Raw genomic sequence first — 70024 nt, 5'->3', positions numbered from 1 at the left:
CGAAGACTAAACAACTTCTTTCGCTTTCCAGGCTCTGACTGAGCCAGCCCCACGTGTCAGTAACTTTCCACTGTACTGACTGTCGTTGCTTAGCAACTGTGCATACCTCTTCTTCTTATCTAGCCACAAGAATTTCTGGTATGCAAGCCTTTGCTCTCAGAGCTGTTTTTCCAAACGCAGCTCTCCTGTGAACCAGAGAATAAATCAATCTGCATTCACACTTTTAGCCCGATATTCAGCATACCTTTTTGGGGCTCCGTTGCTTGGAAAACACCCCCTCTTGGTGTCCAGCCGTCTGTTCAGCTTCTGGCTGCAATGCAGACGTTATCTACTTTCCTTGGTGCAGAGGATGGCACACGATCCATCAACCTCTCACCTCTCATGCAGATTCCCATGGATCAGATAACCAGCGGCGTCTGCTACCATATGTCGGAATCTTAAGCCTAATCAGTCAGAGGTATTTGGCCACTCTCCAGGTGCCCGGCTTGGATTCCTTGTTGACTTCCCCCGTCAGCGACTCCCGGCAAGACAAGGCGAGGTCTCTATCGGCCGATCCTTCCCAACGTGAGAAGAACACAACCATCCCTCCTCCCTCACTCCCAGGGAGGGGAGAGAGACAGACAGAAATGTATTTTACATGCCTTTATTTCTGTCTTTCCAGCAGTGCAGAGAAAACATGTCTGCACTCCTCAGCAGCAACAGCAGAGAGGGAATAACTCCACCCATGTACTTCCAGTACAGGGTCATGTGACACTCTGAGCTAACATCCGGTGCTCAGTGCACACAATAGACTGTTCCTTGTTCCCACGGTACAGTCCCAAAACATCAACATCCTGTTTGGCTTTCCAGCCATCTGGAGCACTCAGCAGCATTGCTCCTTTTTCGTAACAGTACCCTGGTTCTCAAACTTAATCCGTTCCGGAAGTCCATTCCAAAACCAAACGTTCCAAAACCAAGATGCGCTTTCCCATAGAAAGTAATGCAAAATGGATTAATCTGTTCCAGACTTTTAAAAACAACCCCTAAAACAGCAATTTAACATGAATTTTACTCTCTAACCAGACCATTAATCCATAAAATGAAAGTAATAATCAATGTACTGTACTATAAAATAAATAAGACAGTACAGTGGTGCCTCGCAAGACGAAATTAATTCATTCCGCGAGTTTTTTCATCTAGCGAATTTTTCGTCTTGCGAAGCACAAAATCCCATAGGAATGCATTGAAATTGGGAGCAAATTCAGCTTCAAACCCAGTGACGTTCTCTCCTATGCTAGTGAAAAGTTGCCATTCCTGTTGTGTTAAGAATTTACTTCTACACCACTTTGTTTGCTACCCAGGTGAGGGACCACCTTTTAAATGAACCACAGAACCAAGGGAATTACTGTATTGTTTGCTCTATAAGACTCACTTTTTCCCTCCTAAAAAGTAAAGGGAAATTTGTGTGCGTCTTATGGAGCGAATGCAGGCTGTGCAGCTATCACAGAAGCTTTCACTGCTCAGCGATCCCTCTTGCTGTTCTGGCTTCTGAGATTCAGAATATTTTTTTTTCTTGTTTTCCTCCTCCAAAACCAGGTGCGTCTTGTGGTCTGGTGCATCTTATAGAGCAAAAAATACGGTAATTGAAGTCCAGTATCCAGGAGGCACCCAGCGTTTATTGTAACTATTGCAATAGGGCAGAGCTCAACTGAACACGATTGTTGTAGCCAAACCACCAGTTAAGAGGAAGTCTGCCACAAGGAGAATCTCATGGTACATTTTCCACAATGGGGAACAGTAAAGTTCTGCCCTTGAATACATTGTGTTAGTGAAGGTGCCTGGGCCTCTTTTTTATTTTTATTTTTTTGATGGGGAGCCTCTTTGCCCCTCGTCTCATATGTCCTGAGATATATGAGGGACAAACACAGGGAGCCAGATTCGATTCAGTTCACATTTGCAGGCGAACGTCTCTAATTCAGGCTATCCTAAGCAAAGTATGAACTGAAGTGCAGCCTTTCTTCAAAATGTACACTTCAGATTTTGCAAGGCCCAGTCAAATCATGTACAAATATGCATATACTATAGTACAGGGGTCGGTGACCTAAGGCCCATGGGCCGGAAGCAGCCCATGGAGGTCATTTAACCGGCCCACGAGCCAGCCCCGAACCAAGCCAGCAGCACAGCATGGCGCGGGGACTCACTTCCGCGGCGCTGGAAATCGCATCTGCGCACATGCAGATGCTGAAAATTGTGGGCGCTCCCAGCCCACGAAGGGATTTCTGTGGGGCTGATCCAGATCAGGCAAGATAAACCTTGCTGACCCCTGCTATAGTATGTATAAAAATGCACACATTAGTGAAGGTAACATATAAAGTGTTTTATATTAAGGGAAGTTGTGCATATTAAGCAGAACTGCAAACGAAAAAAGGTGTGTTTTAGGAGAAATCTGCTACAAATGCTGATTCATTTTCACTTGAACTATTTCCCCCCCCCCTTTTAATCCACCGACTGATGTGGAAATGTGGAGATCTGAACTTCAGAATGGAGAAAGGAGAAACGGAGAGGAACCAAAATTGGCAGGTGCCCCCCTCCCTAATGCAGAAAAATTATGGGTCAGCCACTGTTTGATCCAGACAGTGGCACATATATTATTTAATAGATTTAATAGATGTGATAACACAAAGATGCCCTCTTCTCTCCACAATTCCAGGTCAGCAATTGGTGAAAAAAGTGAAGGACTGTTATACAGATGCTTACAGATGTGGAACCGAATGGGTATTTCCTTACAGTCATTTGCAAATTACAGTCGACTGCTGCGACAATGAAGACAATTCCAATGAAGGTTCTTAGTGTGCGGGTGACATATGGCTAGGGCTGCAACCCTATGCACGCTGACTGTAGAATAAGCTCCACTGAACGTAGTGAGATTTCCTTCTGAGTAAACATGTTTATGATTCTGCCAGATGAAATGTTGAATCGTTGAGCATGGTTCCTCCTTACGTGCTTTTATTGTATTGGCTAGATTTGAAACTAGATATATATATATGGGGAAAGAAATGGGCAAATTACAGAATGTGTTATTGAAAATATTGATCTATTTATATTATGTTTTATTGGTTTTCCAAATTAATACAAATCAGTCCCAATTATTTAAATTTAATACAATTTCTTAAAAAAATTAGGTTTCCCGCTCCTCTTGCAAACATATGCCCATTACTTCATTCTTCTTTAATCTCTTCATCCTACTCTTGATGTTAGCCCATTCTCACAACTGACCTTTCTAATTCCCTTACTCAGTACCTCTGTTACATTTCAAAAATATAAAATCCATTTCACATGTGTAGTCTTCATAAATGTTTCCCCAGACCTGGTGTGTTGAGATAGATCATTGCCACCCTCCTTTGTTCAGTTCTCTGCAATGTTTGCAAAGTCACATTCAATTCCTTTGAGATCATGTTCACCAGCTTGTGTGAAGGCTGCAGCTATAAATAACTCCCCAACGAGGTGACGCCTCTCTTTCATTAAATTCCACTCTGGGGTTCTTCCTCAGCACAAAGTTAAAAAAGGTGGAGCCTTTTCACAAATGCAATCTTTTGCCAAATTTAATTAGCAGCTGTTCAACTTCTTACTCTTAATTGCTCTTTCATACTCCTGGTCCAGTCCAAAGATAATTAAATAAAGTCCACTTAACCTAAGCCTAGGGGAGAGAGCATAATAGAAACACTGTTAAATCCTTTGTTGAGCATAAATCAAATGCCTCCCCCCTTCTCTTTCCCTTGGTGCCAGACAGAATAGCATAGCTATGATTACACATGGCTCACTCATTTTGCAGGGGAGGTCAAGAAAGAAACCATTTGGAAACCTTATGAAAGCAGACAGTGTCTTGTCCCCCCTTTATTAATTTGAAAAACAGCTGGTTCTACTGAATGGTCAACATACCTCATTCCTTCCCGGAACACAGCAGCAGCCAACAGCAGTCCTACTCCAGTGTAAAGCCTCGGATCTGGGCACATAACCTCGATGTCGGCATCTGGGGGTCGATAGGCCAGCTGGCTTGGCCCCAGCTGGATCGTCTCCCTCTCAACCTTTGCCGTGGAGATTCATTGGCCTCTGGCTCCAACGTAAATCAGCAACTCAAGCTTGAGCACTTTACTTAGCAGAGTAAACTGCACAACAGAAGAGGCTTGAGGCTGTAGATACATACTAAAACTACGGATTTATTTTACATAAATCAGGACAAAGAAACATGTCGTCTCTCCTTGCCGTCTTCCTGGAGAGAGACTCAAAACAAAAGCAATACACAGAGCGGAAGTTCTGCTCACAGGACCCAGCAAACTGTGCTGGAAAGTAAACAGACATGTGACACGCAATAATCCCATGTCTGCAACAAAAGGTGGAATGGAATCTCCCAACAGTTTAGGCAGTGCCGTGCCCTGCCCTCCTGAGAATGACATCACCTTCCCTTACCAGGATGGTGCAAGGGTGATGGTAAGCTTGAGCCACACTGTGATTGGTTCTGCTGGTGCATCCTTACTACTGCCTCTTGCACATCCTAGCATCATCTCAACGAGCAGCAGTGATGCTGCTCTCAGGAAGGTGGCGGTGTAGGACCACCGTACTGTGCCAGTTTCTCTTGCTGGTACCAGTATGAAGGTAAAGACTAGAAACAGGGGCTGCTGTGCAGGTCTCTGTGGTGTTAGTAGCTAGGGATGTAAGAAGGGCTCTGTTTTCCATCATACCCTGCAGGCATCACCTGCAGCTCTGTTTCTATTCTGCTGCAGTTCGTCTTCTGCCAAAAACAATGTTATCCATTTTTCTATCCGCCATGGCAAAATTTAAAAAAATTGCCCAATTTATGTAATTAATGAGGTTTTTTCTAAACATCCTTTTCTTTCCCAGTTTCTGATCTCATTCAAGAAAGTGGCTGGATTTAAACATAAGTATCTGCAACAAGTCTTATAAGCTTCCCATACACTTCTCTTTCTTTATGCTGATGTGGTGAAATAATCCTGTTTCATTTCTGATGTGATGCATCTTAGACTTTATTTCTCTTGCACTGCAACGTTGTTTGGCTTCCTTGATTTTTATGCCCACCCCCACCCCAGAAACTGTGCCAATGTTAAGGATAGTAGGAAAGGATATATTGAATCAGTATTATCCTTCCTTCACTCCTGCGAGTGAGTGATGTAACAGAGCAGATTCCCTCAATATAGTAGGAAGCTTGTTTGCAGATTCATTTGAATCTCTTTAGTTAAGTAATACAATCTAGCTTGACCAGGTGGCTTATTCCTGATGTTAAGTTGTGGGTGAACATATCAGACGACACAGCAATTCTTCAAACAGCTCTTGTTTATTCACAGGCCAGAACAGAACTGAACTGAAGGGTGCAGCCAGCCTGCTTATATAGAGCTCCAGAACAACATAATTGTAACAACTTTCTGTAACTATCCAATCACTGAATGTCACTTTCGATCCCTTATTTGCATATGTGGACCTGAACTATCTACAGTATCCCCCTGCTGGCCCAGGGTGAGAATTTCAGTACATAACACCTGGTGTCCCCTTTTATCCCTCTTAAAAGAATAAAGACATAAGTGTCTTTCCTTAAAAGTAACAAGAAGTTTACTCACATTTCAGTTCACAATTTGATCCCTGAAAGGCAGGCTTTGCCTCGTAGTTATAGAACAATCTGCGAGTTCATCTCACATGGAAGTGCTGCTGACTGAGAGCCAGCAGACAGCAAAATTACATTAAGAGAACAAAATGGCTGCAGGAGAGCAGCATGGCAGCAAGAGAGCAGCAAGCAAGAGAGGAGAGCAAGAGAGAAAAAATGGCTGTGTGACTTGGCTTTTTTATGGAGTCAGCCAGGGCTGCACAAATCTCCCTGCTCACATGCAGGGGGAGAATGCTCCAGACCAGTGGAACAGGAAGTTACACTGACTGGAGTAACATCCCCCCTGCCTGTGCCCACTCTGGGGAAATAAGGAATGTTGTATTTGACTGTTCCAATGGATTACATCCCACAGAAACGAAGGAAGTTAAACTATGGTTTACTGCAAGAAAAATAATTGCTTCCACTAGATAGCTGCAATTCTGTAAAAAGTTAATTATGAGCTTTTTAAATGTTATCACTAGTCATGAGGGTGCTGACACACCATACACTGAAAGCACAATTTAACACAGAGAAACCAAAAAAGCCTCAGAATTTTCTGAAACAATATGAGAGCCAAAGCACAGCCACCTTTCAAAATTCAGACTTGCCCAATTTTTGCAGTGCAGTTCTCCAACCAAACCATGTTTACCAAAATACATATATTAGGCGAAAGTGTGGTTAAAAATGAACACATTAGTGAAAATAACGTACAAAGTTCAAATATATTTGGGTAAATTCTTTCCAAAATGTGTACAATTAAGCAAAACTGCATGTAAAGGTGTGTGTTATTCAGGAGGAGTTCACACAAAAATGCTGATAGATTTCTAGGAGGGTGTGAAAAGTGAATAAATGTGCAAATTACTGCAGAAGTGTGGAAAACTAAATTTAAGATTGGGAAGGTGAGAAGCTGAGTACCCAGACTGACAAATCTCCCACCCCTATCTGCAAGGTCCAAGTCTAATTAATCTCTGCGAGGGTGTGAGAGAGAGGGAGAAATGGGGACAAGAAGGAAAAGAGAAATTTAATGCTTACAGGCAAAGTTCATTGGCAAAGCTCAGTCTCACCCCCACTCCCAATCTGAGCATGCTCACACACTTTCACAGAGCATGCTGCTGTTTCAGCTGAAAATATCTAAGGATGCGGCAACCCACACTTCGGAGTTTTCTTTAAGCACTAGTGGAGATAACTCATCGAGCGGTTGCACATATCATGCTTGCAACAAACAGTTTTTATATAGGTTCCTTTTTGGCCTCTCATGCTATGCATGCAGTCCCTGTGACTGTTGGTGCAGCCTTCCAACCGGTAGCTCACTTTTTTACCTGCAAAAAGATTGGGAAGGTGAGTAAAAGGAGAGAAGCAAGAACAGATGGGATTACAGAAGAAGAAGAGGAGTTTGGATTTGATATCCTGCTTTATCACTACCCGAAGGAGTCTCCAAGCGGCTAACATTCTCCTTTCCCTTCCTCCCCCACAACAAACACTCTGTGAGGTGAGTGGGGCTGAGAGACTTCAGAGAAGTGTGACTGGCCCAAGGTCACCCAGCAGCTGCATGTGGAGGAGCAGAGACGCGAACCCGGTTCACCAGATTACGAGTCCACTGCATTTAACCACTACACCACACTGGCTCACCGGGTTCTCCCTAAGGCTGCAAACGTAAGCTTCTCTCCCTAAGCGCCTCTCTCCCTAAGCCGAGCAGAAGCTCCCTGGGGTTTGGCAAGGAGTGCTAGGCCTCTGACAGGATGCTGGAGCCTTCTGCCTCCTTCCCAAAACCGGGTAGGCTGTGGGAAGGTGCAGTCATGAAGGAACCCTCTCCAGCACCCAGGGCGGGATGCCAAGGGGGCGGGATGAACCGCCCAGTGGCGTATGCACAATGTCCATACGGACTGCACACATGTGGCATCCTGTACAGACTGTGCACACGTGGCAGTCCGTACAGTCACCATGCGAGTGGCAGCCCATACAGATGCCGCGTGTGAGTGGCAATCCATACAGATGCCACACGAGTGGCATCCCATATGGACTATGTACACGCAGCATACCATACGGACTGCACACGCGAGGCAGCCCATACTGTCGCTGTGTGAGTGGCAGCCCGTATGGACGCCCCACACGCAGCGCCCATACTGACTGAGCATGCACCCTCGTCCACTCTACAGCTGGGGGGAGGCAGTGGGCCATCTTGTCACACACACCCCAGGGTGGCACCCGGGGCAACCTGCCCCCTCCGCCCCCCTTTCGTACACCCCTGAGAAGGTGGTAGGAGGACTCTTGGACCCCATCTGAGCATCCCACCGCCCCGCACCACCCCCCTAATCTGGGCAGAAGCTTCCCAGGCTTTGGGAAGGAGGCACCAGGTTTTCATACTTTAATAGACCAATTCCCCGGGAACATTTAGGAAGCTACTGCCCCTAGTCCACTGTCTTGCACATCACTGCTTTAAATGAGGATCAGGCAAATTTGTAGAGGAGAGGGCTATCGGTGGCTCTTCTGGACTGATCCAGCCTGCGTGCACGTCAGACATTTGAAGAACATTATTTCCCCAAAGATTCTGAGGTCCTGCAGTTGAGGATGCTGGGAACTGTAGCTCTGTGAGGGGCATACTAAATTTCCCAGGGTTATTTGCGGGGAGAGATGTGCTTTCAATGCTGCCCAGGAGGGAATATGTGTGACCTATCCAGACTACGGGAGAGTTCTCTCTGTCCTTTTTTCCTATCTACATATCTTTTTCTCTCTTCTTCTCCAGCCATTCCGTTCTCCTTCCCACCTGCTTTTCCCGTTTTATTTTTCAAACAAAACATTCTGTGCCTGTTGAGTCTGCTCTGTCCTTCCAGCCTTCTTTGATTTTTCTCTTTATTTCTTTAAAAATTATTTATTGCATTTGTGGGCGGTGGGGGGAATTCTCAAGGTCGTTTTGCTGTTGTTGTTCTGCAAAACTTAGGACACGCCTCACCCCGCCCCAGGTCTGCCAATTCCTCCCTCTTGTACACAGATACTATGTTTAGCTACAAAAGCATGGAAATCGCCCTAACGGTTCAGAAAAAGCGTATAGCATTGCTCATGGCCACCGGACATGAGTTCAACTTACCCTCATAGAAAGTGATAGAAATGCACTGTTCGTTAGGTCTTGGGAAACATACGTTTACTTTGTCAGCACAGCCATATTCGGGGGTATCCCGCATACAGTAGCGGCACTTCAGGCTGTAGGCTGCAATGGCAAAATGTTGGGAATGGCATTCAAAACAGTATGACCCCCTACCCTCGAACATTTCTCCAATGAAAATAGGGGTGTCCTATTCTGTTGTTGTTGCTGCTGCTGCTGCTGCTGTTGTATTTATACCCCACGCATCTTACTGGGTTGCCCAGCCACTGCGGGCAGCTTCCAACATATATAAAAACATAATAAAACAGTAAACATAAAAAACCTTCCTTATACAGGGCTGACTTTAGATGTCTTCTAGAGGTTATATAGTTACTTATCTCCTTGGCTTGCGCCATACCCTCCAGCATTTCTCCAATGAAAATAGGGACGTCGTAAGGAGAAGCAGGAAAACATTCTGGGATCAAACCAGAAAACGGGATGGCTTCTGTAAATCCGGGAAAAATAGGGACACTTGGAGGGTCTGTGATTTTCACTGAAGACAATTGTAGGGTTGTAGGCTTCTAGATGGGAGGCCTACCACTAACATTTTGATTATTTATTTGTATGGCTCAGTTATTCCATACACAGCTGCATAGTCCACATCCTTGCCTAATGCTACATGTGAATAACAGCACGGGCGTGCAGCTCAAATGTTTGTGTTAGTACTGGTACTAACCAGATCGTACATTTGTTGAATGCGCCATGTGAACACCCCGTACGAAATGAATCTACGTGTGTACAACTAGATGCTTGTAAGGCAAGGATGGGGACAATGCAAGTGTTGCTGCTGCCCTGTCCCTGCTGGTGGAATCCTCTTTGGCACGAAATGGCTCCCAGGGCAAAATAACCGTCAGGGACTGGGCAGAGGAGGAATGGTGGAGACCGCCTCCCCAGCCTGACCCTTCCAGAGAAGAGGAAGACAGTTCAGAATTACAACAGGGGTTTGAGGGAGGTCACAGCTCAGAGGCAGATGAGGGGGGAAGCTGGGAAATAATGGGAGAGGAGAAGGAGGCAGAGCTGGAGCAGCTGGCTGACATGCTATCACTAGAAAGCATTCCAGGTCCACCATCTCCCAGAAGCCAGCGAGCCTTGAAAGTAGGTGAGCAAAGAGCTCAAAGGCAGAGGGCACTTGTCAGCACCCATAGGGATGATGAATGAGGAAGTGGGAGAGATGGGGAGAGGGTGGAGTCACTCGGGACAACGCCATTATCCAAGAGGCTGGGTTCTGTAGCCTCTCTGTGTAAATACCAAATAAAAAGCAGACGGTAAGAACATTCCTTGTCTTTGTACGTTCCGGGGCAACCGGCAGTGGGAGTCACTGGCAACAGCCTGACAATAACACAGGGGGAACCAGAGCATTCATCTTACAACCCTACAATCGGTAGGTGTTAGGCAAAAGAGAAGGTATCATGGAACCCATGGTGCAGAAGGCACCAAGACTAGGGGAATGAGACAGAAAGTGTTGTGGGACTGGGCATAGGGGCAGGGTCAATCTGATTTCAGGTGTGCTTGGAAACCAGTTAAGCCCTGTCCCAGTGTTGAGGGACGTGGCTTGTTTTATTTCCCAGCCTGTCTGATTCAACCCAGGTGGGAGTGGGGAGTTTGCCGATTGCGATTTAGAACATACCTGAGAGGGCAAGGCAAAGCAGAACACAGGCTGTGAAGGAGAAACCCCTCGTCATGCTGGTCTTCCAGGCTAGATCTCTGGCAGGCAAGATGCTGTGGTGAAGAAAAGGGAGGGTATAAAGGTAGTAAAGGAAAAAAGAAATAATTAACATGTGTGCTCCAGACGCAGGAACGATGACTCCACCCTAGTACCTAGCCAAGGGGTGGAGGAGGGAATCATTACTGGCTTAGCATGGCTGCTTCGACTTTTGGGGATTCAGTCTTCTCCTGGATACTTTCGTGTGTATACCCACAGGAAGAGGCCCCCAGGAGTGCATTAAGGCCAACCGCATTAAGACCAGTGGTGTGGCATGGGGGCCCCACTGGGAAGGTTGCCCTGGGCGCAAAATTTCAACACCTGGTGCTGCCTCAATACAGTTGCATGCTTCCACTGCTGGGCTCCGTTGAAAACTGCTTCTCTGTGTGAACCAGGAAGTGACCTCTCCAGACAACAGAACGACTCTTCTTTTCTTATCTCTGCAGCTGCTATCTCCTGAGTAATGCAGATGCCATTAGGCAATTGGATGTGCATGTGTACTCCGTCTGTTTCCCTCCCACCCACCCACTTATGTGCACAGCCCCGGGGGCTGGCAACCCATGCTACGTCACTGGTTAAGACAAAGGAAGCTGCATCTTCAAAGTCTATACCTACCCCTGGTTTTCTCCTACTGCAAAATGAATTATACCATGCTTCCTTTCCATCAAGCTGCAGTGGTGACCCCTACTTGGAGGCTGGTCCTTAGCCATGAGATATGGCCATCCCAGAAGCATACAGGCAGCCATTATTCACCCTTTTATTTATTTCAGAGTATTTGTAAGCTGCTGTCTAGACTTTCTGGTGGTGGCTCTCTGAGGTTTCAGGCAAGGAGCCTTTCGCAGCCCTGTCTGTAGATGCTGGGCGTTGAGATTGGGACCTTCTACATGCAAGGCGAAGGGACGCGGGTGGCGCTGTGGGTTAAACCACAGAACCTAGGACTTGCAGATCAGAAGGTCTGCGGTTTGAATCCCCGCGACGGGGTGAGCTCCCGTTGCTTGGTCCCTGCTCCTGCCAACCTAGCAGTTCAAAAGCACATCAAAGTGCAAGTAGATAAATAGGTACCGCTCCGGCAGGAAGGTAAACGGCGTTTCCGTGCGCTGCTCTGGTTTGCCAGAAGCGGCTTAGTCATGCTGGCCACATGACCTGGAAACTGTACGCCGGCTCCCTCGGCCAATAAAGCGAGATGAGCGCCGCAACCCCAGAGTCATCCGCGACTGGACCTAATGATCAGGGGTCCCTTTACCTTTACCTTACATGCAAGACAGATGTTCCACCACTGAGCTATGGCTCTTCCCTTAGAATCTTAGCAGTGTATTACAACAATAAAAATCCATTTTTTATTATTATTATTATTATTATTATTATTATTACTACTACTACTACTACTACTACTACTACTATTACTGCAAGTCTGCTCAGACATATAGTTTAGATACCTGCACTGGTTTTTTAAGTTTTGCTGAGGCTAATGTGTGTTTTAATGACCCCCCCCCCCTTTTAATGATAGCCCTGTGGATTTGGGCTGTGTTTTCTCTACAGCAGTGATTCCCAAACTTGTGTCTCCAGCTGTTTTTGAACTACAGTTCCCATCATCCCTGCTCACCGGTTCTGCTAGCTAGGGATGGTGGGAGTTGTAGTCCAAAAACAGCTGGCGACCAGAGTTTGGGAAACACTGACCTACAGTTTTATTATGTGCACCACTTAGAGAGCTCTTTGATTAAGTGGCTTAGAAAATCTTTCTCAGTAAATAAACAAATAAGAACAGTGCCTTGAAGAGAATATTTATTTACACATCACATGCGCCGAATGCAGTCTGTCAGCTAGAAGTACACAAAGGTTTAACCAGAGCAATCCGTAATCTTTAGTGTGACCTCAGGTTCATTTGAGGCACCTTGGAGAGGTTTGTTCTTGATGTAGGAGAGGAGCCTTGGAATGGTATTTGAGAAGCCGCACTTCTGAGCCACCCCCAGCTCTCTGCAGGGCAATCATTTGGAAGCTGCATGTGTACCATACATGCCCTGACTTTGAAATGAACTCATATTGTTCTGGCAAACTGAGCACCCTTCACAGGCATCAGAGCAACTGAGCGTTCTGTTCTAGTGGTGGGTGAGAATAACTGGCTTCTGGGAGATTTCAGTAGTTGCCTCAGGAGCATTTGATAAGCATTCCCAGGACCAACAGAACTGATGTGTGGAAGGAGAACAGATCAAAAGGTAGGGAAAGAACAGGAGAGAAGATCCACCAACCACAAGGTGAGAACGCAACATGGGCAGAACTTACATTACATACTTTAATTAATCCAGACCAGAAATCTTCAGGAAAACAAAGCCCCTACTGACAAAATGGTTCTAGACTTCGCTTTGGCATCATCCATTCCCCTGCGATGTCTACATCAGCTTGCCTCTCATCCTGATTTCACAGAGATGTATGTTTCCCTGTCCCTGTTCTGGCCATGGGGACACCGTGAATGGCAATAATTCTGAGGCATGGAGAAACTCCTCGTGGAACTACCAATCTTATAAGTCATGTAGACACAATGGATCTAAGTGGATCCAGCAGAATTAACCTGAGCTTTGAAAAGCACATAGAGATGAAAGAGGAAGTGAGAAAGAGTGTCATTCTTCCAACTTCCTCTTTCAGCTCTATGTACGTTCTGCAGATACCCACAGATTCAAATTCCACCCAGATCACAGTGCTCATGCTATGCAAGAAAGCAGGGAAAGCACTGGCTGGGAGTTACCTTCCTTCCCTGGTGTTACATAGTAACATAGTAACAATGAGAAATTAATTGTCCTTTAGCTCCAAGGCACAGCTCCTCAATATACGAGGCTTTGCAAAATTCAGGAAGTGAATTCAGGCTGCCAAATAACCTGTTGCTTGCAGAATAAAGCAAAAATGATTGAAAAGAAGCCACTATCATTCATAGCTGCTGGATATGTCATTTCCCCCCTCATAATTAACATGTGGATGTTGTGGAGGAAAATGGGGTGGCATTCGAAAATGATGGTCCCAATGGCTTATCTTGTTCTAACCCGGCATTAAGTTCCATTTCTCATTCAACATCGTCTCACAATGAAGTGCAAACCATTATATTTGCAAATGGGCACCAATCCTACAAAGTGAGGGCTTTGCTGAAGTGTTTCTAGGCATGTCTTCACCCTCTCAGTTCCATTCGGACTTGATGTAAGCTATTTTTGCATTCTGCCTTTTTTTTGTTAAGTTCTGGTCTTATTCTTCATATCTTCCTCCAAAATGGATTCAGAAGAGTCTTCTTGGACTTTTTCTGCAAAATAAAAAAAGCAATTGGAAAAATGATGGTCCATAGAGAGCCAAACAACCCTTCATGCAAGAGACTGGGTACAACTCAACTTCCATTTTTAACTGAAATGCATCCACAATGGACAGCCAATCACTTTCAACCAAAAGTTTGGGGGGGTTCATTCCTTTCCTACTACTGCTCCCTCCTTACCCAAGTTTTGATAATTTTAAAAGGGGTATACCTAAGACAAAAGGGACACTGGTGAGGAGTCCCTTTACCTTTACCTTTACCAGGATGGTTGCATCCTGGTGGGGTAGAGCGAGTGGTCAGCAGGAAGGAGCCAGGGAGAAGCAGGAGGGAGTGGAGGAATAGATAGCGAGAGGTGGCGGTGAAAGGAAATGCAGGAAGCAGACATGAGCCAAGGTGACTAGAGAGAAGGGCTGCCATTGATACGAAAGAAGGCAATAACTCTAGGGAAGAGATAAGAACTGGCAAGCCCTTCACCAAAGGAGCCATAAAAAGAGAGCTAGATGAAAGAAAAGGCCGAAGAGATGGACTAGGGATGGATGAATATGTCAATTTCAGTTTCTCCTTTTTCCCAATTCTCACTTCATTTCTCCACATTCCCACACCAGTTTGCATTGCCCCCCTACACACAATAAAACACCAAAACCAAATTCCTCATGGAAATTCATCAATATTGTAATGCAGATTTCTCCTAATGTACGCAATTCTACAATACAATTTGCCCCCAAAACAATGCAATTTTGTAATTTATTTGCACTAATAGATGCACACTTCCCACTAATGGGAAAAGCTGGATAACTGCATTACAAAATTCAAAGAAGTGCAAATTTTGAAGCGTGGCTGTGTTTTGGTTCTCACATTGTTTAAAAAAAAAATAGAATTAGGAAGGCTCGTCATTCAACGTGAACTTTCTCCCCCATCTCTAGAGGCGAGAGAAACACTACCTTAGCAGGAAAGTTGATTCTGACATAGACAGAGCGGGCAGAACTTGTGTGCCTTGTTGTCCACTGGAAATATTGCCAAAAAATGCTACAAAGAGGAACTGGCATGGGACCCCACTGCAGCAACACTATAAATGTGACAAGACCTAAGTCAGTACTAACTGTTGCTGAACTGAGCCCAAACTTCTTCAGCCAAAGGACCTGGACTTACTTGAGAGTGTTGAGTTGAATATATGAGCTGCCAGGAAATTGCAGTGGTGGGCAGGAGACGGCTTCCTGATCTCAGGTGGCCCTGCGCTGATGTGGAAGAAGTTCTCCTCTGTGGCATTGTAGAGCGGCCATTGCACCTCATTGGGCACGGACCCAGTGGGGTTCCTGTGGAGGAAACAAAAAAAAAAACCACAGTCCAGATCCAAATCTTCTTTTTAAGCCAAAGGCCATTGTGACGTTAACATATGAGAGTGCTGGAGGTGAAATAGTTAAACAAGTTACCCAATCAGAACCCGGGGGGTGGAGTCAGAGGGACTATAAAACCAGCTCTGGGAGGGTTAAAAGGGGAGTTCATTGGGAGTTGGGTGGTTGGTTGGAGTGGGAGTGAATTGGGATAGAGTCTGTGGGGAGGCTGAGTTAGTGTAGCGAAATAAGCCGAGTCTGGAACAGTTAGGTGATGGGAAGACAAGTAAATATCTGAGAGGTGGTTTCGTGAGGGAGGGCAGGTAGCAGAAGTTATAGATCTGGATAGGAACCCTATGATTGTAATTGACTGATACCGTTTATGAAACCACACGTTTGTTAAACTGCAATAAATAAACAGAAGTTTATATTCCAATTTAAACCTGACTGGTCTCAGTATTGTACCAGGTAGGGCCTGGGTGGTGGCAGCGAGAAATAAAATGTGGCACAGGGATTAAAATCTTCTTTTTAAGCCAAAGGCCATCAATAGCACAAAACAAAGAGAGAGAAAATCACTCATAGCATTATAAAAACAAAAATGGCACATCTACACTGCAATAATAACCCCTGACCATTAGGTCCAGTCGTGCCCGACTCTGGGGTTGCAGCGCTCATCTCGCTTTATTGGCCGAGGGAGCCGGCGTACAGCTTCCGGGTCATGTGGCCAGCATGACTAAGCCGCTTCTGGCGAACCAGAGCAGCGCACGGAAACGCCGTTTACCTTCCCGCCGGAGTGGTACCTATTTATCTACTTGCACTTTGACGTGCTTTCGAACTGCTAGGTTGGCAGGAGCAGGGACCAAGCAACAGGAGCTCACCCCGTCGCGGGGATTTGAACCACCGACCTTCTGATCGGCAAGTCCTAGGCTCTGTGGTTTAACCCACAGCGCCACCCGCATCCCACACTGCAACAATAGCACACTACAAAATAAGTGAAACCCTATCATTTGTCATTTGACTCAATTCCTCAGCTTTCATTACTTGGAATTGTGCTGACAGTCAACCATATGAGATTTGGCCCATTCCTTTTTATTACTGTAGATGGAATTGGAGATAGGAGGCCAGCTATATCAAATATGATCCTGTGAGTCTAGCTTCCCAGTAGGTCCTCTTCTGCCCAATCCATTTTGTTCCCCATCCACTGTGCTTTGGAATTCTGTCTCGGCCACTATATTATTTTTATTTCTATCCTACCTTTTCCCCAATGTGGCTTACACAAATAAAAACAAGCACACAGAGATAAAATACAATATCATATAAAATATAGTTTTTAAAAAGTAATTAAATTCTAATAGAATTAAAACAATACATAAGCAAATCAATTGGATTACAGATAGTAAAAATCTATATGGAATACAAAGCGGTGCAATATGAAATACACTGCAGCTGGTGGTTCACGCTGACATTAGCCCTGCTCCACAGAAATCCCTCTGATTGCCCTAATGTACCTGGAAAAGGAACACTATTCGTTTTTGCCAGGGTAAGTATTCCCCAACACTTTGATTATGTGCTTTTTGTTATATATGGCAGGAGAGAGCTCCTAACATTCAGTCATGGGTAGAAGGTACATGTTCTTTGTGTATTAATCTCTGGCAACAGTTCCAGGAAATCTAAATCCAAAAAACGTTGCCTCGCTAAATCCGAGGCTTTCTTTTCTCCTTCCATCAACCAAAAAATCAAATCAAATCAAATGAGAACCCTGCTATGGTAATCAACTTATGGCCTAGAAATCACGGTCATATTTCATCAGTGCCAAACGTGTCAGCCAAAATAGCTGACATTCCATCTTCAACCATCTTTTGCAAAGGTTAGTTGGTTATTTCAACTCACATCCCACCATAGCCCTGAAATTGCCAGTGGTAATAAAAAATATGATATAACATGTTGCTGTTTTTTAAAGTATCAATAGGGTTTTTTAAAAAAACAGATAAACAAATCGAAAGTGCATATCAGTCACATTAAAACATATCAAGGCCAGCTATTATTATTAATAATAATAATAATTTTTGTACCTCACCCATCTGACTGGGTTGCCAGTTCAGACTGAGCAGGGGGTGGAATCCCTGTCTATTATTATTTTTAATAGCATTTGCTTCTTCAGAAGCTCTCAAGACCCCAAGAGGGTGAAAGAGATGATTTGGGAAGCTCCTTATACATAACTGGACCCCTACGTCCCTGGAATTGAGCTAGGGGCTTTTTCCAATTAACAGGCAGTTTGCCAGTGAGAAGAAGGGGGGGGAAACACCAAAGGAAGATACATGTCTTTTGTTTAAGACAGGGACTGGGAACTGTCCAGCTGTCCAGCTATTTGTTGACGGGAACTCCAGCTCCCATCAGCCCCAGCCAGCATGGCCAATGGTCAAGGATGATAAGAGTTGAAGTCTAGCAACATCTGAAGGGCCACAAGTTCTCCATCCCTGAGTTAGGCCTTTGAGCTTTTCTCTGAAACTTGCCCCTCTAGACTGAAACTTGATGTGGCAGTGCCCTTGTCAAAGATACCAAGGAAAGGAATGAAAGACTGTGGGAGGTTCAGGCAGAACCTTGGGTGTAGAATGCCCAGAGCAAGGACTATCAAACCATGTCTAGAACAACCAGGGTCAAGTTGATGGAATGAGTTGTGTTTGAGGCTCTAGAACAAGAGCTGTGAATGCCTTACCCGCTTCTAGCAAACTCCGCCCAATAGCGCATCATCTTGAGGCTCAAAGGGGCGTCAGCTTCCGTGTTTGTTTGATTTACCCTCTGTAGCGACGACAGAGTTCCAAACAGGTAAGGCACCTCAACTCCATGGGCTGCTCCCATCCACTCCTGCCAAATGGAGCCAGAGATGTGGTGGTTGAAGGAGTAGGTGTACACAGGGCTCCCACCTGCTGCCATCTTTTCAGCAGCTTCAGCCAATGGGCACAAAAAGTAATAATCTCTGCACAGTTGGACCATGGCCCCGTGGTACTTTTCTGGCCCATGGCCATCTTCAGCATACTTCAGCGCTACAGTCTTGGCAACATCTTCTTCCAAAGACATTTCGAACAATGTCATTGTTTCCTTCAAGAGCTGCTCCCAAGTTGACATTCTGTCATCTTCTATGCGATCCGAAAGACCGCTTAGTGCAAAGACAGACCCATCCTCCCCGGTGATGCCTATGAGCAATGGTTTTGCCTGAAGGAGCCCACTCTGCAGAAGTTTCCTTGGCTCATCCAGAAGGAAGTCCCCATCTGTGGTGGGGTAGAAGCGATGCATCAAAAGTTGGAGCATTCCCCTATCCATTACCTTCTCCTGTAGGCAGTGCAGCGCCACACTGTGATTCCGATCGTCGCAGCCCAGCCGCTGACTCGCTTGCAAGGAGCGCAACTTGCAATGCTCAGGATCCTTCCAAGCCCAGGGTGCATTGGGAGCTCCACTCTGCACCACAGCGCGGGCAAAAAGGGGTTGGCTTGCAGGTGAGAGGAGGTGAAACCCCACAGAGGCTGCTCCTGCACTGTGGCCAAAGAGGGTCAGCTGAAGAGGGTCCCCACCAAAGACAGCTGCGTTCTCCTTCACCCACTTCAGAGCTAGCTGTTGGTCCCACAGCCCCATGTTTCCTGGGACCTCAGGCGGGAGGAACAGAAAGCCAAAGAACGCCAACCGATAATTCATGGAAACCACAATGACGTTCTCAGTAGCAGCCAGAAGTGCTCCATTGTACAAGTCTAAGGAACTGGCACCAACCAGAAATCCCCCGCCGTGGATCCAGACAAGGACAGGAACCGGTGCAGAAGGCCGCGGGTGAGGCACCCAGACATTGAGAAAGAGACAGTCCTCTGAATGCGGCGCGTTGGCAACCCACATTTTGTTGAAAGGCCATTGAAAATCGGTCGTCTGGAAGCAAGCCTTTCCAAAGTTGGTGACCTCCAAGACATGGCTCCATGGCTGGTGGGGAAGGGGCTTTTGGAAGCGCAGCTTCCCCAGGGGGGGTTCAGCATAAGGGATACCGAGGTAGGAAGTGACAGAGACAGAGCCAACCGGGACTCGCTTGCCTTTGATAGGGCCGCTGCTGGTCACCACCACGGTGTCATCTTCAGAGGCAGAGCTGGAATTCAGGAGGAAGAGGGAGAGGAAGAGGCCCAAAGATGCCTGGAGGAGAGTAGGCATTGCAGAAGCTGAAAGAAAGGTGACCCAGGCACAGTTACACCTTGGCTCTGATCCAAAGCGACATACACAAGCCCCCCCCCTTTTTAAAATAAAATAAAATAAATAGACCCCAGCATATCGACTGTATTGTGTGGGAGAAGACAGGTGAAAACCCTTCTCTCCACCCACTCCCCTTCTGGATATCAGTGGATTATAGATGTGTTTTTAAAAAACTTGGCATCAGAGGGGCAGCTTCCATGTGAGTACTGGGAATTGCAGGTGGACTGTTGTTGTTATGTACCAAAGTTCTCACCCTGGGCCAGCAGGGGGATACTGTAGATAGTTTTCACTCAGGTCCACATGTGCAAATAAGGAATTGAAAGTGACGTTCAGTGATTGGATAGTTACAGAAAGTTGTTACTGTTGCTTTGTAGTTGAGATCTATATAAGCAGGTTGGCTGAACCCTTCAGTTCAGTTCTGTTCTGGCCTGTGAATAAAGAAGAGCTGTTTGAAGAATTGCTGCGTCGTCTGATATGTTCACCCACAACTTAACAGTTGTGCGCTGGTCCTACTTGTGTGCTTCCCATAGGCTTCTGGTTGCTCACTATGAGAACAGAATGCTGGACTAGATGGGCCATTGGCTTGATCCAACAGAATATTTCATTTGGTGGGGAGGGAGGGAGGAAAGGAGCCTTGACAGTGGGATCAATGCACATCTCTACCTGTAGCCCACAAAATCCAGCACTGATCCTGAAAGCATAGGAACATTTTAAATGTACAGTTGTACCTTGGGAATCGAACGGAATCTGTTCCGGACGTCCATTCGACTTCCAAAACGTTCGAAAACCAAATTGCTGCTTCTGATTGGCTGCATGAAGCTCCTGCAGCCAATTAAAAGCCACGGAAGCCCTGTCAGATGTTCCGCCTCCAAAAATAGTTCGCAAACCGGAACCAGACTGCTATTTGCTTCTGTTGCTGCTGGTGGTTTTTTGTATCATTATTTTAGATCTTGTGGTTTATGTGAAAATTGTTCAGTTTGGATGTGTATTTTTTGACAATTTTATTTATATTTTCTGACTACTTTTGTTCTGTATTTTCCTCATGTTTCAAGCCACATGGACCATGGTTTAAATTGTGGGAAGGTGGCATACAAATAAAATTATTTATGTATGGACGTGCACCAAATTCATTTTTGTATGCCAACAACAATGTTCACACACAAAAAGAACATACACGTGTCTTTGCAACAATGTTTTTGATGGTACCAATTCTCACCTACCAATCTTCATACAGAAGGAATATTATTCCAGTAAAGATGAGCAGGTCTAGGGGAATGGCAAGGCCGGTTGTGTAATTCCTTGAGCTGGAATCTTCCAACATCTGACTTTCCACTAAAGCTGAGAGTGGGCAACTCAGTTTACTGACTTTGAACTCCTTAACAAACACGTTGCAGTCACCTCATACCTTGACTTTGTTCACCTCTTTCTCTTTTTTTCGTTTGAGGGCACAAGTCCCAATCTGCAGACCCTCACACGCATATGTCCAAGACTTACAGCATGATACAGGGTTAACTTCCCAAATGTTAAACAACTGGAACAAAACGAAGCAAGAAGCTATGGTGCTAGAATGCAGGATTCCTGACTTCCTTTCTTGTGCCACGTTTACTGTCATCTCCCCCACTCCCAAGGTTTGTTCCCCACTTCTCATCCCACTCTTGGAGGCATCTAAACCTTCTGCGTCCTGAAGACTCACCTCCTTTATCCCCGGTGGGGTTTTGCTGCTCCTTGGTGTCCTCTGCAGCTCAATCCAAAGGGGAAAGGTGGGTACTGAGGCTTATAGGACACTTCCAGCTCTCGCAAATAACACCCAGTGAGAAGGCAGCTACCAATATGTGTGTACGCAAAGGGCAGTGACCGCCAGGTTCTGCCTTCTCCAGGGGACGAGGCATCTTAGGTAAGAGTACACATCAGAGGGCACAGAGGGAGAGCTGTAGCGTGCAACAACAACAACATGGGTTTCATGGTTATGCAAAGTCTCCGGCCATTTGGACATAAGGAAATGCAAGTTATTAAGTAGTGGGTTGACAAAGCAGACGACACAGAGATTTCTCCAAGTAGCTCTTTATAAGTAAGCTGGAACTGAACCAAACTGAACACAGCTCAGCCGGCCTGCTTTTATAGGCAGCCGGCTGTCAACCTTGTAACAACAGCCCAGGGTTTCCCGCCTAAATTAACTGACGTGGACCTGAGTGAAAACTATATACACGGTACTCCTGGTGGCCAGGGTGAGAACTTCAATAAATAACACAAGTACAGTGGTACCTCTGGTTCATAGCTGTCAACTTACAGATTTGAAAAGAAGGGACCAGCAGCCTCGAAGATAAGGGATCAGCAGCCAAAATAAGGGATTTTTCCAACACAGGTATGTTCAACTTCTGAGCCCCTCCGAGCCAAAGGCAGAAAACCCAGCTAGCAGCCAAACGAAGCCTCAAGCGGTGGTTCCCACAGCGCAGCAACCCAGAAAAGGGGATGCAGCACGGAAAGCCACCGTCACCACTCCGCTGGGAAGCGCTGAGCAAAGGCGAGTCCCCAGGCAACGCAGCCAATTTTTTCAGCACAAGGCATGCAAGCTCCACCCCCCAGTCGTTCTTAGACTCCTTATTGGGTGAGCAACGCAGCCAAGCAACACAGTTGGAGCCTCCCTCCTCCCTGGCTGGCAGGGAGGGAGGGAAAGGAGCTACTTCCTTTGAAACCCGGGAAATTTAAGGGACATCATCAATAAGCGACAGCAGCTTGACACAGCGCTGGGATAAGGGACTTTCCCGCCAAATAAGGGGCAGTTGACAGCTATGCTCTGGTTACAGACGCTTCAGGTTACATACGCTTCAAGTTACAGACTCCTCTAACCCATAAATATTACCTCGGGTTAAGAACTTTGCTTCAGGATGAGAACAGAAATCACACAGCGGTGGCGCTGTGGGAGGTCCCATTAGCTAAAGTGGTGCTTCAGGTTAAGAACAGTTTCAGGTTAAGAACGGACCTCCAGAACAAATTAAGTTCTTAATCCGAGGTACCACTGTATATGTGAACACAGGCAACCGTGGACTGGCACTGAAGAACATCAAAAGCCAGGTTGAGTTTGAATAGTGAGGGCAGGTGGATCTTTATTTATTGAGCATGCAATGTCCCCCCAATGAGATGTCCTGTATCAGGGCCATATCAAGGGTTGTTGCTGCCTGAGGTAAAGGACAAGATGTCTGAAGTGCTGGGGGTGTTTCCTGTGTGCCCCCCCCAAAAAAAAACTGGTCAGTTGCAATCCTCCTTGAAGCAAGTAAAACCCTCAATGATACAACGGGCAATAGCTATTGGTCATAATATAGATATGGATGTTACGAAAAAGGAGCAATGCTGCAGAGTGCTCCAGATGGCTGGAAAGCCAAACAGGATGTTGATGTTATGGGACTGTACCGTGGGAACCAGGGACAGTCTATTATGTGCACTGAGCACCGGATGTTAGCTCAGAGTGGCACATGACCCTGTACTGGAAGTACATGGGTGGAGTTATTCTCTCTCTGTGTGGCTGCTGATGTGAGAGGGTGCAGACATGTTTCCTCTGCACTGCTGAAAGACAGAAATAAAGGCATGTAAATACATTTCTGTCTGTCTCTCTCCCCTCCCTGGGGATGGCAGGGGGGAGTGGTTGTGTTCTTCTCACGTTGAGGAGGATCGGCCGATAGAGACCTTGCCTTGTCTTGCCGGGAGTCGCTGACGGGGGAGGCCAACATGGAATCAAGCCGGGCACCTGGAGAGTGGCCAAGTTCCTCTGACAAGGCTTGATTTAACATCTGGTAGCAGACGCTGCTGGTTATCTGATCCATGGGAATCAGCATGAGAGGTGAGAGGTTGATGGATCGTGTGCCATCCTCTGCACCAAGGAAAGAAGATAACGTCTGCATTGCAGCCAGAAGCTGAACAGACGGCTGGACACCAAGAGGGGGTGTTTTCCAAGCAACGGAACCCCAAAAAGGTATGCTGAATATCGGGCTAAAAGTGTGAATGCAGATTGATTTATTCTCTGGTTCACGAGAGCTGCGTTTGGAAAAACAGCTCTGAGAGCTAAGCTTGCATACCAGACATATTTGTGGCGAGATAACGAAGAAGTATGCACAGTTGCTAGGCAACGACCGTCAGTCGACTTGGAAAGTTACTGACACCTGGGGCTGGCTCAGTCAGAGCCGGGAAAGCAAAGTTGTTTTGACTGTGAGACAGCTTGGAGATTGCCTGCCTGAGAGAGGCAGAAAGACAGCTCAAAAAGGAGCTTTTGGATTTTACTAGCTCGAGAAAGAGAGCTGAGACTTGGATTCAAAATGGATCCCAAGAAGGGGGGAGCCTTGCCTTACCCGCCTCCCCTGACTAATGACAATTATTCATCTTGGTCTGTAAAGATGAAGGCCCTGCTGCAGAATCAGAGGATTTTTGGGGTGATTGAGAACCCCATCCCTCAAGCACCAACCCGAGGTTGGGAATCACAGAATGTGAAGGCCAGGACGGCTATAATTCTGTGTGTCTCGGATGATCAACTTGTGCATATTCAGGATTTGGAATATGCGCGTGAGATTTGGGAAACGCTGTGTAGAACACATCAGAGAGATGCTGGTTCTTCAGCGTTGCTGTATTTTGAGAAGCTGACCAATCTGAGGCTTGCGCCTGATGGAGATGTTCAAGCGCACCTGACGGAAATGAAATATCTGCGCCAACAGATGGTGGAACGCAATTTCCGTCTGCAGGAGGAAGTGTTTTGCTTCATGATGATTAACAGCTTAAATCGGACTTACAAAACGGTTGCCAGTCAGCTGGGTTCCCTCCCGGCGAACGATTTGACCGCGGAGAGGGTGACTGCCGTTGTTTTGAATGAACACGACAGGCTTGCTGCACTGGAGGTGAAGGACAGGGGGAGGGAAGAACGGAGTTCTAATTCCCCCACTGATGTTGCTACTGGAGAGGATGCTGTAGCTTTGAACGTTGTCCGATGCTACAATTGTGGACAGGCTGGGCATCTTCAGCGGAACTGCAAGAAGCCACGCCAGCCGAAAGGAGCGAAGGGCCGCTCAGCAAAGCCTGAGGCAGCAGGCAAAAGTCATACCACGTCTTCGGTGAAACCTGCAAAGGCCCTGATGGCGAAAGGAACCACGCCAGATGTTGGAAATTCATTTGTAATTGATACGGGCTGTAATTTTCATATGTCCCCACACAAGGCGCTCTTTTCAACGTTTAAGAAGCAAAGCTTCGCTGTGGAACAAGCCAACGGTCAGAAGCTGGAAGCGACCGGGATTGGAACTGTGTATCTCAGGAGTCTGAACCTGACTATACACAATGTTTACTTGGTTCCTGAATTGAAGTTCAATCTGCTGAGTGTTTCGCAGATTGCAAAGAAAGGACTGAAACTGTCCTATGATGCTGAGAGCTGCAAGATCTTCAAAGATGGAGAGTTGTATCTTTCTGCCAGAGAGAAAGGTGGACTGTATTTGTTGGACTTTAAGCAAAGTGATTACATGGAATGTAATTCTGAGTCTAACATGATTTCTCTTGCAGGTGTGACCAAGACGAGCGCCAAGAAGGTGGCCAGGGTCGACAGAGCGTTTCAGCGGGTGTATGCTGATGTGATTGGTCCTCTAGAACCATCTAGAGGCAATGCAAGATTTTATCTTGTGTGTGTGGATCATTTCTCTAACTTTGTCTGGGTTTATGTGTTAAAGAGGCCACAGGAAGCCTTGGAAAGGTTTCAGGAGTTTTGTGACAAGGTTAAGAATGTGCATGGTGCTAACATTAATTGTCTTTTGACAGATGAGAAGCAGATTTTTCTTTTACAGGATTTCCAGAGGTTCCTGCACAAGAAAGGGATAAGACACAAGGTTGCTGTTTCAGCGGAAGCGTGGAACAGGGGTGTCTGTGTACGGGTGAACAAAGAATTGCAAAAGGGGATGAATGCGCAATTGCTTAGTTCACATCTGCCACATGAGTTCTGGGCGGAGTCACTCATGTCGTTTAATTATGCGTGGGTGAGAAAGGTTTCAAGAGAGTTGGGAAGTTCTCCTTTTGAGAAACTGTTCAAGAGAAAACCTTCTGTTGCCCATTTCAAGGTTTTTGGGTCTCATGTGAGGACAGAAGCTCCAGGTGGAGTAAAGAATGCCAGAGGCATTTTTGTGGGATATGAAAAGGGTCTCTACAGAGTAATTTTGTCTGAATCTGGTCAGGTGATTCTCACAAAATTTCTAGAGAGTGCTCCTGAACAGGAGAGAGTGAAAGTACACACATTTCCCACAGAGGACGATTCAGATGATGATGATGATTTCACAGATTACAGTGGTACTGAGAGCGACACTGATAGCTCAGAGAGCTCAGTTGTCACAGTCATTGAGAGGAAATCTCACACATTGGATAGACCTTCACAGGTGAAGGATGAGCCACTGTTAACTATTGGAACTGGTTCTCCTAGGAGTCCTGAGACAGAACCAGTGAGCAGAGAGGATCAGCACCTCATACGCAGGTCTGAGAGAGTCACAAAGGGTGAACCACCCAAAAGGTACTCAGAAGAGTTTGCTAACTTAGCTGTTGCATGTGTTGCTGTTGTAAACAACCGAGGACAGGTTGGAGCTGTGTCTAAGTCAGAGACAAAGACACAACAGAGAGTTGCTAGCCAAGGTAATGCAGATGCACTCATTCCTTGGAAGCCAGACAACCAGAGAGGTACACTGGGGAAACCAGTGGCGGGGAGTTCCGAGGGTGGAACTGAAACAACAGGGGAGTGTTATGTGTATAACAACTGTTTGTTTTCTTCTCTGGATCACGCTTTGCTTGCTGCAACACGCATTGATTCTTTTGGGGGAGGATGTTACGAAAAAGGAGCAATGCTGCAGAGTGCTCCAGATGGCTGGAAAGCCAAACAGGATGTTGATGTTATGGGACTGTACCGTGGGAACCAGGGACAGTCTATTATGTGCACTGAGCACCGGATGTTAGCTCAGAGTGGCACATGACCCTGTACTGGAAGTACATGGGTGGAGTTATTCTCTCTCTGTGTGGCTGCTGATGTGAGAGGGTGCAGACATGTTTCCTCTGCACTGCTGAAAGACAGAAATAAAGGCATGTAAATACATTTCTGTCTGTCTCTCTCCCCTCCCTGGGGATGGCAGGGGGGAGTGGTTGTGTTCTTCTCACGTTGAGGAGGATCGGCCGATAGAGACCTTGCCTTGTCTTGCCGGGAGTCGCTGACGGGGGAGGCCAACATGGAATCAAGCCGGGCACCTGGAGAGTGGCCAAGTTCCTCTGACAAGGCTTGATTTAACATCGGAAGCATGGGAACAATTGTGGAATATGGATATAAAATTTAGAGCATGTTATGGTCCAAGAGAAAATTATATGAAATTGATATATCGATGGTAAATTGGCAAAAACAAATGTATAAATCCAAATCAAATAAGTGTTGGAAATGTAAAGAGAAAGAAGGTTATTTTTATCATATGTGGTGGTCTTGTAGTGAGGTTAAGGGAAGTATTTTTTAACGTTTTTATTTATTGTTTCTGACTACTTTTCTTCTGTATTTTCCTCATGTTTCAAGCTGCATGGAGCATGGTTTATATTGTGGGAAGGTGGCATACAAATAAAATGTATGGACGTGCACCAAATTCATTTTTGTATGTCGACAACAATATTCACAAAATAAAGAACACACACGTGTCTTTGCGACAATGTTTTTGATGGTACCAATTCTCACCTTACCAATCTTCATACAGAAGGAATATTATTCCAGTAAAGATGAGCAGGTCTAGGGGAATGGCAAGGCTGATTCCCCTTTTTTTGCAATTACCTCTCACACATCAAGCAGTGGGCGGGGTTTGCGACCCGGCGCAGGCTTCCCGTTCTAGGGTGACACCTCTCTGCCTACTGGCCGGCGCTCCACCTCCTCCCCCACTAGCAACGGTCACAACTTTGGCGGTTTTAGACCTTGATCCTATAGTTTGGATTTGGATTTGATATCCCACTTTATCACTACCCAAAGGAGTCTCAAAGCGGCTAACATTCTCCTTTCCCTTCCTCCCCCACAACAAACACTCTGAGGTGAGTGGGGCTGAGAGACTTCAGAGAAGTGTGACTGGCCCAAGGTCACCCAGCAGCTGCATGTGGAGGAGCAGAGACACAAACCCGGGTTCACCAGATTACGAGTCCACCACTACAGCACACTGGCTCTCTTCGGAATGGGGGGTAGCATTATAATGCATCCCCATGTGGCGTCATCTGCAGGGCCCGTTAAAAGGTTGTTTGTGGGAGTCACTGGCCCTGAATGGCGGCGAAAGGTCAAACTACCAACATCAGGCGAAGTGGGGGGCACGCTCTGTAAAATCTCATTTCACAGTCCCCTCCACAGCTGGGGCTGTGAGGGTTGCCGTCCAATCCCTAAGCCAAGGTTTCCTACATCTGAAATTGATAAAGTTGTGGCCTAATTTTATCCCATACATCATTGTCATGTCTCCTTAATTCAGACTGGCTCCCGGGCTGGGAGGGTTAGCGCATGGGCTGGCAAATAGAAGCAGTACATGTGTGTCTGAGTATCGCTTTTTATGTCCGTCTTTTTACTTCTTGAAATATGGCAGCCCTACCTCAGTGGCTTGGAGAACCTTTTATCAGTTGGTGTTCATTCTGAAGTTGCGAAGAGTTGATCTTCCAGGGTGACAGAACCCAGACTTTGGAACGCCCTGCCTATTAATATTAGTCAGGAAACTTTGCTGCATTGTTTTTGGTACCTGCTAAAACAGATGGAGGGCACAAGGAGAAGGGGACGACAGAGGACGAGATGGTTGGACAGTGTTCTTGAAGCTACCAGCATGAGTCTGACCAAACTGCGGGAGGCAGTGGAAGACAGGAGTGCTTGGTGTGCTCTGGTCCAGGGGGTCACGAAGAGTCGGACACGACTAAACAACTAAACAACAACAAAACTTCCTTGTTTCAGCCAGTAATTGTCACAGGCAAGTCATTTTAACACACAGTTTTAACAAGTTGTTTTATTTTATGTATAAAGTTTTAAAGATTGCAGAGTTTGCCAGCATCTTTTAAAATGGTGTTCCCTTGTTTTTAATGTTTGCTCTTTCGGGCTACTTTTTAGATGAATGTTTCAGATTGCCCTTTGCAAACCGCTTAGAGGTTTTCCACTGAAAAAGCGGCATATACATTTTGTTAAATGAAAACTTGAAAGATTTGCCCCAGTTCTCGCAGTGGTGAACCAGAGGCCTGTGAGAAACTCTCAAGCAGAACCTGAGCACAATAGTAGCCACCCCACTTGTGATTCCCAAGGTTCAGAGAAGGGCAAAGTTCTGTATTTGCTCCACTCGCTCACCCCCTCCTCCTGCTCTCTGCCAGTTCTATAAAGTCCTTGGTTTCTTTTTCTTTCTTTTTTTTTGTTTCAGAAAACGTATACACTGCTTGATTGTAAAACAAACAAACCCTCAAAGTGATTTATAGAAAGACAAAACAAGAAAATCAAGAAAAATTTCCAACCCTACTTGAAAACATACAGAGGTTATAATACTCCAACAGATTGAAATGACCTCAGCTTTCTTTAAGGTAACAAATAATCTGGAAATAAGTATCTTACATAGAATGAGAAAGGCTGCTGGTGTATCCAGGACCATTAGGTGGAGTGAGACAATCACCTTAGATGGCAGATGCTGGGGAGATGGGGAGATTGAGTTCCATCATGCACACACACACACACACACACACAAAATTCCTCCTGAGGGCCACGGTAAAGGTAAAGGGACCCCTAACCATTAGGTCCAGTCGTGACCGACTCTGGGGTTGTGGCGCTCATCTCGCTTTATTGGCCGAGGGAGCCGGCGTACAGCTTCCGGGTCATGTGGCCAGCATGACTAAGCCGCTTCTGGCGAACCAGAGCAGTGCACGGAAATGCCGTTTACCTTCCCACCGGAGCGGTACCTATTTATCTACTTGCACTTTGACGTGCTTTCGAACTGCTAGGTGGGCACGAGCAGGGACCAAGCAACGGGAGCTCACCCCGTCGCGGGGATTCGAACCGCCAACCTTCTGATCGGCAAGCCCTAGGCTCTGTGGTTTAACCCACAGCGCCACCCGTGTCCCGAGGGCCATGGTAGGGATAAGCAAATCTGTCACTTTCAGTTTCTCCCTGTTTCTATTTTTCTCCCCCCAGTCTTCAGTTTTCCACACCTGTTTGTGCTTTGTTTTAAAATAACCTGTCAGGGAACTGACATCGGAGCGCAGAGCGGAGGTAGGGCTCTCCGATGATGCAGGAGAAGGGACCAGCAGGGAGAGGGAGAATACTTCCATTGGGGAAGGAAATAAGCATGACACCAGGAAAGAAGGGGAGGAGGGAAGGTCTTCAGAGAGAGGGCTCCAAGACCCTTCCACAGGGTCCAGCAGGGAGAGCCCAGGACCTCCGCTGGCCACGCCCACTCTGCGCAGGAGACTTCCGCGCAGGGAGGCTAGGAGGAGACTTGGCGTCAAACAGCTTTTATGTTGGAAGAAGTTTAGGGAACGCCCACTGACGGATTCTGCCAGTGACTGAGACAGTCGACTTGTAAGGGCTGTCAAATCAGGGAAAGGTTTAGCTACCCCAACAGCTGGGAGCAGTTTGGAATTTACGCACAAGCAACCCCAATTTCCATTACAGCAATCCGTCAGTCCTCTAAGTTGCTTGTGGGCAGAGCAGCAAGGAGCAGCATCATGAGTCAAACCGGAGGAGCAGGCGCTGGAGAGGGGGCCAGGCAAGAACCAACTCTGGAGGAGAGAAACAGAGATTTGGAGCAGCAACTGGCCCTACTAGCGGCGCGGCTGGATGAAAGGCGGACTCAGGATGCCCAGGGGAAGCCCACCCCCATCGCAAGGAAGGTACCGGGACTAGTGCAGAAGTTTGGGGGGAATCCCAGAGATTATAATGCATTTAAAACAGAAATGCAATATGCACTGGACTTGCAGTATGGTGACTTTGTGGACGATGGGGAGAGAGTGGCTTATGTGGTAGGGCATCTGGAAGGGGCTGCGAGAGATTGGATCAGACCCTTAATGGCGTCGGAGAATGCTGCCCTGAAGGATTTGAGAAATTTTTTTAGCGCAATGGACCATATGTTCTCGAGTGATGTGGAGCAGAGTGTGACACGCAAGGAACTGATGGGGTGCAAACAAGGGAGCCAATCAGTGAGAGAGTAGTGGTCGCGTTTTGCGATGCTGATCCACCAACTTGGTTGGGAACTAGGGTCACCGCCAGTGCAAATGTTATTTGAGGAAGGCTTATCCCCTTGGGTAAAAGATGAACTTTCCCGCTCACCCCGCCCAGAATCGATGGACCAGCTGACCAAAATGGTGCTTGCTGTGGGAGTACGGCAAGAGGCGCGAGCTCTAGAAAGGTGGGAAGGGAGAGCAGAGCATTGGTATGACAACCGCATTCCGGACGTGCCAGAGCAACCTGCGCCGCCAGCGGAACCAATGGAGATTGGAGGAGTGAGCGTGCGCAGGGTTTCAAACTCCAGCGAAGTTCGCAAGAAGGAGGGAAAGATGAAAAGGAAGTGTTTTCTTTGCCAGCAGCCGGGACATTTTGCCAGAGTCTGCCCTCAGAAAAAGGCGTGGCAAGGAATGGTGGGGGCAGTGGGAGGTGAGGAGGAAGGTGATAAAAAGCAGGGAAACGGGAATGCTTGGCTGCAGAAAAGTGGGCACAGCAGCCAGGCGAGCGACCAGTAAAGGTGCCCAAACCAGACCCTCCCCGGGCAGCCATAGCCCTAGAGGTGGAACTAGAACTCCCCAACGGACACCCAATTAAGGTGAAGGCGCTGCTGGATTCAGGCAGCTCTTGCAACTTCTTTAGCAGGGATTTTGCGCTAGAACACCAGCTCCACGTGGTGCCTCTAGCACACCCCTTGCAAGTAACGACCATTGATGGGAGAGAACTTCTGGGGGGGGGGAGTGACCCACCAAACCCTTCCCATGAAAATGAGGGTTTCCAGACACACTGAGACAATTGCTTTTCACGTAGCCACACTAGCAGGACCACCAATCATACTGGGAATGAGTTGGCTGGCACTGCACGATCCAGTGGTAGGATGGCACCAGCGGACAGTCACCTTTGGGTCAGCCCACTGCGTAGAGCATTGCCACGGGGAGGAACCCCAGAGGATGGCAGTTGCCAGGGTGGCAGGGCTGGCGGTAGGAGAAAAGGGGAGAGTACCACCTCAGTACGCCGACCTGGAAGAAGTCTTCAGTGAGAAGTAGGCGGATAGGCTACCCCCCCACAGACCCTTTGACTGTCAGATCAACCTTCTCCCAGGGGCTCAGCTGCTGGTGGGTAAGCTGTACGCCATGTCGGACAGGGAGATGCAGGAGTTGCGGAGGTTTATTGACAAGAACCTGAAGAGGGGTTTCATACGAGAATCGAGGGCGGTGGGGGGTAGTCCAGTGTTCTTTGTGGACAAGAGAGACTCCAAAGAGCCCAGATTGGTCGTAGATTACAGGGCGTTAAACCTTGTGTCGGAACCAGTGACCTTCCCAATGCCCAGGATTGACGACATTTTGGCCAGAGTAAGGAAAGGGAAGGTCTTTACCAAGTTGGACCTTCGGGGGGCTTACAATTTGATAAGGATGAGGGAGGGGGATGAATGGAAAACCACCATGTTCACCCCTCTGGGGGCCTTTGAGTACTAAGTTATGCCTTTTGGATTACAATCAGGCTCCACCTGTTTTCAAGCTTTCATGCACCACGTGCTGGGGTCCCTACTGTACAAGAATTGCTTGGCTTTCTTGGACGACATGTTAATCTACTCGGAGAACGAAGAGCAGCATGTAAAGGACGTCAGGGAAGTGCTGAAAAGGCTGCAGGAGCACCAGCTGTGGGTCAAACTGGAGAAATGCCAGTTCCACGCCAGAGAGGTGGAGTTCCTGGGTTACAGGTTGTCGGACAAAGGCTTAGCCATGGACCCAGGCAAGGTGCAGGCAGTGCTAGAATGGAAGACTCCCAAGAATCGGAAGGACGTGCAGAGGTTCCTGGGGTTTGGAAACTTCTACAGGAAGTTCATCAAGAACTTCGCCCACTTAACGGCACCCATAACCGATTGCCTCAGCAGCAAGAAGAAGTTTGAATGGACGGAAGAGGCTCAGCAGTCCTTTGAGAAGCTAAAGAGGGCGTTCGCTTCAGAAGAGCAACTCCTACACGTAGATCTGCAGAAACCGATGAGGCTGGAGACAGACGCATCAGACAGAGCGGTGGGAGCCGTATTGCTCCAGCCGGGAAATCGGGGAGAGTGGAAGCCGTGCGCCTTTTTCTCAAGGAAGCTGAACAAGTCAGAACAAAACTACACGGTGTATGACCGGGAACTGCTGGCGATCCATGAGGCTTTTCACCGCTGGAGACATTTTCTAATAGGTGCACAGCACAAGATCCAGGTGTGCACGGACCATAAGAACCTGGAATATTGGAGGACTGCGCGAGTTCTGAACCAAAGGCAGGTGCGATGGGCACAGGAGTTTTCCAAGTTTTTGTTTGAGATTAGGTACGTGCCGGGGAAGGAAAACGTCAGAGCAGACGCTCTTTCTCGCAAACCTGAGTACTTGGAAGGAGAGGAAGTGCCGGAAGTACGCCATGTCATACCCAAGGATCGATGGGTGTGTGGTGCAGCGTTGGTAGGGAGACAAGAACTAGCCAGGTTGACGAGGGATGACCAGTACGCCCAAGCTAAAATCAGGGAGATCCGAGATGCTGGAGAAAATCAGGGGGGTTTTGAGGTTAAGGAGGAGGCTTTGTACTATAAAGGAGCGTTGTACATACCCGAAGGGGACTTGAGGAGAAGGATACTCAAACAACTTCATGACAACCCCACGGCGGGACATTTCGGTCAACACAAAACCATGTTGCTTGTCACTAGGTAGTTCTGGTGGCCAAGGGTGAGGGAAGATGTGAGGGAATACGTACGGGGGTGCGAGCGCTGCCAGCGTGCTAAAGGGGAGAGGGCAGCACCCGCGGGGTTACTGGAACCCTTACCCACACCAGAAAGACCATGGGAGGTGGTATCAATTGATTTTATGACAGATTTACCCAAGTCCAGGGGAAAAACAGCAGTCATGGTGGTAACTGACTTGATGACCAAAATGTGCCATTTTATTGCTTGCTCGCATGCAGTGACGGCAGAGGAAACAGCTAGGCTGTTTGTAGGTCATGTCTTCAGGTTGCATGGCGCCCCCTTGAGGGTTTTGTCCGACAGAGGCCGGCAATTTACTTCCAGATTCTGGAGAAAGCTCATGAGCCTGCTGGATGTAGAAGTAAGCTTCTCGACGGCCAGACACCCAGAGACCAACGGACAAGCAGAAAGAGCTAATAGCATACTTCAACAGTACCTACGCTGCTATGTCAACGAAAGGGAGAACGATTGGGTGGACAAACTAGCGCTGGCTGAATTTGTGTACAATAACGCGGAACATGTGTCCACGGGAATGAGCCCGTTCATGGCCAATTATGGGTGTCACCCCAGGGCCTTCCCAGGGGAAGGGGAGGGGAGGTGGAGTGTACCGGCAGCGGAGCAGTTTGTGGAAGAAATGGAGGCCTTACACCAACAGCATAAGATGAACTTGGAACGGGCCAAGGAAGTGTACAAGAGGCAGGCAGACAAGCACCGTAGGGAAGGGGAAACCATACGGGTTGGAGACCGGGTGTGGTTGTCAACACAAGGGTTACCGTTCAAGGGAGGTTGCAAGAAGTTGCGGCCAAGGCAGCTGGGACCTTTCGAGGTGACACAGCAGGTTAATCCCGTGGCCTTTAGGCTCAAGTTGCCGACCAGTATGAAACTATACCCGGTGTTCCATAGGTCTTTACTCTCACCATATAGGGAGGGACTGGAATTTCCAAGGCGAGAGAGAGAGGTCCCCACACACCCACACGTAGAGGAAAGGGAACTTAGTAGTCAAGCTGCGGAAATACTCGATTCAAGATGGCAAAGAGGACAGGTGGAGTATTTGGTGGCTTGGGAGGGGGAACCCGAGTCTGAAAACACGTGGGTTCCTGCGGAAGCCATCAGGGATGAGTATCTCCGGGGGGAGTTTCACAGCAGGTTCCCAAGGAAGCCCAAACCAACAGCGAGGTTCTGGGAGGAGCAATTTGGCACCACAGATGAGGAAGAAGATTTCATGGGGTTTCCTGCCTCCGAAGAGGAGGGAGGAGAGGTATCCGAGGGAGAGGAATCTGACTGGGAAGATTACCCGGTGCGAAGAGATAGTAGCCGGTGGAGAGCAATGTTTGAATCTTCTGGGGATGGGGATAGCTCCTTCAGGGGATTCCCTGCATCACCGCCAAGGAAAAAGGAAGGAGGTGAGGGGGGTCCTGGGAGGGAGGTGGATGTCAGGGAACTGACATCGGAGCGCAGAGCGGAGGTAGGGCTCTCCGATGATGCAGGAGAAGGGACCAGCAGGGAGAGGGAGAATACTTCCATTGGGGAAGGAAATAAGCGTGACACCAGGAAAGAAGGGGAGGAGGGAAGGTCTTCAGAGAGAGGGCTCCAAGACCCTTCCACAGGGTCCAGCGGGGAGAGCCCAGGACCTCCGCTGGCCACGCCCACTCTGCGCAGGAGACTTCGGCGCAGAGAGGCTAGGAGGAGACTTGGCGTCAAACAGCTTTTATGTTGGAAGAAGTTTAGGGAACGCCCACTGACGGATTCTGCCAGTGACTGAGACAGTCGACTTGTAAGGGCTGTCAAATCAGGGAAAGGTTTAGCTACCCCAACAGCTGGGAGCAGTTTGGAATTTATGCACAAGCAACCCCAATTTCCATTACATAACCTCATGGAAATCCATCAGCATTTTAGTACAAAATTCTCCTGATGACCACATTTTTATGCAGGTATGCATACACTTTTTTAAAAGGCAATAATCTTCATATTTTGGCACAGCAATTTCCCTTAATACATCACACATTTTTTTCCTTGATAGTTTCTCCAGTACATGCCTTAACCTAGGGTGTGCGTCTTGTTGGAGACTGGCATTGCAAAATCCGGAGAAGGGTTGATTTGGAAGGCTTATCTGTTTCGGTTTGCATGCTGTTCCAGAAAGTGTGAATTAGGTGAATTAGGTGTGTTTGCCTTTAAATGAAAACTGACAAATTTCTTTCCCCCCCCCCCCTCTTCAAGATCAGAACTGTGTGTGCACAATTGGCATCCATGTGCAAGAGCCCGAGATGCATAGAGTTTTCTGGGGATGGGAATCCTGATTAATCAGAATTTCCATTCTCAGGGAGAAAACATGTCTTCTAGAGACCCCATTCATGCATTTGGTGCTCAGAGGAACTGAATGTCTGAATAGGGTTTACATTTTCATTCAATTCATATCTCAGCAGTTTGTCTGTTTCCTCATTCAGCTTTGCCCCCCCCCCCATGAACTACTACATCCTTTGTTTTCTTTTTAACATTTCTTTTTGACATTTATTCAAAAGTTACAATACAGCGAGTGCAGATTGGAGCGACCAATCTGTGATATTGTGGCAGTGAACCAAACTGTCTTGAACAGCTACATCCCAAACAGTTGTGTAGTGTTTCGCAACATGGCTACAGGTCCCACAGATTGTGGGCCTAGCTAACCTGTTCCTAAAGTGTGGTTTCCATTGTCTTGGTTCTCATTCTTCGGACCTTTCTCCAAAATGGGTGAAGTGCTGCCTTCTTCAGAGACCTCAGAAAAGGTTTTCTAAAAAAAAAAGAAAGAAAGAAAGGGGGAAAGAACTGATCAATAGATGGTCAACGAAATCTTCATGCCCAAGATCTGATTAGTCTCTTGACATTAATCTACTGACATACGCTCTTGAGCCAATAAACTTTGTTTGAAACCTGGGAAGATAGAGGCTCTGTGGGTAGGTGGTTCCCATGTTTGAGAAATTGGCAAGTTACCTGTTCTGGATTGCATTGCACTCCCACTAAAAAAGTAGGTGAGTAGTATAGGGGTCTCCTAGAGGCCTCTGTAGCTAGGTGTGCCTTTTACCAGCTATGTCTGATTTGCCAACTATGGCCATTCCTGGACAAGGACAGCCAGTCTACTGTAGTCCATGCATTGGTAACCTCAAGGCTGGATTACTGTAATGTGCTGTATTTGGGGCTGCCCTTGGGTCCCGTTCAAAAGCTCCAGCTGAGGCAGAATGCTGCAGCCAGACTTTTTTTAAAAAAAAAAATACTCCTACAGTGATGATAACAAGGCTTTCTGGTTCGCAGCCTTCAGCCACCATGCATCCTGTAGCAGAATGTTGTGGGAACCTAAGAGAACTTTTCTAAAAATGGAATAAAAATGGATGGGAAACTTATGATTCTGCAGTTGTTGTTGGTCTGGAGTGATAGTCCCAATTTGCCTCTCCCGGTTTCTCATTTCTCCCTTCTTAAAAACTCCTGCAAAATGTGTGTGGCAGATAACATAACTATCTGTGTGGTTTTGTTTGGGCGCTTCATGTTCTTGCTGTTGTTTTCATGTTTTGTAACTGTTACTAAGGGATTTGGGATGTTGGGAGAGTGACCACTGGAGGGCAGGTAAGCCAGTGTGGGAGGCAGAAAGGAGGAGCCTTGAAGCAGTGAATGAAACATACTGCTATGGGGAGTTTCACACTTCCCCCTCTATCCTCTATCCAGGACAGCAAAAGGCATTACAGTGGTACCTCGGGTTACATACGCTTCAGGTTACAGACTCCGCAAACCCAGAAATAGTACCTCGGCTTAAGATCTTTGCTTCAGGATGAGAACAGAAATTGTGCAGTGGCGGCGCAGCAGCAGCAGGAGGCCCCATTAGCTAAAGTGGTGCTTCAGGTTAAGAACAGTTTCAGTTTAAGAACGGACCTCCAGAACGAATTAAGTTCTTAACCCGAGGTACCACTGTATCAACAATCAAGGACACTTTCTAGGCCAGGCAAAAACAAGGGGAGTGGGTGTGGGCTGGAGAGAACTGCAAGGGCCAGATAGAGACATGCCAACCTCCCATGCCAACCTCTGACACTGTCCTCTAAAGCTGGCCGGTTAACTAAATAGGTTCCCTTTCTCGAAAGAGCTCTTCTGTAATGCTTCAGAAGAGTACTTTGATAATGCCCATTTTCAATGATATCACTCCTCAATATTTTGAGCTAGCAATTGCATACCCTACAACATTTCTCCAATGAAAATGGGATGCCCTATTCTATTATTATTATCATTATTATTATTATTATTATTATTATTATTATTCCCTGGCCATCTGACTTGGTTGCCCCAGCCATTCGGCACAGCTTCCATTATATATAGAAACACAACAAAACATTTTTTTAAAAAATTAAAAACTTCCCTATAGATGTCTTCTAAAGGCTGTGTAGTGACTTATCTCCTTGTCTCGGAGGTCACAACAGGAGCACAGCTGAGCAACTACATACACTCCCACTCCCAGAGGAGCCCCAAATTCACCTGCTTCTGTTGCATTTGAAAAAAGAGATGCCAGAAAACCACAGTGTGAGGCAGGTGACCTCCGTTTGGGCTGGGCTGCCTTTCCGCCGATATGAAAGAAGTTCTGCTCTGTGGAATTGTAGACGGGCCACTTCACTTCACTTGCCTCTGACCCAGTGGGATTCCTGTTGGGGCAACAAAGAAACCAGAGAGTAAAGAGCGGGTAATCAATAAATAATACAAGATAGATGGTGGTGGTGATGATGATGATATTTTTTTATTTATACCCCACCCATCTGGCTGGGTTTCCCCAGCCACTCTGGGTGGCTCCCAACAGAATATTAAAAACACGATAAAACATCAAACATTAAAAACTTCCCTAAACAGGGCTGCCTTCAGATGTCTTCTAAAAGTCAGATTGTTGTTTATTTCCTTGACATCTGCTGAGAGGACAGGGCGGGTGCCACTACCGAGAAGGCCCTCTGCCTGGTTCCCTGTAACCTCACTTCGTGCAGTGAGGGAACCGTCAGAAGGCCCTCGGAGCTGAGCGATGGGGGTGAAGATGCTCCTTCAGGTATACTGGGCCAAATCATAGAATCATAGAATCATAGAATCATAGAGTTGGAAGAGACCACAAGGGCCATCGAGTCCAACCCCCTGCCAAGCAGGAAACACCATCAGAGCACTCCTGACATATGGTTGTCAAGCCTCTGCTTAAAGACCTCCAAAGAAGGAGACTCCACCACACTCCTTGGCAGCAAATTCCACTGTCGAACAGCTCTTACTGTCAGGAAGTTCTTCCTAATGTTTAGGTGGAATCTTCTTTCATGTAGTTTGGATCCATTGCTCCGTGTCCGCTTCTCTGGAGCAGCAGAAAACAACCTTTCTCCCTCCTCTATGTGACATCCTTTTATATATTTGAACATGGCTATCATATCACCCCTTAACCTCCTCTTCTCCAGGCTAAACATGCCCAGCTCCCTTAGCTGTTCCTCATAAGGCATCGTTTCCAGGCCTTTGACCATTTTGGTTGCCCTCCTCTGGACACGTTCCAGTTTGTCAGTGTCCTTCTTGAACTGTGGTGCCCAGAACTGGACGCAGTACTCCAGGTGAGGTCTGACCAGAGCAGAATACAGTGGCACTATTACTTCCCTTGATCTAGATGCTATACTCCTATTGATGCAGCCCAGAATTGCATTGGCTTTTTTAGCTGCCACGTCACACTGTTGGCTCATGTCAAGTTTGTGGTCAACCAAGACTCCTAGATCCTTTTCACATGTACTGCTCTCAAGCCAGGTGTCACCCATCTTGTATTTGTGCCTCTAATTTTTTTTTGCCCAAGTGCAATACTTTACATTTCTCCCTGTTAAAATTCATCTTGTTTGTTTTGGCCCAGTTCTCTAATCTGTCAAGGTCGTTTTGAAGTGTGATCCTGTCCTCTGGGGTGTTAGCCACCCCTCCCAGTTTGGTGTCATCTGCAAAGTCCGTTTAGGGCTTTAAAGGTCAGCACCGACATTTTGGATTGTGCTCGGAAATGTACTGGGAGCCAATGTAGGTCTTTCAGGACCAATGTTATATGGTCTCGGCAGCCACTCCCAGTCACCAGTCTAGCTGCCACATTCTGGATTAGTTGCAGTTTCTGGGTCTCCTTCAAAGGTAGCCCCACATAGAGCACATTGCAGTAATCCAAGTGGGAGATAACTGGAGCATGCAGCACTCTGGTGAGACAGTCTGTGGGCAGGTAGGGTCGCAGCCTGCGTACCAGATGGAGCTGGTAGACAGCTGCCCTGGACACAGAATTGACCTGCACCTAATAGGAGGATGATAGGCAGACAAGTGAAAGATGTGGTCTGGGGTGGAAGGCTCATGATGGTTGGATAGAGAGGCCTGGAAAATCACCTTTCTGCCCCCCCCCCCTTGACTGACATTTCCTACTCTGCCTCTACAAAATTGAAGCCTTTTGCAACAATAACATGCTGGGAAGTGGGCTACCCACACATTTCAAGCTGAACCACATTCACAACTTGCACAGAGATCAAAGGCGGCGTCTAGGACACAGATAAGCAGGAAGTGTTTGTTTTACGACGCGGAGGGATTAATGACTTACCCACTTCTGGCAAACTCTGCCCAGTATCGCATTACTCGACGGCTCAATTCAGCATCCTCAGCCGCCGCCTCCGATTGGTTTGTTTGCGACTCGGACGCCATGATTCCAAACAAGTAAGGCAACTCAGCTCCGTGGGGTGTTCCTGCCCACTTGGGCCAAGTGGGAGAATGGTGGTCGAAGTAGTAAACATAAACTGGGCTCTTGGCTCCTCCAACCTTTGCAGCAAACTCAGCCAGTGGGCACACGAAGAAGTAATCTCCTAAAAACTGAGTCAAGGCCATTTGGTACTGTTCTGGCCCATGGCTCTCTTGGACGTACTTCAGTATTGCGGCATTGATGGCATTTTGTTTAGTTCCATTTTTTACTGTTTGATTCACCCCTTCATAGAGCTGCTCCCTGGTAAGTATTGAATCGTTTCCTATGATGCTTGGAAATAGCATTAATACCATGTGTGACCCTTCGTCAGCACTGACACCAGCGAGAATGGGTTTGCTCTGAATGCCACCAGTCTCCAGGAGCTTTTGGGGATCGTCTGGGATGAACTCCCCATCGGTTGTCAAAGAAAACATAGGTCCCAGGTCAGAATATGCCTTGCCTTCCTTTCCCTGTAGGCAGCTAACCATAGCACTGTGGTTAGCTGTAGGACATCCCATGAGCTGACTCACATTTACCGAAACTCTTAGGGCATCTTCAGGATTCCGCCAACCCCAGGGGGCATTGGGAACTCCACTCTGAAGCACAGCACGGGCAAAAAGGGGTTGGCTGGCCGGTGAAAACAGGTGGAAACCAACTGAGGATCCTCCAGCACTTACACCAAAGAGAGTTATCTGGGCTGCATCACCGCCAAACACAGCTGCGTTCTCACTCACCCACTTCAGAGCCAGATGTTGGTCCCACAAGCCAGCGTTTCCTGGGACATCTGGCGGCAGGTACAGGAAACCCAAACTCCCCACGCGGTAATTCATGGAGGCCACAATGACATTCTCTGTAGCAGCTAGGAATGCCCCATTGTAGATGTCCAGCGAGGCTGTGCCACTGATAAATCCCCCACCGTAGATCCATAGAAGGACGGGCACTGGTTTGACTGGTTGTGGGTTGGGCACCCAGATGTTGAGAAAGAGACAGTCCTCTGAAAATGGTGTGTTGGGAAATAATATGGTTGAATTAGGTAGGAAATCAATAATTGCCTGGTGGCAAGAGTTACCAAAGGTGGTGGCCTCCAAGACCTGGCTCCACGGCTGATGGGGAACGGGCTTCTGGAAGCGCAGTTTGCCTATGGGGGGCTCAGCATAGGGGATGCCCAGGTAGGCGGTCACAGAGCCAGAGCCAGCTGGGAGCCGTTTGCCTCTAATAGGACCACTGCTGGTGACCACCACAGTATCGTTTTCAGAGGCAGAGCTGGAAGCCAGGAGGAAGAGGAGGAGGCACAAGGAGGAGGGTGAAGTCCAGAAACGAGGCATAGCAGCTGCAGGTGAAAGAATAAAAAATAGGGTTAGGGTGGCAAACACAACAATATATTATTATATATTTCTTTTAGAAACGCTGCAGCCACATGGCAGTCTATTCTGTTCTTCAGATGTTTCCCAGACTCTTGTTTTCCACATTGTATTTCAGCTTTCAAGTGACATACAACCACTTCTGGAAATCTAGTGGGGTATGGTGCATGTTTAGTGCATTTCTACTTTATTTGCAAAATAAAGTTTGGTGCATTTCTACTTTATTTGCAAACTGATTTTTTCCCACCCAGAAGCAAATAGCATGAAAAGTGGTGCTAAACTTGCACCATATTCTGCTACATTTCCAGAAGTGCCAGGGATCTGGGTGGCGCTGTGGTCTAAACCACTGAGCCTCCTGGGCTAGTCGATCAGAAGGTCGGCGGTTCGAATCCCTGTGACGGGGTGATCTCCCGTTGCTCAGCTTCTGTCAACCTAGCAGTTCAAAAGCACACCAGTGCAAGTAGATAAAGAAGTACTGCTGTGGTCGGAAGGTAAGCAGCGTTTCCATGCACTCTGGCACATGTCACGGTGTTCCGTTGCTCCAGAAGCGGTTTAGTCATGCTGGCCACATGACCTGGAAAGCTGTCTGTGGACAAACGCCAGCTCCCTCGGCCAGCTCCCTCCAACCCCAGTCGCCTTTGACTGGACTTAACCGTCCAGGGGTCCTTCACCTTTATCCTTTTTTACCCAGAAGTGCCCTTCATGTGAAAGCTCAAATGAGGTGCAGAAATTAACAGGGAAACAGCATGAAAGAAAACTGTGATGTGAATGCAACCCAAGTTAACCATATAACAAGATGGGGAATCTGTGCCATTCTACGTGCTGTGGGATATCAGTTCCCATCAGCTTCAGCCAACATGGCCAATTGTCAGGTCATTAATGCAACCCAGGATTGGAGAGGGGGGGAGACCAAGGAAACAATACCAGTTTTTTTAAAAAAAGAAAGAAATGGCTTGTTGATTACATCTTCTCAAGAATTCTCAATATACTGGTTGGTGAAGGATACTGTGTGAAGGGCAAGGAAGTGAGGATCTCCCAAGCTGGGAAAAGAATGGGAAACTCCCAAGTGAAATCTTGGGGGTCTTCACTTCCTTCTGTCTGGGTTAAGGGCTAATACATACCTGTGAGAGAGGACCTTTGTTCTTTCTCCTTTTCTCGTTTTTGTTTTTGTTTAGATCAGTTTGTTTCTTAATGTAATCTATTATGAAAGCTTTTAACGGAACCTTAATTATAAAAGATATTCCCATCTACAACACAACCGCACATTCTCTGCAGTGGTGTACTTACCAAGTATCTTTGCTCCGGATGCAAGAAGGGGGCACTTATGGAGGCTTCAGACTGCTCCTTGGGGGTGCTGCAAGAAAAGCAGTTCCACCTCTGCAGTTCTTACACTCTCTTCACACCTCTGATGTGTTGGTCGCTGGTGCTCCTTTTATATTGTAAGGCCTGTGTGGCAAGAGCATCTTCCAGGAATTGCAAGGCTCCTGTGTTATGTTTCGTGCCCACATCCGGGTGCCCTTAAGCCACCAGGTACAACTGTCCTGAAATGCGACATTCTTTCTTCTAATGAATGTTGTTTCACCATCACAACCGCCGACATTTTAAGTCACGAAGAATTACGTAACGTTTTAGCTACTGGTCATTCAATTGGGTCTTGCGTCAGAGCTCTAGCATCAGAATTGCATGGGGGTGAGGGGGTCTGAATGATTCCGAATTCCATCCTCTAGTTTCCTTTGGGCCTGGTGATGAAGGGGGGAATTCCATATACAGTGGTACCTCAGGTTAAGAACTTATTTCTTTCTGGAGGTCTGTTCTTAACCTGAAACTGTTCTTAACCTGAAGCACCGCTTTAGCTAATGGGGCCTCCTGCTGCCGCTGCACGATTTCTGTTCTCATCCTGAAGCAAAGTTCTTAACCTGAGGTATTAATTCTGGGTTAGAGGAGTCTGTAACCTGAAGTGTCTGTAACCTGAAGTGTCTGTAACCCGAGGTACCACTGTATTTTAACTATGCTGTTCAATCGGAAGAACACGAGACTTAACCTGAGGTATTAATTCTGGGTTAGAGGAGTCTGTAACCTGAAGTGTCTGTAACCTGAAGTGTCTGTAACCTGAGGTACCACTGTATTTTAACTATGCTGTTCAATCGGAAGAACACGAGACTGAATCTCAGAGTCATGGGTCTGAGTCCTATGTTGGGCACGGCAAAGAGTCAGACTACATCTGGGAGGGGGAGCGGGAGGAAAATGAGCACCTGGGATCCTGTTGTATAAGTGTTTGCTAATGCAGGGACCTTTGACACACTTCCAGTGTTGGTGTGGCCAAACATGTTGTGCTCCCGCTCTGTTTAAGCAATATGGTTGCTTTTCTGTCACTCTCATCAGAAGGCCAAGGTCTCTGTGGGGCCTTCATCAAAAGCAGCAGCAAAAAATAAATAAAAAATAAAAAAAATTCACTCAGGTCCCAGCAGCTTCCAGAAGACGCAGACCTGGCACAGTGTCAGGTTTGATCCGACATGGCTACTCTATTGCATGCACAAAACATTCTGTGACTGCTGGGTGTCATCAGTCCTGGATTTACGTATAAGCTAAACAAGCTATAGCTTAGGGCCCCACTCTCTTGGGGGCCCCCCAAAAAAATTAAAGGGGAAAAAACCTGGATGTACATTTCCAAAATATAAGATAAAAAAACATTTCGTTATGTGCAAATGGCTTTAGATACCTATTAGGTCCATAAATTACCATATAGCATATATTCAACACAAAAAACAGCGACAATTTGTTGTTGACAAAGGACAGCTGGACATATAAAGGGCCCCATTACCTTCAGTGAGTGGCTTAGGGCCTCATCAAACCTAAATTCACCCCTGGGTTTTGTTCATATGTAGGCTTTAGCAGGATCCACATTAGCAATGTGCAACTCAAAGTCTGTTCCAGCTTTTATGTTCTGTGTGTCTGTTCCAGATTTCATGCTCCGGTTTCTTTAGGGACGTTTTAAATATTTGATGTTTTATTGTGTTTGTAATATTGTGTTGGGAGCCCCCCATAGTGGCTGGGGAAACCCAGACAGATGGGCGGGATATAAATATATTATTATTATTATTATTATTATTATTATTATTATTATTATTATTATTATTATAATACAAATAATCTGTAGGAAAATGAGAAAGTGAAGCGGACAAATTTGCTTCTGTAGAATGAGAAAAACTCCTGCTGGATCTAGGGTCAGCCTTAGCATTAGAGCAGAGAGAGACTATTGCCTTAGAAGGCTGGTGCAGGAGTGATGGGGAGTTTCAGCAAGTATGTGCGCGCACACACACACACACACACACACACACACACCACTCCTCCTGGAAACCATGGAAAAGATGGGCAAATCTGTCCATTTCAGTTTCTCATTTCTTCCCTTCTTAAATCCAGTTCTCCACATTTCCACATCAGTTGGTCATAAATTCACGGGCATTTTAGTGTGAATGTCTCTCCTAATCTATACATTTTTATGCAATTTTGCCCAATACTCATATCTCTGCAAACTAATTTCCCCTAATATAGCACATTTTTGTATGTCATTTTCTCCAATGTATGCCTTTCTACGCACACTTTACCCTAGTAATATGTGTTTTTGTAAACATTGCTTGACTGGAAAATTGCATTGCAAAATTCAGAGAATTGCACATTTTGAAGGATGTCTGTGCTTTGGTTGGTATGTTGCAACAGAAAGTGTGAATTAGGTAAACTTGCCTTTCAATGCAAACTAAATGGAATTTCCCCCTCATCCCTAGCCTGTCAGCATTCCCCTCAGAAGGAGATTAGGGCTGTATGTGCCACAAGTTATGCAAACCAGGAAGCTAGGCTGCTGCCCTCACATTGCCAGTGTTGAAAGTAGTGGTCATTGAATTACGGATCAGTCGATTATCAGTCGATTTCTTGTCCAGATAAGTCTTGCGTGCTTCATTTAAGTTTTATTCATCAGTTCGTCCCACCCCAATGTGTGATAAAAGCCCTTTAAAAACTACACGAACCTGTGCATTATATTTGAAACAGTTTCCCTCCCACAAAATGTGCATTTTGTACATACTTTGTGCATTTTATGCATGTTTTGACTTAGCATATCTATCTTATATGCATTTTGTTATGTTTTTGCACTGAGAACCGGATCATAGTATTTAGTGTGCTATTGAAAACCAAATGATATCTATGTTCCGTTTCCAGGATGTGCAAATTACATTGGCTCGATTAAAAAAATGCAGACTGAGCGAACATTTCAAAGATCTTTATTAGGAATAAGTTGTTGTCAAAGCATTAAATCCTATAAATGAGATGGAGGCAAAGGGAGTGACCCAGCTAACCTCTATTAGAACAAGGCTGTCCTCACACCATTTCCTTCAGTTTTTCTACCACTCAAGCAGTCAGTATCTATATATACTGAGTGTGTGAAGAGGCTATCCAAAATTCACAGGCCAGTCTCACTGGCCATCCTACCTAGGGAATGTGTGGTTGGCACCGTTCCAGATCCCCATTCTTCTTGAAGAAACCCAAGTACAGTGGTACCTCAGGTTACATACGCTTCAGGTTACATACGCTTCAGGTTACAGACTCTGCTAACCCAGAAAAATTGCTTCAAGTTAAGAACTTTGCTTCAGGATGAGAACAGAAATCGTGCTCTGGTGGCGCAGCAGCAGCGGGAGGCCCCATTAGCTAAAGTGGTGCTTCAGGTTAAGAACAGTTTCAGGTTAAGAACGGAGCTCCGGAGCGAATTAAGTACTTAACCTGAGGTACCACTGTATTCTGGAGATACCAAATGCCTGAAGAGGGTTTACATTTTTATTCAATTCATATCACAGTAATTTCTTCCCTCGTTCAGGTTTGTTGCAATGAATAGCTATGCTACCTTATGTTTTGTACATGGCTGCAGATCCCTCAGAGTTCAGCCTAGCTAAACTGTTCCTGAGGCATGGTTTTCGCCATCTCGGGCCTCATTCTTCACATCTTTCTCCTGAACAGGTGGAATACAACCTTCTTCAGATTTCCCTGCAAAAGGAAAAATAAACAATGGTTGGGGGAAATAATTGATCAACAGAGGATCAAACTCCTCTTGCAGGAGATCTGATTAGTCTCCCGGTTTTTGTTTTCCATCAAAAGCAGGCCCAAATCCTTCCACCCTGCATTCTTATGGTACTCCTCATGCCCCATTGAAGATGGGGTCCTAAGCTGCTTCACAGGAAGTTCTCTGAGGCATCCAAAGGGAGCAAGTATTCCCTTCCCCAGCTCACATTTTTAAAAATGCTTTATCGCAGTGGCTTCTGCAGTGAGGCCAGCAAGGCTCCAGCCATCATGTCTCCTGTACCAGAATGCTGCAGGAACGAAAAATGAATTTTAAAAAATGAAAAAGGAGGATGGTGAACACATGGCCCTCCAGATGTTGTTGGCCTGTAATGCTCAACCTTGACCGCTAACCACTATGGATGAACAGATCTGCCCATTTTGGTTCTCCCAGCTTCTCATTTCTCTGTTCTTATGATTCAGTTCTCCACATTTCTCCAGCAATTGGCAATTAAAAAAAACAAAACTCATGAAATGTTGTGTTGCAGATAACATAACTATTCATGTGGTGGCTCTTATTTTAATGTTTGATAAAGCCTGAAAAAGCCAGAGGATAAGTTAGTAAGGGAGTGGGGAGAAGAGTAGGGACCCTGGAGCACTGAGGGGACAAGACAGCTGTGGGGAGTTTGTGGAGGACCTCTGATAAGAGAAAAATGCCCCCTTTTAATAAAATCCCTTCTCCATATTTTCATCTAGCAATTGCACTACTAAGGGCTGTAGGTTCCCAATCCAGAGCTGGGTATCCCCCCTTTCCGAAGAGAGCCCTGAACTCACTTGCTTCTATTTCATTTGCTAGATGAGTGGCCAGGAAAGCACATCGTGGACCAGGTGGCGTCCATTTGTGCTGGGCTGCCTCTGTGGTGATGTGGAAGACGTTCTGCTCTGTAGCATTGTAGACCGGCCACTGTTCCTCATTCGGCGCAGACCCGGTGGGATTCCTGTAGATGCAACAAAGAAATCAGAGCTTTATTACAGCCTCAGCCTCATTTCAGGGTGAGGCTCCAATGCTTGAAGTAGACAGAGCTGACATGAAAGTCAGAAGCAAGTAGTCATCCCTAGAACATTTTCAGTTTGGAAAACCACAGATCAGTTACAAAATGGGAACATTTAGATTTGTATACACTGAAATGTGTGTGCACATGTTGTTTTTTACGATCCAGGTTCCACCATTTACTCATTTTTATTTAATTAATTGGATTGTCAGATGTCGAAGCAGTTTACAGGAACAGAATAGATATTTTAAAATAATAACATTCAGAAGTTTACAAAAAGTAATCCAAAAAATAAAAAAATAAAAGTATAAATAAAATCAGCAGCTGAAAATATTGTTGTGAGTCTGGGGGAGGGTAGCCTGCATGATGCTGACGTTCCTTGTAATTCTTGGGGTCCAAGACCTACTGGGGGGTTAATGCTGTCAACCTCTCCATCATAGGAGCAGGTTGTATATCTATCTGTGTGTAAATAAACCATATATCCTAAAGACATGGCAGTCTTCATCCCAAGGAAACCAAACCGAGGTGAAACACCTGGAACCCTGAAATCTAGTACCACTTAGATATTGGGATGGTGTGCAACAAGATAATTGCTTCATTTATTTTTAAAAACATAGTAAAAGGCATGTTGGTATATATGGGCAGGCATACTTAGTCCTTGGCACAGAAAGGTTAATACCTTACCCGCTTCTGGCAAACTCCGCCCAGTATCGCATCACTCGCCGGCTCAATTCCACCTCCGTCTCCGATGGGTCTTTCCGCAGTGACGCTGCCAAGTTTCCAAACAAGTACGGGATCTCTGCTCCATGGGGGGTCCCTATCCACTCTGGCCAAGGAAAACCAGAACTGCGGTGGCTGAAGGAATAAACATAAGCTGGGCTCCCAAGCTCCCTGGCCTTTGCAGCAAACTCCATCATTGGGCATAAAAAGGGATAATCTCCCAAATACTGAATCAAGGCCAAACGGTACCGCTCTGGCCCATGAAAGTATTCAGCATATTTGAGGGCTATAGCCCTGGCAATGTCTTCTGTTTTCAGAGTTTCCAACACCCCTTCAAGGAGCTGCTCCCAGGTCAGGATCCCATCATTTACTTCAGCACTAGGAAGCATAAGGTATGCCAGGAATGAGTCTTCATTAGCCGTGACACCAGTGAGAATAGGTTTGCCTTGAATGCCTCTCTCCAGGAGCTTTCTGGGCTCATCGGTAAGAAATTCCCCATCCGCTGTTATTGATATGATACCACAGAGTTCAGAAAGTGCATGGCTCTCAATGTCCTTCCCCTGTAGGCAGCTGACCATTGCACTGTGGTTAGTTTTAGGACACCCCATGAGCTGACTCAACATCGCTGATTCTCTTTCGGCATCTTCAGGACTCCTCCAAATCCTGCGGGTAGTGGGAACTCCACTATGAAGCACACCACGGGCAACAAGGGGTTGGCTTGCCGGTGAAAGCAGGTGGAAACCAACTGAGACTGCTCCAGAACCAAGGCCAAGGAGAGTCAACCGAGCTGGATCCCCACCAAAGACAGCTGCATTCTCACTCACCCACTTCAGAGCCAGATGTTGGTCCCACAATGCAACATTTCCTGGGGCAGCTGGCGGCAAGTACAGGTAACCTAACATTCCTCCACGGTAATTCATGGAGGCCACAATGACATTCTCTGTAGCAGCTAGTAAGCCTCCATTTAAGACATCTGCTGAGGCTGAGTTCATGCTAAAACCCCCATCATGGATCCATACAAGGATGGGCACTGCTGTGACTGGCCGTGGATGGGGCACCCAGAGGTTGAGAAAGAGGCAGTCCTCTGAAAGTGGTGTGTTTGGAGTCCATATGGGTCGATCAGGGAAGGAATCGTTATTAAACTGAAGGCAAGAGTTGCCAAAGCTGGTGGCCTCCAAGACCTGGCTCCACGGCTGATGTGGAACCGGCTTCTGGAAACGCAGTTTGCCTATGGGGGGCTCAGCATAGGGGATGCCCAGGTAGGCGGTCACAGAGCCAGAGCCAGCTGGGAGTCTTTTGCCTCTAATAGGACCGCTGCTGGTGACCACCACCGTATCATCTTCAGAGGCAGAGCTGGAAGCCAGGAGGAAGAGGAGGAGGCACAAGGAGGAGGGTGAAGTCCGGAAACAAGGCATAGCGGCTGCAGCTGAAAGAATCAGAAATAGGGGTGGCATGGGAAACACAACATAAATATTCTATTTTTCTTCTTGGAGTGCCTACTCTAAGATAACCATGTAAAACAAGATTGGGAACCTGTGGCCCTCCAGGTGTTGTTGGACTTCTCACCAGCTTCAGCTAACATAACCTACAGGCATGTGAGGAATACAACTGGGCACCGGAGAAGGAAAGCAGGGACCAAGGCCAGTGCTTTTTCTCTAGAAATATGTTTAGGAGTACTCACATTCCACACTGCTTCACACATTAAACACTCACTTCCGTCTGAGACTCAGGAAACACCATGACAGGAAATGAGGCCGCCATTGGGTAGCAACAGAACTGACAATTCACCGTGCTAGTGAAGAAACTAATTTTTTTAAAAAAATAAATAGTTTCTTCTTCCGTTAGATTAACAAAATGTTTAGGGGTATGCATCCCGCCAGAAAAAAACACTGAGCAAGGCATTGGTACAAATTTTCAATAGGAAACAAGCATTCCTAAACTGTCAGCCATACACCACATTTGCACATGGCCTGCAGGGATAGAGTTACAAAACTCAGGGAGCAGCAGTATGAGTTGTAAAGGGCAGAGGAATACAGTGGTAGCTCGGGTTACATACGCTTCAGGTTACATACGCTTCAGGTTACACACTCCACTAACCCAGAAAGAGTGCTTCAGATTAAGAACTTTGCTTCAGGATAAGAACAGAAATCGGGCTCCGGCGGCGCGGTGGCAGCGGGAGGCCCCATTAGCTAAAGTGGTGCTTCAGGTTAAGCACAGTTTCAGGTTAAGAACGGACCTCCGGAACAAATTAAGTACTTAAATGTGGTACCACTGTATATGGAACAGGGAGACAGTTCCATAGAATCATAGAGCTAGAAGGCATTCTGCAGGGGATGGACGAGAAGGCTCTCGGGTTCCCTTCGAACTCTACAATCCTATGATTCTAACCACCCTGAGGGCTGACATTCTTCTTCCAGTAACTGTTGCATCACCACCTCACCTGCTGATGTTTTAAGAGTATTTCAGATAGTCATCAGATAGCTGTCCCTCTTTAGTCATCTTGCCTGGAGACTAGGTTCATTCCAAAAAAATTTCCATTCAGGCAGGCATCACTGTATGTATAAACTCACAAAACCTTCAGGCTCTTTTTGCAAAATAATAACTGATGTGTTACAGTCAGGAGTGACGGGAAGGCCAACCAGATGTTGGCACAGGCAAACCAAGGGATTTGCATGCAGTATGGCATGCTGCTATTTTATTTAGAAGACAGGAATGTATGCAATATCCCCCATCTTTGGTTGCCCCCAAAATATGGAAATCTGAAATGATGATGATGATGATGATGATGTTGGGGGTGGGGATAATTTTCTCTGATTCTCCCAGAACTAGGTTAACCATAGTGACAAGTCCCTAGGGTCTATGAAGTCCTCAAGGATCTCATTCAGCAGCCGCCACACCTGAGGTTCCCCACACCTTTTTACTCTTCCATATTTTGTAGAGAATGGGGTTTTCATATGGGCAGTGAATGTCGGCCAACTGACCACATGTTCAGTATGGCCTTAGCAATGGGCCCCATTTGATGAAACTGTTTATTTTTTAATCAATTTCTATTTTGCCCTAAAAGGCTCTCCAGATTCTTTTAAATGTGGGAAAGATACAACACTTCAACATCACAATGCTGCAATAATATCACACATTTATATTAAAAAACAAAACAAAACCCTTTCTCCTCAACACCATCATTAACCATAATGTCTGTAACCGAAAACGAATATCTTAATATGGGTGTGAGAGTTTTAATCTGCTTTTAGTTTACTGATAACTTTTTTTAAAAAAAAAAAATTTTGTTGTTCATTCTTCTTACTGATACTGTTATTGTTTATCTTTTTGATTGACTTTTAACAATCAAATGGCATATACATTATCTGCAAAAAATAATTTTTTTAAAAAATAGGACATAGAACAACAGAAGCTTTTATAGGACTGTAAATACCCTTTAAGGTGGCAAGGAACTCTTTCCAGCTTTTTCTGATGTTTTGATGGTTTCTAGTCCCTGTAGCATCCTAATCCCATATAGTTATTCATTACTATACTATTCATTCCTAGTTTATTTATTTAAAAGATTTTTTGTTTATGAATGTAACAGATAAGTTATGAATGCAACAGGTAACTGGATATATCACATCTCTCGATCATGCACATCTATCCTAACAGCTACACCTTAAATGGAGAAATTGAAAAGAGTCCCCTTCTTGCTCAAATCTGCCAGGGTATCCACACCCAGTTACTCAAAGCATCATCAAACTGTGCTTCAGCCCTTCTATGGGTGAAGCTTCTCCAGAATTACTGCTGTACAGTTGGGCAGAAGGGGCTATCATTCAAAACACCCAAGACAAACCCAACCAAAATAAGGTAAAAAAAATCAACATTGACACTGCTAGAACTCAAGTTTCTGATTTACGTTCCTATGGCAGGTCTTCTACCTGTTCTCCAAAGAATATTCCCCCTTTCTCATTCATTTTTTAGAAGCACTCTGACTTGTGGTCTAGGGTTGTTGTGGTTCCAATTTTTGGTAATGTTCTGAGTTATCCCCCATGGCCAACTCACATCACATTTCTGTTCCTTACAGACTCACCCTGATGGGGTTCTCCTGCTCCTCAGTATCCCCTGCAACTCACTCTGAAGAGGAAAGTTAGGTACTGCTGAGGATCCAGACTTTCATATGAAAAACACCTGGGCAGGGAGCATCTGCCCATCTGTACGTATGCAAAAGTCAATGACCGACTGGCTTTGCTCACCCAGTGGGAGGAGGCTACATCTTGGCAGCATCCGAATGTATGTCAGGGGTCAGAGAGACCTTGCTTTTACATAAATTGGGGGAAGGTGCAGGGGGAAAGACAAAGGGCTGCCTCCAAAATAAGTCATACTCAGAGGAGATCCACTACAATTAAAGGACATGACTATCATAGGACCACTGATAGGACCATAGGACCATGTGTCTACTCTGAGTAGAACTTAAAAGGATTCAGCCCAAGGTTATTGCATTCCTCCTATCTTTTGGCCACAGAGTTATACCAATGTCCACAAATACAACCAAAGAGTAGCCTGTCTCTCAGAACAAGATGCAGTGCTTAAGTGAATAATTGTGTGACTCTTCTGTCAGCACCCAATCCACGGACTGGCTGGACACAGAGAAGTGGTAGAAGGCACCAGGTAGGCAACCCCAAGGGAAGAAGGATCAAGGCCGGGGATTGGTGGTGGGATGACAATGAGTGGTCAGATGGAGAAGAAGGAGCAGACTGGCAGGAGGAGGTGTTGGAATCTGAAGAGGTAACAGGGTTAAGTGAGCAGGAAGAGTCTGTGGCCGAGGGAAGCCCAGAATCAGAGGCAGAAGCAGGAGCTGGAGAGGAGGGGGACCAATAGGTAGAGAAGAGTCAGGCTGGTGAAGAAGCCAGGGTGTCTTCCACTCCTGCTGCGACCAGCTCTCCTGCCCCCTGTTCTCCTAGAACCAGAAGAGTTATGAAGAGGGATGAGCAAAGACAGGCACAATGACAGAGTCTCAGATTGCTTAGGAAGGATTTGGGGGAGGAGGAAACATCTCCTCTATGGCAGCCTTTCTCATCCTGTGGGTCCCCAGATGTTGAACTACAACTCCCATCACCCCTAGCTAGCAAGGCCAGAGCTCAGGGATGATGGGAGTTGTAGTCCAACAACATCTGGGGACCCACCGGTTGAGAACCGCTGATCTATGGGAAGGTGATTCAGTTATTTCTGAATCGGGGATGAATATATCAGTTGATTTCTTCTCCAGATAAGTCTTTCATGTTTCACTTAAGTTTTGTACATCAATTCAACCCATCCTAAAGTGTAAAAAAAAAAATCACTTTAAAAACTACACAGCGTTTGATTTGCTTTTGAAAGTGTTTCCCTCCCACGAAATGTGCATTTTGTACATGTTTTGTGCGTTCTGTACATATTTAGACAACGTATCCATTTTATATGCATTTTGTTATGTTATTGAGCTGAGATCTGGATTGCAGTATTTAGTGTACTGTGAAAATCAAATGATACCTGTGTTCTGATCTGCATATCATTTCCAATAGCATTGGCTCAATTAAAAAATGAGGATGGAAAAGAAGTTTCAAGCATCCCTATTATGAATATGTTGTTGTGGAAGCAATAAAATCCTATAAATGGGATGGAGGCAATGGGGTTGATCCAGCTAACCTCTAATAGAATAAGGCTGTCCTCACACCGTTCCCTTCAGTTTTTCTGCCAATCAAGCAGTCAATATCCATATATACTAAGTGTGCCAGATTCCCATTGTTCCAGGTCCCCATTTTTCTTGAAGAAACATAAGTATTCTGGAGATACCATATGTTTACATTTTTATTCAATTCATATCACAGTAATTTCTTCCTTCATTCAGGTTTGTTGCGATGCTATGTTTTGTACATGGCTCCAGATCCAACAAAGTGTGGGCCTAGCTAAACTGTTCCTGAGGCCTGGTTTTCGCCATCTCGGGCCTCATTCTTCACATCTTTCTCCTGAACAGGTGGTATACAACCTTCTTCAGATTTCCCTGCAAATGGAAAAAAGAGAGGGTAGGAGGAAAGAACTGATCAACAGAAGATCGCTCCTCATGCAGGAGATCTGATTAGTTTCCTGTTTTAAATCAAAAACAGGCCAAAAGCCTCCCATTCTGAATTGTTATGGTACCCTTTGTGCCCCATTGAAGATAGGGTCCTAAGCTCATTCAAGGGAAAAGTACTCTGAGGTGGCTGAGGGGAGCAAGTATTCCCTTCATCCGCTCACTTTTTAAAGAAAATGTCTCATCGTGGTGAATCCTACATTGATGACAGCAAAGCATTTCATCCTCAGGCTCTAGCCATCATGTCTCCTGTATCAGAATGCTGCGGGGACTAAAAATGAATTTTAAAAAATGAAAAAGGAGGATGGGGAACACATGGCCCTCCAGATGTTGTTTGCTTGCAATGCTCATCCCTGACCACTAACCACTATGGATGAACAGATCTGCCCATTTTGGTTCTCCCAGGTTCTCATTTCTCTGTTCTTAAATTCAGTTCTCTGCATTTTTCACACAACTGGCGATATATATATATATATATATTCATGAAAATTTGTGTAGCAGATAATATGATGTGGTTCAGTTGGTAGCTTAATATTCTCGCTGTATTTTTAATGTTCCATAAACCCAGAGGTTAAGCCAGTGATGGCGTCAGGAGAGGAGCAGGAACCTTGGAGCTCTGAAGGAACAATACTGCCATATGGAGTTTTTAGAGAACTCACTTGCTTCTAATGCATTTGCTAGATGAGTGGCCAGGAAAGCACATCGTGGACCAGGTGGCATCCATTTGTGCTGGGCTGCCTCTGTGGTGATGTGGAAGATGTTCTGCTCTGTGGCGTTGTAGATGGGCCACTGTTCTTCTTTCGGCGCAGACTCAGTGGGATTCCTATAGAGGCAACAAAGAAATCATTGCCACATTACGACTTCAGACTGATTTAAGGGTGAAGCAACCAGTACTTAAAGCAGACATTGCTGACATGATTGTCAGCATCGAGTTGTCATCCCTAGAATATTTTCAGTCCTGAAATCCCACAATCAGTTATCGAATGGAGAGGGGCATTAAATGTATTAAAAGGGCATGTCTGTATATATGGGCAGGCATACTTAGTCCTTGGCACAGAAAGGTTAATACCTTACCCGCTTCTGGCAAACTCCGCCCAGTATCGCATCACTCGCCGGCTCAATTCCACCTCCGTCTCCGATGGGTCTTTCCGCAGTGACGCTGCCAAGTTTCCAAACAAGTACGGGATCTCTGCTCCGTGGGGGGTCCCTATCCACTCTGGCCAAGGAAAGCCAGAACTGCGGTGGCTGAAGGAATAAACATAAGCTGGGCTCCCAAGCTCCCTGGCCTTTGCAGCAAACTCCATCACTGGGCATAAAAAGGGATAATCTCCCAAATACTGAATCAAGGCCAAACGGTACCGCTCTGGCCCTTGAAAGTATTCAGCATACTTCAGGGCTATAGCCCTGGCAACCTCTTCTGTTTTCAGAGTTTCCAGCACCCCTTCAAGGAGCTGCTCCCAGGTCAGGATCCCATCATTTACTTCAGCACTAGGAAGCATAAGGTATACCAGGAATGAGTCTTCATTAGCCATGACACCAGTAAGAATGGGTTTGCCTTGAATGCCTCTCTCCAGGAGCTTTCGGGGCTCATCGGTGAGAAATTCCCCATCCGTTGTTATTGATCTGATACCACAGAGTTCAGAAAGTGCATGGCTCTCAATGTCCTTCCCCTGTAGGCAGCTGACCATTGCACTGTGGTTAGTTTTAGGACACCCCATGAGCTGACTCACCATCACTGATTCTCTTTCAGCCTTTTCAGGACTCCTCCAGGCCCAGTGGGCAGTGGGGACTCCAGTATGAAACACACCACGGGCAACAAGGGGTTGGCTTGCCGGTGAAAGCAGGTGGAAACCTGCTAAAGCTCCTCCTTCACCTAAGCCAAGGAGAGTCAACCGAGCTGGATCCCCGCCAAAGACAGCTGCATTCTCACTCACCCACTTCAGAGCCAGATTTTGGTCCCACAATGCAACATTTCCTGGGGCAGCTGGCGGCAGGTACAGGAAACCCAGGGTCCCCATGCGGAAATTCAAGTTGCACACAATGACATTCTCTGTAGCAGCTAATAAGCCTCCATTTAAGACATCTGCTGAGGCTGAGTTCATGCTAAAACCCCCACCATGGATCCATACAAGGATGGGCACTGGTGTGACTGGCCGTGGATGGGGCACCCAGATGTTGAGGAAGAGGCAGTCCTCTGAAAGTGCTGTGTTTGGAGTCCATATGGGTCGATCAGGGAAGGAATCGTTATTAAACTGAAGGCAAGAGTTGCCAAAGCTGGTGGCCTCCAAGACCTGGCTCCACGGCTGATGTGGAACCGGCTTCTGGAAACGCAGTTTGCCTATGGGGGGCTCAGCATAGGGGATGCCCAGGTAGGCGGTCACAGAGCCAGAGCCAGCTGGGAGTCTTTTGCCTCTAATAGGACCGCTGCTGGTGACCACCACAGTATCATCTTCAGAGGAAGAGCTGGAAGCCAGGAGGAAGAGGAGGAGGCACAAGGAGGAGGGTGAAGTCCAGAAACGAGGCATAGTAGCTGTAGCTGAATGAATCAGAAATAGGAGTGGCATGGGAAACACAACATAAATATTCTATTTTTCTTCTTGGGGTGCCTACTCTAAGATAACCATGTAAAACAAGATTGGGAACCTGTGACCCTCCAAGTGTTGTCAGACTTCTCACCAGCTTCAGCTAACATAACCTACAGGCATGTGAGGAATACAACTGGGCACCGGAGAAGGAAAGCAGGGACCAAGGCCAGTGCTTTTTCTCTAGAAAAAATGTTCAGGAGTACTCAAATTCCACACTGCTTCACACATTAAACGCTCGCTTCCGTCTGAGACTCAGGAGACACCATGACAGGAAATGAGACCGCCATTGGGGGTAGCAACAGAACTGACATTCCACCGTGCTAGTGAAGAAACTAATTTAAAGAAAAATAAATAGTTTCTTCTCCCGTTAGATTAACAAAATGTTTAGGGGTATCCCTCCCCCCAGAAAAAAAACACGGACCAAGGCATTGGTACAAATTTTCAATAGGAAACAATCATTCCTAAACTTCATTTATTCAAGAACTGTCAGCCATACATCACATTTGCACATGGCCTGCAGGGATAGAGTTACAAAACTCAGGGATACAGCCATGCGAGTTGTAAAGGGCAGAGGAATACAGTGGTACCTCGGGTTACATACGCTTCAGGTTACATACGCTTCAGGTTACACACTCCGCTAACCGAGAAATAGTGCTTCAGGTTGAGAACTTTGCTTCAGGATGAGAACAGAAATCGGGCTCTGGCAGCGCAGCAGCAGCAGGAAGCCCCATTAGCTAAAGTGGTGCTTCAGGTTAAGCACAGTTTCAGGTTAAGAACGGACCTCCAGAACGAATTAAGTACTTAACCCGAGGTACCACTGTATACGGAACAGGGAGACAGTTCCATAGAATCATAGAGCTAGAAGGGATCCTGAGGTGGACAGATGAGAAGGCTCTCGGGTTCCCTTCGAACTCTACAATCCTATGATTCTAACCACCCTGAGGGCTGACATTCTTCTTCCAGTAAATCTTACTTCACTGCCTCACCTGCTGATGTTTTAAGATTATTTCAGATAGCCATCAGATAGCTGTCCCTCTTTAGTCATCTTGCCTGGAGACTCGGTTCATTCAAAAAAAATTTCCATTCAGGCAGGCATCATTGTATGTGTAAATTCACAAAACCTTCAGGCTCTTTTTGCAAAATAATAACTGACTAAGATGTGTTACAGTCAGGAGTGACGGTAAGGCCAACCTTCCAGATGTTGGCACAGGCAAACCAAGGGATTTGCATGCAGTATGGCATGCTGCTATTTTATTTAGAAGACAGAAATGTATGCAATATCCCCCATCTTTGGTTGCCCCCAAAATATGGAAATCTGAAATGGTGATGATGATGTTGGGGGTGGGGATAATTTTCTCTGATTCTCCCAGAACTAGGTTAACCATAGTGACAAGTCCCTAGGGTCTATGAAGTCCTCAAGGATCACATTCAGCAGCCGCCTGAGGTTCCCCATACCTTTTACTCTTCCATATTTTGAAGAGAATGGGGTTTTCATATGGGCAGTGAATATCAGCCAACTGACCATACATTCAGCATGACCTTAGCAATTGGCCCCATCTCAGGGAAAGTGTTTATTTTTTAATGGTGTAGTGGTTAAGAGCGGTGGACTTGTAATCTGGGGAACCGGGTTTGCTTCCCTGCTCCTCCACATGCAGCTGCTGGGTGACCTTGGGCCAGTCACACTTCTCTGAAGTCTCTCAGCCCCACTCACCTCACAGAGGGTTTGTTGTGGGGGAGGAAGGGAAAGGAGAATGTTAGCCGCTTTGAGACTCCTTAGGGTAGTGATAAAGCAGGATATCAAATCCAAACTCTTCTTCTTCAATTTCTATTTTGCCCTAAAAGGCTCTCCAGATTCTTTTAAATGTGGGAGATGTATAACACTTCACCATCACAATCCTACAATAATATCACACATTTATATTTTAAAAAACAAAACAAAAAACCTTTCTCCTCAATGCCATTAACCATAAAGTCTGTAACCGGAAACGAATATTTTAATATGGGTGTGAGAGTTTTAATCTGTTTTTAGTTTACTGATAACTTTTTTCTTTAAAAATCTTAAATTATTGTTGTTAATTCTTCTTACTGATGAAGTTATTGCTTTATCTATTTGTAAAACACTCTGAGCGTCTCTTAACAATCAAATGGCATATACATTTTCTGCAATAAACAAATTAATAATAGGACATTAGAACAACAAAAGCTCTTATAGGACTGTAAATACCCTTTAAGGTGGCAAGGAACTCTTTCCAGCTTTTTCTGATGTTTTCATGGTTTCTAGTCCCTGTAGCATCCTAATCCCATATAGTTACTCATTACTATACTATTCATTCCTATTTTATTTATTTAAAAGATTTTTTGGTTATGAATGTAACAGATAAGTTATGAATGCAACAGGTAATTGGGTATATCACATCTCTCGATCATGCACATCTATCCTAACAGCTACACCTTAAATGCAGAAATTGAAAAGAGTCCCCTTCTTCCTCAAATCTGCTGGGGCATCCACACCCAGTTACTCAAAGCATCATCAGACTGTCCTTCAGCCCTTCTATGGGTGAAGCTTCTCCAGAATTACTGCTGTACAGTTGGGCAGAAGGGGCTATCATTCAAAACACCCAAGACAAACCCAACCAAAATAAGGTAAAAAAAACAACATTGACACTGCTAGAACTCAAGTTTCTGATTTACATTCCTATGGCAGGTCTTCTACCTGTTCTCCAAAGAACATTCCCCCATTCTCATCCATTTTAAGAGACACTCTGATTTGTGATCTAGAGTTGCTGTGCCTCCAGTTTTTGGTAATGTTCTGAGTTAACCCCCATGGCCAGCTCACATCACATTTCTGTTCCTTACAGACTCACCCTGATGGCGTTCTCCTGCTCCTCAGTATCCCCTGCAACTCACTCTGAAGAGGAAAGTTAGGTACTGCTGAGGATCCAGAAACTCTTATGAAAAACACCTGGGCATGGGAGCATCTGCCCATCTGTACGTAAGCAAAAGTCAATGACCAACTGGCTTTGCTCATCCAGTGGGAGGAGGCTACATCTTGGCAGGATCCGAATGTATGTCAGAGGTCAGAGAGACTTTGCTTTTACATAAATAGGGGGAAGGTCAGGGGGAAAGACAAAGGGCTGCCTCCAAAATAAGTCATACTCAGAGGAGATCCACTACAATTAAAGCCACTTCCGGCCTGCCCAGGAGGTGGGGTTGCGGGCTTCACGCCCACCGCACATGAGTGGGGGCTGGTCGCAGCCCCCGCGAGAGCAGGGGAATCCTGGTTGGGTCTGCCCCCCCCCAGCCAGCCAATCAGCTGGCTGGCTGGGGGGGGCATGGCCTGCCCTATTTAGGGCCGGCACGGAGGGGGCTCACCCTCTTTTCGCCGGCTCGCCCCCACGTTTTCCCACCCTCCCTCCCTTTAACTAGGCTTAGGTAGGTCTTTGACTTTGCTATGGACTTCGGTCTGTCGCCGCAAGGGGCATGGTAGGAATTTTTCCCAATTGGCGATTTCTGGCCTTTTGGTTTTTCGCCTACCTCGTAGCAACTCGTCACAACTTCTCGGCATTGGCGGTAGGCATTGGTAAGAAGGGGTTAAGAGGATGTGTGGGGGGGGAGGAACGCCATCACCTCCCCCCAGCGACCGAAGGGTGGCCCGTTAAAGGACTCCGGGGGGCGTGGCCCTGTCCGAAGCCTATGGAGGTGAGGGCCAAAGGCACGCCCCAGAGCGGTGACCCGGGGGAGCTCCTAGTCGACGTGCCTTGGCAGGAGACTCCCCCGATATAAGGTTAACCCTTCCCCGTGTCTCCAGCAAATGGGCTGGAGCCGGATAGTCGTTAGGACCAATGCCTAAGCCAATGCCTCTCATTCCTGAAATTCAATAAAGTTGTGGCCTAATTCGCCCAATTAACCTTAAATTATGGTGTCTTGTGTCTTTATTTATCCTGGTGGGGGGCGGGAACTCGCCACGCAAAGGACATGACTATCATAGGACCACTGATAGGACCATAGGACCATGTGTCTACTCTGAGTAGAACTTAAAAGGATTCAGCCCAAGGTTATTGCATTCCTCCTATCCTTTGGCCACAGAGTTATACCAGTGTCCACAAATACAACCAACGAGTAGCCTGGCTCTCAGAACAAAATGCAGTGCTTAAGTGAATAATTGTGTGACTCTTCTGTCAGCACCCAATCCATGGACTGACTGGACACAGAGAAGTAGTAGAAGGCAGCAGGTAGGTAACCCCAAGGGAAGAAGGATCAAAGTCCGGGGATTGGTGGTGGGATGACAATGAGTGGTCAGATGGAGAAGAAGGAGCAGACTGGGGGGGGGGAGGTGTTGGAATCTTAAGAGGTAACAGGGTTCAGTGAGCAGGAAGAGTCTGTGGCCGAGGGAAGCCCAGAATCAGAGGCAGAAGCAGAAGCTGGAGAGGAGGGGAGCCAATAGGTAGAGAAGAGTCAGGCTGGTGAAGAAGCCAGGGTGTCTTCCACTCCTACTGCGACCAGCTCTCCCGCCCCCTGTTCTCCTAGAACCAGAAGAGTTATGAAGAGGGATGAGCAAAGACAGGCACAATGACAGAGTCTCAGTTTGCTTAGGAAGGATTTGGGGGAGGAGGAGACATAAGCATCTATGGCAGCCTTTTTCAACCTGTGGGTCCCCAGATGTTGAACTACAACTCCCATCACCCCTAGCTAGCAAGGCCAGAGCTCAGGGATGATGGGAGCTGTAGTCTAACAACATCTGGGGACCCACAGGTTGAGAACCGCTGATGGGAAGCTGACTAAGTGATTACTGAATTGGGGATGAATATATCAGTTGATTTCTTCTCCAGTCTTGCATGTTTCACTTAAGTTTTGTTCATCACTTCAACCCACCCTAAAGTGTAAAAAAAAAATCACTTTAAAAACTACACAGCATTTGATTTACTTTTGAAAGTGTTTCCCTCCCATTGTAGTGCATTTTGTACATGTTTTGTGCGTTCTGTATATATTTAGACTTAACGTATCCGTTTTATATGCATTTTGTTGTTTTTGAGCTGAGATCTGGATTGCGGTATTTAGTGTACTGTGAAAATCAAATGATATCTGTGTTCTGATCTGCATATCATTTCCAGGATATGCCAATAGCATTGGCTCAATTAAAAAATGCAGGTGGAAAAGAAGTTTCAAGCATCCCTATTATGAATATGTTGTTGTGGAAGCATTAAAATCCTATAAATGGGATGGAGGCAATGGGGTTGATCCAGCTAACCTCTAATAGAATAAGGCTATCCTCACACCATTCCCTTCAGTTTTTCTGCCAATCAAGGAGTCAGTATCCATATATACTAAGTGTGCAAAGAGGCTATCCAAAATTCACAGGCCAGTCTCACTGGCCATCCTACCTATGGAATGTGTGGTTGGCATTGTTCCAGATCCCCATTTTTCTTGAAGAAACCCAAGTATTCTGGAGATACCAAATGCCTGAAGAGGGTTTACATTTTTATTCAATTCATATCACAGTAATTTCTTCCTTCATTCAGATTTGTTGAGATGAATAGCTATGCTATGTTTTGTACATGGCTCCAGATCCAGCGAAGTGTGGGCCTAGCTAAACTGTTCCTGAGGCCTGGTTTTCGCCATCTCGGGCCTCGTTCTTCACATCTTTCTCCTGAATAGGTGGAATACAACCTTCTTCAGATTTCCCTGCAAATGGAAAAAAGAGAGGGTAGGAGGAAAGAACTGATCAACAGAAGATCGCTCCTCATGCAGGAGATCTGATTAGTTTCCTGTTTTAAATCAAAAGCAGGCCAAAATCCTCCCACTCTGAATTGTTATGGTACCCTTTGTGCCCCATTGAGGAGAGGGTCCTAAGCTCCTTCAAGGGCAAAGTACTCTGAGGTGGCTGAGGGGAGCAAGTATTCCCTTCCTCTGCTCACTTTTTAAAGAAAAGGTCTCACCGTGGTGAATCCTACACTGATGACAGCAAAGCTTTTTGATCCTCAGGCTCTAGCCATCATGTCTCCTGTACCAGAACGCTGCGGGGACTAAAAATGAATTTTAAAAAATGAAAAAGGAGGATGGGGAACACACGGCCCTGCAGATGTTGTTGGCCTGTAATGTTCATCCCTGACCACTAACCACTATGGATGAACAGATCTGCCCATTTTGGTTCTCCCAGCTTCTCATTTCTCTGTTCTTAATTTCAGTTCTCTGCATTTTTCACACAACTGGCAATATATATATATTCATGAAAATTTGTGTAGCAGATAATATGATGTGGTTCAGTTGGTAGCTTAATATTCCCGCTGTTTTGTTTTTTTTTTAATGTTTCATAAACCCAGAGGTTAAGCCAGTGATGGCGTCGGGAGAGGAGCAGGAACCTTGGAGCTCTGAAGGAACAATACTGCCATATGGAGTTTTTAGAGAACTCACTTGCTTCTAATGCATTTGCTAGATGAGTGGCCAGGAAAGCACATCGTGGACCAGGTGGCATCCATTTGTGCTGGGCTGCCTCTGTGGTGATGTGGAAGATGTTCTGCTCTGTGGCGTTGTAGACAGGCCACTGTTCCTCATTCGGCGCAGACTCAGTGGGATTCCTATAGAGGCAACAAAGAAATCATTGCCACATTACAACTTCAGACTGATTTAAGGGTGAAGCATCCAGCACTTACATGATTGTCAGCATCGAGTTGTCATCCCTAGAATATTTTCAGTCCTGAAATCCCACCAATCAGTTGTCAAATGGAGAGGGGCATTAAACGTATTAAAGGGCATGTCTGTATATATGGGCAGGCATTCTTGGTCCTTGGCACAGAAAGGTTAATAACTTACCCGCTTCTGGCAAACTCCGCCCAGTATCTCATCACTCGCCGGCTCAATTCCACCTCCGCCTCCGATGGGTCTTTCCGCAATGATGCTGCCAAGTTTCCAAATAAGTAGGGGATCTCTGCTCCGTGTGCGGTCCCTATCCACTCTGGCCAAGGAAAGCCAGAACTGCGGTGGCTGAAGGAATAAACATAAGCTGGGCTCCCAACTTCTCTGGCCTTTGCAGCAAACTCCATCATTGGGCATAAAAAGGGATAATCTGCCAAATACTGAATCAAGGCCAAACGGTACCGCTCTGGCCCTTGAAAGTATTCAGCATATTTGAGGGCTATAGCCCTGGCAACCTCTTCTGTTTTCAGAGTTTCCAGCACCCCTTCAAGGAGCTGCTCCCAGGTCAGGATCCCATCATTTACTTCAGCACTAGGAAGCATAAGGTATACCAGGAATGAGTCTTCATTAGCCGTGACACCAGTAAGAATGGGTTTGCCTTGAATGCCTCTCTCCAGGAGCTTTCGGGGCTCATCGGTGAGAAATTCCCCATCCGTTGTTATTGATCTGATACCACAGAGTTCAGAAAGTGCATGGCTCTCAATTTCCTTCCCCTGTAGGCAGCTGACCATTGCACTGTGGTTAGTTTTAGGACACCCCATGAGCTGACTCACCATCACTGATTCTCTTTCAGCCTTTTCAGGACTCCTCCAGGTCCAGTGGGCAGTGGGGACTCCACTATGAAACACACCACGGGCAACAAGGGGTTGGCTTGCTGGTGAAAGTAGGTGGAAACCTGCTAAAGCTCCTCCTCCACCTGAGCCAAGGAGAGTCAACCGAGCTGGATCCCCGCCAAAGACAGCTGCATTCTCACTCACCCACTTCAGAGCCAGATGTTGGTCCCACAATGCAACATTTCCTGGGGCAGCTGGTGGCAGGTACAGGTAACCCAGGGTCCCCATGCGGAAATTCAAGTTGCACACAATGACATTCTCTGTAGCAGCTAATAAGCCTCCATTTAAGACATCTGCTGAGGCTGAGTTCATGCTAAAACCCCCATCATGGATCCATACAAGGATGGGCACTGCTGTGACTGGCCGTGGATAGGGCACCCAGAGGTTGAGAAAGAGGCAGTCCTCTGAAAGTGGTGTGTTTGGAGTCCATATGGGTCTATCAGGGAAGGAATCGTTATTAAACTGAAGGCAAGAGTTGCCAAAGGTGGTGGCCTCCAAGACCTGGCTCCACGGCTGATGTGGAACCGGCTTCTGGAAACGTAGTTTGCCTATGGGGGGCTCAGCATAGGGGATGCCCAGGTAGGCAGTCACAGAGCCAGGGCCAGCCGGGAGTCTTTTGCCTCTGATAGGACCGCTGCTGGTGACCACCACAGTATCATCTTCAGAGGCAGAGCTGGAAGCCAGGAGGAAGAGGAGGAGGCACAAGGAGGAGGGTGAAGTCCAGAAACGAGGCATAGCGGCTGCAGCTGAAAGAATCAGAAATAGGAGTGGCATGGGGCAGCAGCGTAGGAAGGGGGGCAGGTGCCATTATGGAGGGTGGTGACAAATTATCAAGGAACAATTACTGCCCTACTGAGGCATCTGATCAAAATCTGTATTTTAAAATGAGCTTAAAAATATATTTGCAGATGCTTGTGTGTTTTTATGCCAGGCAGCTGGGTTTGGCAGGTGTTTATCTTCCTGGGCCCCACTGATTTCAGGGTTGTAAAAGGAAATTACAGGCTGGGAGCAAAAGGTCACACTGACCATGCAAATTACAGAATATAATCAAGTTGCAAAAACAATTACAATTAAAAATTGGTAAAAAGTAAGAATTACCATGTGCCTCCCATTAGAGACTTGAGCCACAGGTTAAAAGGGCAAGAGCTAACAGCAGCTGGCTAGGGAAGAGGCTTCTCTCTGAAGCTGCTTTGAAGCTTCAGAGAATTTAGAGAACTTAGAGAACCTAGCTTTTACTAAGTTCCTTTTTACTTAGAAAAGGTCTTTGCTTCTAAAAAGCTATATATGTTATGTATGAAATATATTGGCTTAAATGTAATTATGCAAAGGATTTAGAAAGTAAGAAATGTTAGATTCTTATGTTAGATTCTTATTTCATAGATGGTGTGTGAGGTGAACCCAAGATCTCTTTTAAGATAAAAATTAAAAAACCATTAGCCATCTGTTTTGCAGTGAATAGGGCAATAGGGCAAAAGGTGAAATGTTAATTAAGGTAAATATAAAATATATGACTACTTATTTGCCATTTATAGATAGAAGGAAATATAGCTCTTTGTCTCCCATAAAAGGCAATAGGAAATGGGTGTATCTTTTATGATTGGTTCTAGCAAACAGGCAATAGGAATTTCAACCAGGCTGATTGGACAGAGGCAGCCAAAGGAGGAGCAAGGGGGCTGAGCTGAGGAAATATAAGTGCTGACCATCAGGGCTGGAGTGGGCAGAGCTTTGGTAACCATATACCACTGTGTCTCACATTTATTTGTCTGACAAATAAATTATTATTTTAATTTCTCTATTGCTGCATTGAATATTTCATTCCAGCTAAGCGTTAACCACAAGCAGGGTGCTACACTACTAGGGCGGTTCATAAAAAACTTTTTTTTAAAAAAATGCCTGCTCCAAAGGTCTTATCTTACTACACTAGGGATTATATAGCTATACAGTGGTACCTTGGGTTACATACGCTTCAGGTTACATACGCTTCAGGTTACAGACTCCGCTAACGCAGAAATAGTACCTCGGGTAAGAACTTTGCTTCAGGATGAGAACAGAAATTGTGCTCCGGCAGCACGGCAGCAGCAGGAGGCCCCATTAGCTAAAGTGGTGCTTCAGGTTAAGAACAGTTTCAGGTTAAGAACGGACCTCCGGAACAAATTAAGTTCTTAACCCGAGGTACCACTGTATATGAAATTTTGTGCATATCAGTTAATATCTTGACCCTCCTCCACAAAAATAGCTGTTTACTCAGCCGTTTTCGTATGTAGTGAAGGTCGAAATTTCAATTCAGTGGAGCAGGGTCAAGATATTAACTGATATTCATGAAATTTCAGATATAGCTATAAGACCTTTGGAGCAGGCATTTTTTTTTAATAAAAAAAGGTTTTTTTATGAACCTCCCTACTGCCCTAACCTCTGCTGCGCTTCCCGGGTCCTGGAAAGTCGGCCTATGTGAAGAAAATGAGACTAGGCTGAGTAGATTAGGCCTTGCCTTGCCTTCACCCCGCCTCCTGCATGCAGCCAATTAGCCAGCTGGTTTGGGGGCGGGGCGAAGGCAAGGCAAAGCCGAATCTACTCGGCCTAGTCTAATTTTCTTCACATAGGCCAACTTTCTGGGCTGCTGGGAAAGCCTGCCAAGGCCGCTGCCTGTCCTGCGCACCCCCTTCAGGCCCCCATCCCCCTTGGAAAAGCCTCTGCTTCCCCCAAAAGCGGAGCGCATGGGACAGTGACAGTGCCACCGCCCGGTTTTGCCCATGCGTGGCACCAGGAGGAGCAGCTCAATGCTGCCCTGAGCACTCAGCAGGGCAGCCTCGCCTTTGCCCCCAATCTTCCCTGCATGAAGCTAGGACCTCCCAAAAGCAGTTGTGTAATTAAAAGAAGATGAGAAAAATCAGCAAAGCAATTCTGTGGCTAACTGACCAATTCCTTTAAGTAGGGTCTGTTAATGAAGTTCACACTTTTGACACGCTGTCTGATGCTTTTGCAGAAAAATATTCCTAGACACAAGACTTTTATTTTTTAAGCCCTTTCGGTCTCCCATCTCGAGGCTAAGTACAGCAAACTGTACATTCCCATCCCTCTCCCCAAGGCTGGGTTGTTTACTTCTGTGTTCTTGTGTATCTGTGTCTCCCTTGTATCTATTAGGGACTATTCTCTCACCTTTCCTTTGATATCTATGCTACTGATTACAGGGGTACCTTGGGTTAAGTACATAATTCGTTCCGGAGGTCCGTTCTTAACCTGAAACTGTTCTTAACCTGAAGCACCACTTTAGCTAATGGGGCCTACCGCTGCCGCCGCGCCGCCAGAGCACAATTTCTGTTCTCATCCTGAAGCAAAGTTGTTAACCTGAAGCACTATTTCTGGGTTAGCGGAGTCTGTAACCTGAAGCGTATGTAACCTGAAGCGTATGTAACCTGAGGTACCACTGTACTTCTGCCGTTCTAATTTTAGAGAAAGTATTTAAGTTAAAAAGGATCTGTACTATAGAATAACAGCGGTAACAATACATTGAAGACAAGTAAATATTTTGGGAGGGTGGTCCCAGAGCCCTTTTGTCCTCCCCTCCTCCCAATGTCTCACTATCTGAGCTGACTCCCTGCCTGTTACGTGACATGCGGGGAAACCCAGGTGGGGTTCCTCTCTGTGTAAAGTCTTCAAGCTGTGCCTGTGCACACCTGACAAATCTGCCCCATTGTCAAAATTTATATTTTTCCCCACCTCCAGTCTCCGTTGTTGTATCTTCTTGGCTGAGGAGAAAAACAGAAGAAGGATGGCCATCGGTCAGGGATGGTCTAGTGGATACTCCTGCATTGCCCCAGGGGTTTGGCTAAATGACCTTCAGGGGTCCCTTCCAACTCTACAATTCTCTGGTGCAGGCTTGTGCAGTTTTAGGTACAAGTTGGATGCAAGGGGTGCATAGGATTGCAGCCCATCATATGCACCGTGGGCTCGGGAATAAGTCCCACTGGTCACGATGAGACTAGATTGCTGCTGTGCAGTCCTGTTTCTTAAATAAATGTTTTCCTTTTCGGATAATACAGAGCATGGTGAAATCACAATAAATAAAACCTCCCCTTCAGTAGTTTTAAGCACTACTACAGGTTCCACATTATATCTGTACGGCATTACGTGCCTTTGCTAGACTCTTTTCGGGCACCTGCTAAAAGCATTCTTCTTTAGGCAAGCATACCTAGATGCTTAGGAAGTTGAAGTAATTTCAATCTTAATATTTTAGCTTTTGTATGTTTTAAAGTAGGATTGTTAATTTTTCTTGATTCTACTGCTTGTGGTTTTTTTGTTTTTTGTTTTGGAAAACCACTTTGCAGGTTTTTAAAAATATTTTTTATTAAATAAATAAACAATAAATATAAATAAAATAACACAAGCCATCTCTCGATCATGCACATCTATCCTAACAGCTGCACCCTAAATGGAGAAATTGAAGAGAGTCCCCTTCTTGTTCAAATCTGCTGGGGCATCCACACCCAGTTACTCAAAGCATCGCCAAACTGTACTATTGGTGAAGCTTCTCCACAACTACTGCTGTACGGTTGGGCAGAAGGGGTTATCATTCAAATCTCCAAAGACCTCCAAACCTCCCACAAAAAGGGGTATGTGTGGGTAGGTGGGTATATATATATATATATATATATATATATATATATATATACTGACACTGCTAGAACTCAAGTTTCTGATTTCCATTCCTATGGCAGATCTTCTACCTATTCTCCCTTTCTCATTCATTTTTTAGAGGCACTCTGATTTGTGGTCTAGAGTTGCTGTGGTTCCAGTTTTTGGTAATTTTCTGAGTTATCCCCCATGGCCAGCTCACATCACATTTTTGTTCCTTACAGACTCACCCTGATGGGGTTCTCCTGCTCCTCAGTATCCCCTGCAGCTCACTCTGAAGAGGAAAGTTAGGTACTGCTGAGGATCCAGAGACTCTTATGAAAAACACCTGGGCGTGGGAGCATCTGCCCATCTGCACGTAAGCAAAAGTCAATGACCAACTGGCTTTGCTCACCCAGTGGGAGGAAGCTACACCTTGGCAGCATCCGAATGTATGTCAGGGGTCAGAGAGACCTTGCTTTTACATAAATTGGGAGAAGGTGCGGGGGGGGGGGAGACAACGGGCTGCCTCCAAAATAAGTCATATTCAGAGGAGATCCACTACAATTAAAGGACATTACTATGATAGGACCATTGATTTGCGTGTGTCCACTCTGAGTAGAACTTAAAAGGATTCAGCCCAAAGTTATTGCCATCCTCCTGTCCTTTGGCAACGGAGTAATACCAATGTCCACAAATACAACCAACCAGTAGCCTGGCTCTCAGAACAAGATGCAGTGCTTAAGTGAAAACCAGTGTGGTGTAGTGGTTAAGAGCGGTAGTCTCGTAAGCTGGGGAACCGGATTCGCGTCTCCGCTCCTCCACATGCAGCTGCTGGGTGACCTTGGGCTAGTCACACTTCTCTGAAGTCTCTCAGCCTCACTCACCTCACAGAGTGTTTGCTGTGAGGGAGGAAGGGAAAGGAGAATGTTAGCCGCTTTGAGACTCCTGAAGGGGAGTGAAAGGCGGGATATCAAATCCAAACTCCTCCTCTTCTTCTTCTTCTTCTTCTTCTTCTTCTTCTTCTTCTTCTTCTTCTTCTGTCAGCACAAAGGGCTTGTCATGGGCCAGGAGTCGGCTTCACCTGCTGAGC

The 70024-nt window shown here is 46.3% G+C and overlaps 4 protein-coding genes across 4 annotated transcripts; all 4 read right to left on the bottom strand.

The window, feature by feature from the left end:
* Positions 1-12238: 12238 nt before the first annotated feature.
* Positions 12239-41281, bottom strand: LOC310758115 (uncharacterized protein). Its single transcript, XM_083604051.1, has 5 exons — positions 39808-41281; positions 37722-37885; positions 17810-19286; positions 14912-15075; positions 12239-13756 (listed from the first exon to the last, which is right to left on the bottom strand). Exons 1-5 carry the CDS (start codon positions 41265-41267, stop codon positions 13689-13691), a joined length of 3333 nt encoding a protein of 1110 aa, XP_083460177.1. The 5' UTR covers positions 41268-41281; the 3' UTR covers positions 12239-13688.
* A 4280-nt stretch (positions 41282-45561) lies between these two features.
* LOC310756769 (cholinesterase-like) lies at positions 45562-52338 on the bottom strand. The gene is made up of 4 exons (XM_083601480.1): positions 52194-52338; positions 48083-49544; positions 47181-47344; positions 45562-46334 (listed from the first exon to the last, which is right to left on the bottom strand). Exons 2-4 carry the CDS (start codon positions 49531-49533, stop codon positions 46240-46242), a joined length of 1710 nt encoding a protein of 569 aa, XP_083457606.1. The 5' UTR covers positions 49534-49544; positions 52194-52338; the 3' UTR covers positions 45562-46239.
* Positions 52339-53937: 1599 nt separating this feature from the next.
* Positions 53938-59772, bottom strand: LOC310756771 (cholinesterase-like). Its single transcript, XM_083601482.1, has 4 exons — positions 59659-59772; positions 55284-56745; positions 54869-55032; positions 53938-54140 (listed from the first exon to the last, which is right to left on the bottom strand). The coding sequence occupies exons 2-4, from the start codon at positions 56732-56734 to the stop codon at positions 54046-54048; spliced, it is 1710 nt and encodes a 569-aa protein (XP_083457608.1). The 5' UTR covers positions 56735-56745; positions 59659-59772; the 3' UTR covers positions 53938-54045.
* A 2487-nt stretch (positions 59773-62259) lies between these two features.
* On the bottom strand, positions 62260-69338 carry LOC310756770 (cholinesterase-like). Its single transcript, XM_083601481.1, has 4 exons — positions 69183-69338; positions 63605-65066; positions 63206-63369; positions 62260-62476 (listed from the first exon to the last, which is right to left on the bottom strand). Exons 2-4 carry the CDS (start codon positions 65053-65055, stop codon positions 62382-62384), a joined length of 1710 nt encoding a protein of 569 aa, XP_083457607.1. The 5' UTR covers positions 65056-65066; positions 69183-69338; the 3' UTR covers positions 62260-62381.
* Between the last annotated feature and the right edge of the window lie 686 nt (positions 69339-70024).

The sequence above is a fragment of the Podarcis filfolensis genome (genome assembly GCF_964270895.1).
Source record: "Podarcis filfolensis genome assembly, chromosome: 2".
Classification (NCBI taxonomy): domain Eukaryota; kingdom Metazoa; phylum Chordata; class Lepidosauria; order Squamata; family Lacertidae; genus Podarcis; species Podarcis filfolensis.
The sequence above is the reverse complement of the archived record's forward strand: the minus strand, read 5'-3'. Positions and strand labels throughout refer to the sequence as shown.

What these genes read in the sequence shown, in the direction of transcription:
- LOC310758115 (XM_083604051.1), bottom strand. Translation starts at nt 41,267, where the DNA reads ATGCCTCGTTTCTGGACTTCACCCTCCTCCTTGTGCCTCCTCCTCTTC. An exon ending in GCAGAGTTTGCCAGAAGTGG is followed by an intron (nt 37,886 to 39,807) that starts GTAAGTCATTAA and finishes TTGCCCCAACAG; the next exon opens with GAATCCCACTGGGTCAGAGG. An exon ending in ATTCAACTCAACACTCTCAA is followed by an intron (nt 13,757 to 14,911) that starts GTAAGTCCAGGT and finishes TTTATTTTGCAG; the next exon opens with AAAAAGTCCAAGAAGACTCT.
- LOC310756769 (XM_083601480.1), bottom strand. Translation starts at nt 49,533, where the DNA reads ATGCCTTGTTTCCGGACTTCACCCTCCTCCTTGTGCCTCCTCCTCTTC. An exon ending in GCGGAGTTTGCCAGAAGCGG is followed by an intron (nt 47,345 to 48,082) that starts GTAAGGTATTAA and finishes TTGCATCTACAG; the next exon opens with GAATCCCACCGGGTCTGCGC. An exon ending in AGCAAATGAAATAGAAGCAA is followed by an intron (nt 46,335 to 47,180) that starts GTGAGTTCAGGG and finishes TTCCTTTTGCAG; the next exon opens with GGAAATCTGAAGAAGGTTGT.
- LOC310756771 (XM_083601482.1), bottom strand. Translation starts at nt 56,734, where the DNA reads ATGCCTCGTTTCTGGACTTCACCCTCCTCCTTGTGCCTCCTCCTCTTC. An exon ending in GCGGAGTTTGCCAGAAGCGG is followed by an intron (nt 55,033 to 55,283) that starts GTAAGGTATTAA and finishes TTGCCTCTATAG; the next exon opens with GAATCCCACTGAGTCTGCGC. An exon ending in AGCAAATGCATTAGAAGCAA is followed by an intron (nt 54,141 to 54,868) that starts GTGAGTTCTCTA and finishes TTCCATTTGCAG; the next exon opens with GGAAATCTGAAGAAGGTTGT.
- LOC310756770 (XM_083601481.1), bottom strand. Translation starts at nt 65,055, where the DNA reads ATGCCTCGTTTCTGGACTTCACCCTCCTCCTTGTGCCTCCTCCTCTTC. An exon ending in GCGGAGTTTGCCAGAAGCGG is followed by an intron (nt 63,370 to 63,604) that starts GTAAGTTATTAA and finishes TTGCCTCTATAG; the next exon opens with GAATCCCACTGAGTCTGCGC. An exon ending in AGCAAATGCATTAGAAGCAA is followed by an intron (nt 62,477 to 63,205) that starts GTGAGTTCTCTA and finishes TTCCATTTGCAG; the next exon opens with GGAAATCTGAAGAAGGTTGT.